The 72,089-nt window shown below is 41.6% G+C and overlaps 2 protein-coding genes across 2 annotated transcripts in view; one reads left to right on the forward strand and one right to left on the reverse strand.

The window, feature by feature from the left end:
- COIL (coilin) overlaps positions 1-3,650 on the reverse strand; it is an 11,672-nt gene extending 8,022 nt beyond the window's left edge. Inside the window, 2 exon segments of the mRNA XM_032209173.1 lie at positions 1-675; positions 3,042-3,650. The exon segment at positions 1-675 is cut by the window's left edge and continues 430 nt beyond it. Of these exon segments, the coding sequence (XP_032065064.1) occupies positions 1-675; positions 3,042-3,304 (938 nt within the window). The 5' untranslated portion in view covers positions 3,305-3,650.
- Positions 3,651-6,304: 2,654 nt separating this feature from the next.
- On the forward strand, positions 6,305-35,537 carry SCPEP1 (serine carboxypeptidase 1). Its single transcript, XM_032209174.1, has 13 exons — positions 6,305-6,577; positions 12,190-12,335; positions 15,124-15,213; positions 16,784-16,939; positions 19,652-19,726; positions 22,994-23,066; positions 24,271-24,308; positions 25,421-25,549; positions 26,536-26,629; positions 27,619-27,732; positions 29,772-29,909; positions 31,987-32,150; positions 34,125-35,537. The coding sequence occupies exons 1-13, from the start codon at positions 6,523-6,525 to the stop codon at positions 34,188-34,190; spliced, it is 1,338 nt and encodes a 445-aa protein (XP_032065065.1). The 5' UTR covers positions 6,305-6,522; the 3' UTR covers positions 34,191-35,537.
- The last annotated feature ends 36,552 nt before the right edge of the window (positions 35,538-72,089 follow it).

The raw sequence follows: 72,089 nt of genomic DNA on the forward strand, positions 1-72,089 counted from the left end.
TCCGAACTAGAATCTGAATATGAACTAGAGGACTGGCACTTGGTTTCCTTGGTTTGTCCCGTTTTAAGAGAAACATTGTCTTTAGGTTTCCCAGCAGGAAGATTTTTTAAAGACGCCAATGGTGATTTCTTAATGTGTTGCGATGTCCCTTTAGGCGCAGGTGTGTTGGTCTGTTTTGTGCCTGGTATATTATAGTCGCTATCAGATGACGATGTAGAGGATTCACTAGAGAATCTGCCTTTCTTTGCGTTGGATTGTGCTGTTGTGTTTCCCTTTGTGCTTTTTTGACTGAGATTTTTCTCAGTCTTCTGGGAGGTGCTCCTTGATGGAAATGTACTTGCTTTCTTCTTTGCATCCTGCCCTTTCCTCTGCTCATTTTTTCCCCTAGGTTTCTTGGAATGAGAATTACTACTCTCAGTGTCCATCATAGGACTCCTCTGAGGTGCCGCATTTTTCTTTTTCCCCAATGTCACAGAATCTTGAATATTTGTAGATTTTTCTTCTTGGTGCTCAAAATTCCATTTACTTTTACTTTTGTTGGGCTCCTTATCTTCATTTTCAGAGTCCTTTGCCTCCAATTTCCACTGTCGCTTTCTTTGTTTTTTTGACAAGGTACTAGAACCATTGGTGACTGTGTTGTAACTGTTCACTCCAACAATCTCCTCCAATCTGATTCTAAATCCAGAAAGAAAAGAAAATGTCAATGTTGCAACATGTTTTATATGAGTATTGGCTAACCCTTTTGTCCTCATGTGCCAAAAGTGCGCACATGCAGCACCCCCCCACATGCCCCAGCTCCTGCGCACGTGACTCTCCCTACGCTCCCCCAGTCTACCCGTGCATGCACACGTGACCCCCTGCACCCCGTTTTGGGCCTAGCAGGCCTCCCTGAAGCCTCCTGGGACCAAAAATGGGATGCTCCCCCCATGTGCATGTGACACCCCCCCCCATTAACACACGTCTCCTGCCATGCACGGCAAACCTGAAAATCAGTTGGCTGGTGGGAAGTGCACGCACATGCGCGATGGAGCTGAGCTGAGGTAGACTTGCATGCCCGCCGAGAGGGCTTCGCATGCCACCTGTGGCATGTGTGCCATAGGTTTGCCATCACGGTTTTATATAGTATCATGCTAAAAAATGAAAGCCATCCAAAGCCGGCCTTATAATCCAACAAAGACACAGGTTAGGAATACTGATCTCAGTACAATATTCTCTTTTTAGTCTTTCTGCCTTAAAAGTAATAGTTTTATATATGTATACTTAAACGTAAGCCACATGAGTGGGATGATATCACACAACGCCGTGATTTATTGAACCATGCTACATTTGTTTGGGCATTAAACAAAAAAAAATCATACGGTAACATAATGTGCAAAGCCTTCTCTATATTTACAGCTTATACAGTATCTCATAATGGTATATATAGGCTCGCAGTCTGGAAGAACAAATAATTTCCATTCGGTCACAGTTTCTCAAAATGAGCACTACTATCACCTAATAATATGATAAATGAATTTGTATGGCAGCTTCCATAAATAAAATGAATATCATTAAGGCCAAGTTTGGGCAAGTCAGAGTATTGCTTACTTGTAATAATTACTGTTGTGGCCAAAACCTGGCTCACCAAAAGCAACCAAATCACTTTGAATATACCACATAATTTTATTAGAGTGCAAAACAACAAGACAGTACATATTGGCTTCCCAGCAACACTTTTGCATTTCGCTGAACAGCTGTGAGCAAAAGCAGAACTAGAGCTTACAAATGCCTTTGGGCTATTGTGAAGACAAGGGAAAAGGATAGAACAACCTTGGAATGTTCTGGATAAAGACATCCATGTGACATTATTTATTCATTCTTACTAGGTCAGCATGGCACCCACATTATCTCTGAGGTTCCTGCCCAATGATTCCGCCCTCTGATGCCACTCAGGGTCAAGCTTGCTGTAAATGTTTTCTTATCAGGGTACTTTAATTAATTCATGTTTAGGGTTGGGAGGGAATCCCATAGGTTGGTAATGAATGGTGCTTATATGTCTTGGGGAGGGGATGCTTTTTACATCACATTACATTTTAATCTAGCCATCACAGTGTTCTCAAATTTTATGAGCTTCCACAAAGCAAAACAGAGACCAAACCTGAAGAGTGATAAAGTCTTGCTAATATAAGCATGGTAAAGTTTCTTTAAAACTTCCAAGAGTTTGGGAACACCTGCTCTAGATGATAAATAATTTTATGGGGGCTTACTTCCACATTAGATGTACTAACTTTAAAATGCCACATGTTAAATAATTATATAATTTTTATAGTTGTATAATTATATTATATAATTATGGTGTACTTGGCTTACGGCAGCATTCCCCCTTCAACTACAGGTAGTCCTCGACTTACAACAATTTGTTCAGTGACCGTTCACAGTAATAACAGCACTGGGAAATGTGACTTATGACAGTTTTTTCCTATTTATGACCTTTACAGCATCTCTGTGATCAAAATTCAGATGCTTGGCAACCGGTTCAATATTTAGGACAGTTGCAGTGTCCCAGGGTCATGTGCGACCTTTTAACAAGCAGTCAATGGGGAATCCAGATTCACTTAACAACCAGGCTACTAAAACCTATCAATGGTAGCGATTCACTTAACAACTGTGGCAAGCAAGAAAAGTCGTAAAATGGGGCAAAACTTACTTAACAAACGCCTCAATTAACCACAGAAATTTGGGGCTCAACTGTGGTTGTAACTCGAGGACGACCTGTATATTAGCATCACAAACCCCATCACTGTATGTGAATGTAATGGAAGATGCAATTCAAAGTACTTGGAAGGCACCTTCCGGCCTAAATCTGAATAGGATCAAGCTAACCTTCAAAAAAATAAAATAAATTTAAATAAATCTGCCAACATGCAAACCGAATAGCCAAATCTCTGTTTTCACTCCAAAGCAGGCAGCCGCTCGAGGAAGCCTCTGTTTTCCCCCACCACCGTAGCCCAGGTGTAGTGTCCCCACCAGACCCTTTTTTTTCACTTTCTCAAGGCTCCCACCGAAGAGAATCGTTGTCCCGCACCAACCGGGCGCTCTCGGTGGGCGGCAGGAGCGCCCCGTCGAGAAAGAGGCTGAGCCTGGCGCGGCGGCTAAAGCCGAACTTCTCCCGAATGAGGCTGATCAGGTCAGTGATGAGGCGCACTTGATTAGGCTCCACCAACAGCCAACACAGCCCGCAGGCCGGAGTCACCGGCGGCGGGTAATCGAAGAGCAGGCGGAGACGTATTGGAGCCTCGCAGCCGCCACCTATGGCCGCCGCCATGTTTCCGAGAGCCAACAGCTACGGCGTGGGACGCGGGACAAAGCAAAACGAAAGCGCGAGAGCGACAGCGAGAGAGGGCGGGACTTGCCGCCAGCTGCTTGGAAACGCTACGGTGAAACCGAGAGCGCGACAACCCGAAGGTTCTTTTCCAGCACGTCAATTTGTTGCGTTGCCCCATTTTAAAAAAAGTCCTTTTTAAAAAGACTTAAATGCTTTTCAATTAAAACAATCATAACGGGGGAAAAAATCAAGTTAGGCTGGGAGTTTTCAGGATCTCTGGATGTGTTGGCGTTCTAGAAAGAGAGGGCGGGGGACCAAAGTCCACTTCCTTATTTACTCTGAATAGTTTAACATCTCTCGGAAATTTCCGAGCAAAGAGACTGCGCATAAAATGGCTGATAAAAAAGCACGGAAACGTGTTTTTTTTTTTTTAATGTGTGCGGAAGAATATTTAGTTGATCATCTTGCTAAGGGCAGCATGTCACCTGCCAAAGAAACATACTGACTTTCTTTACCAAGAAGGTGTGCAAATAAAGTGGGAAAATAGGAGATTGCAGGAGACTAAACACACTTATCTTCAAAATGTGTAAAAGACTCGAAAGTCAGCAATACTGTTAAAGGTCTAAATAAACCTCTGTTAATTGTAGGTGGGGCTGAATTCTCCCTCTGAATTTTCCTGAAATACATGCCCAGTACTTTTATTCTCCCTGCCATTGTGATACCTAGTAGCCTTCTGTATAGGATCAGGATGCCCCCCCCTCCTTATATCAGAGGTCTTCAAACTTGGCAGCTTTAAGAATTCTGGACTTCAACTCCAGCTATGCTGGCTGGAAAATTCTAGGAGTTGAAGTTCAGAAGTCTTAAAGTGGCCAAGTTTGGGGACCCCTGCTTTATATAAATAACCTTTCAGTAAAATAGAAGTATGTTAAACTAAATCAAGTCTGTATTCTTTCCTTGGCTTTGCTCATAATAACTCTTGAATTTGGAGGAGGCTAAGGTGGAGATTATTTGTACATTAGCACAATGTTCACTTTGTGCTTTCATTAAGTAGGGGCGTGCATAAGTGCACCAACATGCCTAACCTCCCTGTCCTACTGTCCCCATTCATTTGTACCCATTTCCTGTGTTCTTCCTCATGTTTATTCTTATTCCTGTTATCTTGTACATAAGTGACAAACCAACTAAATAAAATAAAATAAATTATAACTAATTGCAGTGGTTTATTCACATGGTATATACAGTAGGTTTTATATAATTTTATCCTTTTAATATTGTAAACAGCCCAGAATTATCCTGTTTTAACATGGGCGCAAATAAATAAAAAAATAAATGGCTCAAAGAAATATTCTTTCATTTTAAAATGAGAATAATATAGAAACATGAATGTCAGAGAAAAGGAGATGTTCATAAACCAGATTTTTGTGGGCTTGTTATTTTTATGTGGAAAAGCAGAAGACATATTCTTGCAGTTTGAAGCAGTCCAGCTCAGATTCAACTTAATAAAATGGGAACCAACTGGAAGAAATGTTGGCTGCTGTGATAGGCTAAAGATGTAACACTAAGTTAATTTTTTAAAGTCCTATTTGATTGAATAAACCACAATGGACTGGATGCATCCAAAACACTAAGCCAAAAGCAAACAAGCCACATTCACTAATCTTGGAGTGAATTCCTCTACTTGCTGTTTCTCTTGAGCAGGCTGCAATCATATTTTTTAAAGCAAGGTTTAGGGGAGCATGTATTTCAGAAAGTTTTTTTTAATGAGGAAGTTGTGGAAGCAAATACTTAGTTCCCAAATCAAACAATTTCCCGTATTGCTTGTGGTTTATTTAACCCCATTGCTAGGTTTGCATACCAGAGTAAATGCAAACAAAGGAAACCATATCCATCTTGAATGTATGTATGTTGAATGTTTATTTTATTTATATGCCGCCCTTTCCCCCCCCCCCAGGGGACTCAGGGCGGCTCACAACTCAACCAAGAGAGAGGGATGCAGACAAAAATTAAAACGACACGTACCAATACATAATTTAAAACACACAAGAGTCATACCATTCGAGAAGGGGGTAGAAGCTTTTTAGCCCCAGGCCTGTCGGAATAGCCAGGTTTTAAGGGCTTTGCGGAAGGTCTGGAGGGTGGTGAGGGTTCGAATCTCCACGGGGAGCTCGTTCCAGAGGGTCGGAGCGGCCACAGAGAAGGCTCTCCTCCGGGTAGTCGCCAGTCAACACTGGCCGGCGGATGGAATTCGGAGGAGGCCTAATCTGTGGGATCTAATCGGTCTAGAGGAGGTAATTGGCAGCATCTTGCCTGTCTTTCTGTCCCTCCGCCCATCCATACAACTTATATGGCTGCCCATTTCACAAGAAGTGATTCCAGACTGGTACAGCAAAAGATCTAAAGACAATAAATGTCAAAAAGTAGTCAAACCAAAGTTTTAAAAGCACAAAAAACACAACAGTTTAGATCTTTAAGTTTTCACAGGTTCCCCTGAAATTCCCAGACCTGATGACATAGTCAGGTCTTGAGGACTTCCAGAAAATAAGTAGGAGTGGAGCCGGAGAAGAGGGAGAACTCTTGTGTGTGTGTATATATATATAAGAAAAACGTTTCATAAGATAGACTGTGTGTGTGATTGTAGGGGAAGAATATTTCATAAGGTAGACAAGGGTGTGTTGCAGTGGTGGAATTCAGCCAGAGCCCTATGTTGGTTACATTTGCCAGCAAGAAACACACTGGATGAAAGCTATTCTAAACAGGTTACAGTTTAAATTCACTTAAATTCACTTAATTTAAATTCACTTTTTCCAACAGTCTGATTGCCCTGGTACCCAAACCTGGTCCAAGAAATGAATCAGAAGGATCGGAGGCTAGAGGGACATGGCGATTCTTCCAGCGAAAGAACCGCAGAGGCGAAAGCCCCCCCCCCCCCCCAACCGCGGGACAGAGCCAAGATCGGAGCTCGCGTTTTGAATCTCGCGCTCTCGCCGCGCAGTGACAATCGGTCGGATGCCGCAGGTCCAGATCGTAGCGCGCAAAGGCCGGGCAGGACAGAAACGATCACGTGAGAAGCTTTGGGGAAAAGAAAAACATCGCGGTTCCCGAGTTGGGCAGGGTCTTGTGGAGCTCTACTGCAAGACTCGCCACTTCCCCTTCTTCAGACGTGGCTGACCGGGAGTCTTAACGATTGTTGCATTGAAGATTGCCCTGCCCTTGTCAAGATGTTGCTGGCGGAAAGTATTATTCTGATATTGTCGCTGCGGACTCTAAGTTCAGGTAGGTTTGGAAAGGAGAGGGCTCTCCCCCCCCCCCCCAAATCGTGCGTGATAGCTCATTTAAACACACACACACACACACACACACACACAGATGCTATAAAGCACTGCACACCAAGACAACTAGACACAAGAACAGGTCACACACACACACCGAACGCCATCCCTCTGCTAAACAAATAACTCCCTCACCACTGTCAAACTATTCACTAAGGCTGCTTTACTATTATACTATTCTCATCTTTCCTGTCACCCATCTGCTCCCATTTATGACTGCAGGACTGTAACTTTGTTGCTTGTATCCTTACGATTTATATTGATATTGCTTGTTTCCTTATTGCTTATTTGTACCCTATGACTATTATTAAGTGTTGTACCTTATGTTTCTTGACGAATGTATCTTGTCTTTTCATGTTCACTGAGAGCATATGCACCAAAGACAAATTCCTTGTGTGTCCAATCACACTTGGCCAATAAAGAATTCTTTTCTATTCTACACACACAGATACAGCTCTTTTGCAGTATTGAATTAGTAACAGCTCATTAAAACATACACACAGACACACACAACTTTACGGGAGGTAGACCACGAGTTGCTCCTTTTGTGGTGTTGAATTTAAAACTGACCAGCATCTCGAGGCTAACCCAAGCGTAATGATTGTTTTATTTGTTGTTTTATTTGTTGTTTTATTTGTATTGAGATTTTAAAAGCTTGCCTTGTGCTGCCGAGCTTTCTCACTCTGGCAGTCTCCCTCTATGGAAGACTATTATGTAGGCGGAGTGGCAGAATCTGAATGAGTAATCCTGGGCTGAAATCTCTGCTGAAATCTCTTATAGATCCTCTTTTTAGAGCCAGCCCCCACTTTGGGTGGGTGGTGAACTACAACTCCCAGCAGCTTTAGCCAGTGTAATCTGTTTGGGGGGGGGGAATTTCACATCTCCTTTTGGGGATTTTTGGGGGGATTTTAGCTTTCTACAATAAAAGCTGCTGCAGATGCAAGCAATATCAGTAGCTGCCAAGTACTTTTAGTCTCTTTCTTTCTTTCTTTCTTTCTTTCTTTCTTTCTTTTCCTTCCTTCCTTCCTTCCTTCCTGTCTGTCTTCCTCTCCCTCCCTTCTCCCTCCCCTTTTCTTTTCTTTTTTTGTATTTGATTTGTATTTGTCATCCACATACATCTCTGATTTCTAGTGACAGCCTGGCATACAGCTAGGAGATATGAGCTACTGTGGATAAAACCCTTTGATTCCCAGAATTCAGCCAAGTAGGCTTGCTTGGAAAGCGAGTGTAAAATATTTACTCCTTTAATTGGTAGTTATTAAAAACAAGTTTTTAAATTTGCCTAAAAGGAAACATCCCAGTTGAGCAGTCACTCCTTTTTTAAAGCTAGCTTTTTAAAATTAAATACTCAACAAAGAACTGCTATATAAGTATAACTTAAATTTAAATTGTATAACTTCTTCAAAAGGTGGAAATATTTCTTCAAAGACAAAGTGATTATAGGTAGTCTTCGATTTACATTAGTTCATTGAGTGACCATTCACGAGTAACAACAGTGCTGAAAAAAGTGAATTATGACCACCTTCTGACACACAAAATCAATGGGTAAGCCAGATTCACTTAACAACTATGTTGCTAATTTAACAACTGCAGTGATTCACTTAACAAATGTGGCAAGAAAGGTCATAAAACAAAACAGGGCAAAACTTACTTAACAAATCTCACAGCAACAGAAATTTTGGGCTCAACTGTGAGTCGAGGACTATCAGTATATGGTGCTGCAGGCATTTTCATAGGCAAAGAAAATAATAATAGAGGAATAATGGTCTACCCAAACTCCTTAGTGAGTTTCCATGACTGGAGGTACATCTGGAATCGGGAATTTTTAGATTTAATCAAATCTCTCTATGCTTCGTCAGCGTGGTATGAGAGCAAACCCCAATAAAATCAGAAAAATATTAATTTATTTATTAAATTTATATGCTGTCCATCTCACTACTGATATTACTTGAGTAAATGTTTGTAGGATTATTCTACCAGGTATCTTAACTTCAGGTGACAATTAGGAAGAGAGCCAGATGTTAAGGCTATCATATCAGGGCAAAAAATATTTGGATGACCACTGCATGACATCAGAAAGCTATAGAACAGTCTAATTTGATCCTATCAAGTGATGATCTGGATTTTTCCAGATGATATGTCATAGACCTATATGGTTTATCACAGCGATGGCGAACTGGTTTTGGCTCGTGTGCCATAAGGGGGGGAGAGCAGGGGGGTCGTGCATGGGCGTGCCGCACCCATAATGCAATGCGCGACCACCACCCCCAGTGCGCATGTGCGCATGAGAGGCACGCCCCCCATTTTTTGCTTGTTTTTTTCACCCTCCCCAGGCTCCAGAGGCTTTATAGGCGCCTAGGGAGGGCGAAAACAGCCTCCCCACCCCCTGGAGGCCCTCTGGAGGCTTCAGGGACCTTCAGGAGGCTTCGTGCCATAGGTTCACCACCCCGGATCTATCACATATAGAGACCTTCAGACTAACCATCAAGTAAGCAATACCCCAATCAAGAAGCTTGCAAAAAGCCATCAGTAAACAGCCCAACCAAAGAATCTCTAAGACCATCCCCACCCGCACAGACAGGAAAGTCACCAGGATATAAACTGACAGCAAACAGCACTCCTTCTAGCACTGATGATGTTACCTAGTTGGGGTAAGGAAACATTTGCAAAAAAACAAGGAAGCTCAGAGAGCACCAAGGATCCCTCATTTCAATGCTTAGCTACAAATATTTTCCTTTATTGGTAAGTCCTATACTGGTGAGTCTACTCTGGTGAGTCCCATGAATTTTAATGGGATTGCTTGTGTCTGCTGCACAGGTGAATCGGCCCACGGCCCCGTTGCGTATAGGCCATGGCCTGGTAGTGGGCACAGCCCGTGGGTGGGGACCCCTGCATAGGATACCAACCTTTGTTCTTGGAAAATCTCTGTGTTTGCAGAATATAATCTTTGAGGCAGAGATCACAATGTGATTTACTCTTACATTTGTTTACTATGGAAGTAAATCCTCCTGAATAGCTGACTTTTAACCACCCAACTCTTTGTAGGATTGGAGTACATTTTATTTTACATCTCTCGTCTCCCCTGCTTTTAATACTGAGTTGTCTTTCAAGCAGCAGTGTAATTGCACTGTAGAAAGATGTTACAATTGATTAAACTATTCTATGTTCTAAATTTTATTTTGACACTGCCTTTAAACAAGTACTGTTAATAGCTATTGCGGGGGAAGAAGATAGCAGTATTTTGCATGAGGTCAACACCTACAGATGAGCAGTTGCATTGGGGTCAGTAGGTCTGATATGATGTAGGAATGTGTCCTTGATGGAAGATGAGCAAAAGGTGTAGGAGGCTATCTTGGCAATCTACCTGGATTTGGTTGTATGTACAGTCCTGTTTGTTAACCTGTGGACCATGGAGTGTCTTGAATCCTGTCTACTGAAGAACTTCAAAGAAATTGCACTCTCTGGAGTGAGATGGTGGGTTCTCTGCAGCAAGATCTTGGATTCCAGGGAGTTGTCTGTGGGATTGAAGAAAAAGTGCCAAAATTAGGTTACTTTCTGGTACTGCTGTGCCCTATTCTGACCAAGGTTTCCCAAGAGCATGAAGCAAACTCCTTGTCCCGACAAAAAACCCTTTTATTAATTTACTGTGAATTCTGCTCATTCACATTCAGCAAAGTATTTCAAGGGAGGATTTACCATCACCGACCTTATCTGGCTTGGAGAGCTGCCAGGCCTATATCTGCAGAACTTGGCAAGGAGTCTTAGAGTCACAAACCAATTAAGGGAACTAATTTTCTCCTGCAAACTCCACTCCCCTTTCGCTCCTCTTTTATTTCCTCTGGGAGGGACCATTCATCATCTACCTGTGGCCTTACTCCCAAGTCGACCCTTGTTCTTTAGCTGTTCCCTTCGTCTGGCAACTCTTCATATGCACACACTGGGAACAGGCTCCAACTGTTCGTCTGCCTCACTGACGTCTAACTCCGAAGGTAGATGATAACTGGCATACGGCTCTGGCTCCCTCTCTGGCTCCAAAACAGAGTCCTCATCACTGCTTTCACCAGACTCCAGAACTGGCCCGTTTTCCTCCCCAACCTCTTCACTGTCTGAATCTGCTGCCAGCTCTGCTGGCAAGCCACAACATGCCCATCCCACAGATCATCCCATGGGATTTGACAATTGACACTGTCCAACTTTCCTAACTGCTTTATATTCTTTTCTTTTTTTTAAAAAAAAAGTTTTTTTAGTTAAGAAGACTGTCACATCTGGGTTTTGTTTTGTTTTTTAATTTCCAAGAATGCCCGTGGGCTTCATGTGCTGAGCTTCATTTAGAAACATCCAAGAAAAGCAACAGAAGAAAGATGGAGTGGTAGGAAGGAAGCTGAACAGGTTGTCTTTGAATATATGGGCATTTTCCACACCTATAAAATGTTACTATCTGTCTGGTCCCCAAAGTGCCAGTATCTGTTTTGTTGTATAAGTATACCAATGTAGATTACAATCTGTATTCATTCCCCCGCCCAAGGAATGAGTTTAATCTACAGATACTGACGGTTTGTCCTGTTGAAGTGGGAAGAGCTTGTCTCGAAAATAGAGTGGATTCGGATGGCAGATGATCTGCAGATTCCTTGATGGTGACAACAAAAATCTTTTTAATGCTTCTAAGTCATATTATGAGACATTTTGAAATGTAGACCATACTCTGTGATTCATCATACCATAGTTCTGAGGTGGATGTCACCTCAGGGCCTTTACTGGGCAGAAAAGATCCATAGATTGTGTCAGAGCGTGCACAGTGTGACTACTATTTTGAGACAACCCAGGAGCAAAATACAGTACACAGAGGTTTTGTCTTTCAAACAGTGGTTTATCTACAAGGCTTATATATATACATACATGTACTAGGCAAAACCAGGCAATCAATCAATCTTCAACTATAACACAAAGGCACATACAGAGAGCAAGATGGCCTCCCTTATATAGACAGCTTCTTAAAGTGGCAGTAACCTTGCTGACTCATTCTCATTTCATCATCTCAGTTTACAGCCTTACAGCAGCTGGTCAGCTATTAAATCATCATTACCTTAACAGTCTGCTTCATTCTCCTGTTGTCATTGTTGATGGAACACTTGATGCTCAAAATCTAATTTGGGCTTTGCTGATTAACCCTATTTGTGTAGTATCCTGCAAAACCCAGGGTATTCCCGGCACTGAAAGTAGCATTGTTATCTCTACTATCTCTCTGCTTTGAAAGAACCACACATTGTACAAGGCCAGTTGTACATGGAAATGTGGCAGAATTATAGATTTGATGCGGTAGTGTAGAACAGGGATCTCCAACCTTGGCAACTTTAAGACTTGTGGACTTGAACTCCCAGAATTCTGGGAGTTGAAGTCCACAAGCCTTAAAAGTTGCCAAGATTGGAGAACACTTGTGTAGAAGGAAGAGATTCTTCTCCTGAAATTATCGCAATGGTAGGAGAATACCAAGTCCCCAAGACAAGAGCTCTTAACTTTATAAAGCATGGTAATTGCTTACTTTCTCCCCTCTTTTAGCTTTTTCAATAAAGGAACCTAAAGAAGCAAAACAGGCATGGGGATATGTTCCTGTCAGAAGCAACGCAAGCATGTTCTGGTGGTTGTACTATGCAGATAGTCCCACTCAGAATTTCACACAACTTCCTCTTATCTTATGGCTGCAGGTAAGTTGGGGGTAAGGCTTTGGTGTGAGCTGTAATGGAAGGATGATAGCATCAGAAGTAGAGTTGAACCAGGGGTGAAATCCATCAAGTTCTGACAGATTCTGAAGAACCGGTAGTGGAAATTTTGAGTAGTTCGGAGAACCGGCAAATGCCACCTCTGGCTGGCTGGCCCCAGAGTGGGCTGGGAATTGAGAATTTGCAATATCCTTCTCCTAGAAAGGGGAGGGAATGGAGATTTTGCAGTATCCTTCCCCTGCCACGCCCACCAAGCCACACCCACAGAACCGGTAGTAAAAAAAACTTGAACTTCACCACTGAGTTGAACTCTATAAAACCTTACAATAGAAGATTTCTAAAACTTTTAAAAATTGGAAAAACGAGAAAATACCAACACAGGAGGAAATTATCCAAAAAATAATGGAATGTGCGGAAATGAGTAAATTGACATTTGGAATTAGAGAACAAAAAGTTGAACAATTTTATAATATTTGGGATTTGTTTTATTAATGGTTAGATTAAAAATCATGGTAACGGAAAATATTGAAGATTTTTTTGTATTTTAAGAATAATAGAATGATATATGCAATACTATAAGGGTTTAGCATTGTTAAACAGATTAGAATGATGTAATGGAATGATGTTGTATGCATGAATTCAATATTTAGAATATTCTATTTAAAATTAAGGAATAATAATTATAGTTGAAGAATTGATATGTAACAATAAGATACTTATGTTTATCTATTGAACAATTTGTGGTTTGATATATAACTATAAGTGGTGACCATGTAAAGGATGCACAAAATTTTGTAACCAAACGACACGCTATATGAAATGGCAGAAGGCTGTATATGTTTATGTTTTTATTTGTCTTTGTTTAAAAAATTAAAAAAACTTAAAAAAAAGATTTCTAAAACCTCAAAGAAATCCTTCAGAGGGGAAAAATAATGTTTAAATGGAGATTCAATCCTACAACATCAACTGATTGCATTTGGGAGGTGAGGAAGGGGGGTTGTCATTGTTAATTCCTGGTGACTGCCTGGAAACGTCCTGCAGTTTTTTGGCAAGATATCAGAAGCATTTTGCCCTTGCTTTCTAGGGCTGAGAAGATGGGACTGGCCCAAGATAACTCCGGTAGCTGCAGGCCTAAAGCGGAACTAGAATTGTCAGTTTCTGGGTTTTTAGTCAATACCTTGATCACTACACCAAACTAGCTCTCATTGCATATTAATTATATTTTATTGCCTGTAATTATTCTAAATCAAGCTATTAAAAGCAGGTGAAAAAGCAGGTGTATCACACAAAGCTGTAGTGTAAATTATTTGGATTTCTAAGTTGCTTGGAGTGTTTTATGAGCCATTGCTTTTGAAATATAATTCACAAAATAAGCCAGGCTACTTGCAAACAATGATAACTTCGAACACTAAGCCAAAAATGAGGAGGCCATATTGTGCTAAGCTTCTTCGGAGCTCTATCCTACATATTATACATAGCAAGTTAAGCTACTTAGAGTATGAAACTTGTCACTCCTTACTAATATTTCCCTTTTCTCAAACTATGGAAGCTTTTTAAAGATTCAAAGCAGTGATCACTGGCTAAATATAATGGAGGATGAGCAGCAAGTCAAGAATTGGGAACAGTAATGCAAATTGTAAGGGCAAACATTAAATGATGGCATAACATAAATGAGCTATAGAATTTCATTGTGGCATTCCTATGTCTACGCAGGTACCGTATTTTTCAGAGTATGAGACGCACCGTTTTCCCCCCCAAAAAGAGGGTGAAAATCTGGGTGTGTCTTATACATTGAGTACAGCATTTTTGGCCTCCCCAAACCCCTCCCTCTTCACAAAAATGGATGTGCAGAGGGTTTGGGAGGCCTGCAAAGTGCTCCTGGAGGGTGGGGAGGGCAAAAACTCAAAAAATGGGCCATTTTTTGCTCGTTTCCCCCAGCCCCCAGTAGCACTTTGCAGGCCTTTCAAACTCTCTGCATGCCCCATTTTTCAAAAAAATGAGGCCTGCAGAGTGCAAAAACTTTTTTTAAAAAATTACCTCTTCAAAATCTTGGTGCGTCTTATAGTCCGGTGTGTCTTATACTCTGAAAAATATGGTAACTCTCAACCTGCAACCATTCATATTTAGTGACTGTTTGAAATTACAACAGCACTGAAAAAAGTGAGTTATGACTGTTTTTTACACTTGTGACTGTCGCAGCATCCCCATGTTCACGTGATCAAAATTTGAACCCTTGGCAATTGGCCTGTATTTATGACAGTTGCAGTGTCCCGGGGTCATGTGATCATCTTTTGGGACCTTCTGACAAGCAGAGTCAATGGGGAAACCAGAGTTGCTTAACAACTGTGTTACTAACTTAACAACAGTAGTGATTCATTTGACAACCATGGCAAGAAAGATCGTAAAACGGGGCCAAACTGATTTAACCACTGTCTTGCTTAGCAACAGAGATTTTGGATTCAATTGTGGTAATAAGTCAAAGACTACATGTAACAAGTAGGGATTGAGTTTAGATGGGAAAATTCAGAAATTCTGACTGCTAGGCATCTCTTAAAGGCCTTTATTTTCTTTCCCATGTGGACTAACGTAGCAATTGGAAGCTGTTCCTAAGAAAAAGTTCTACAGGATTCTGTTTGTAGATTTGCGTTAACAGCCTTAGAATGAAACCATTATGTTCATGACACATCCTTTTCTTGGGAGATAAATGAAAATAAGACAGCAAGAAAAAAGGTTGACGTTTTTCTCTTCATTTCTCATCTCTGTGTTTCCATAGGGAGGCCCAGGAGCTTCAGGTTGCGGATATGGAAATTTTGAAGAGATTGGCCCTTTAGATGCTGATCTAAAAGCAAGAAAGACAACTTGGGTAAGCTGTCTTAACTTATAGTGGGAGGACTGGGCATCTTCTGACAGGCCATGTTAAAAAAAATGCTTCTTGCAATATATTGATTTTTGTTTGAGATGCAGACTTTGAGATCTTTCTTGCTCATTTTCCTGTAGGAATCCATACACCCGTGACGGCAAACCTATGACACGCGTGCCAGAGGTGGCACGCAGAGCCCTTTCTGTGGGCACATGAGCCCTTTCTGTGGGCACAGAGCCCTTTCTGTGGGCACATGAGCTGCTCTTCTGGTTTCCAGTGTGCTGGTCTTCGTGAGCGCTGGAAAATGCCACCCAAAATGTACCGAAAAATGGCCAAAAACAGGCATGCGCATGCCACCCAGCTGGTCTTCGTGTTTCCGATGCTCTGGCGTGCGCGAAGTCCAGCTGTCTGGCACGCATGTGTGTGCCGGAAATCTGAAGACCAGCTGGCTGGCATGTGCACCAACCAAGCTGATCTTTGTGTTTCTGGCACGCGTATGCACACGTGTTCCAGTGTAGTTTGGGCACTCAGTGCCGAAAAGGTTCACCATCACTGCCATATACAGTATGCTTCTAAAGTTGTCAGTTATTTAAACTGATCTTACTCCTACACCTCATCCAGCAGCCTAATACAGACATGTCAAACTCACAATGACACATTGTCATCACGTGACATATTGCAGCTTTCCCCCACTTCGCTAAAACGGGTGTGTGTGTGTCCAGCATGTGATGCATCCGGGCCGCGAGTTTGACACCCCTGGCCTAATAGATTACTTGTCTTTATGCCAGGAGATTTTTATTTGCTCTATTTTTCTGTATTGTCCTTGTGTTAAACAAACTAAGTAAGACTTTAGATCTTACTTTGGATTTATATTTAAAGAAATGAATTTTACCAGTACTTGTAAAACTGCTCTTCCACTATCCTGAAAGCCAAAACCAAAAGCGTGTATATTAAAAATATAGATTACAAGCATGTATAGGCACATGTACATAACAACATGCACATAAATGCACAGACAGATAAATAAGGATAATTTATAAAACCTTAAAAGAATGAACTTAAAATTGGGAAAATGCTGGGAAAGATTGAGGGCAAAAGAAGAAAGGGACAACAGAGAATGAGGTGGCTGGATGGAGTCACTGAAGCAGTCGGCGTGAGTTTAAATGGACTCCAGAGGATGGTAGAGGACAGGAAGGCCTGGAGGAATGTTGTCCATGGGATCGCAATGGGTCGGACACGACTTTGCAACTAACAATAACAACAAATTGTTTTGAACCACAAACTCTGGAAGGTTTGACTCTGTTGCGAGTATTAACAACTGAAATTAAGAGACTTCTATGGCTGAGGTTGCCTATGAATGAGAATAGTTAATGCTAAGACATATTTAATAAATGCCTCTAGGCTTAAAATATAGTGATAATAAGTAGTGCGCTACCCTTTCAATGCAAAACACGCTCTCTCATCTTGCCTTTGTGGGAATCTTTGGAAGACTCCTCCTTTGTCATCCCTTTTAAGTATGATGCTCTCCCTCTGTGTGTGTTGCTGATGTCAGTGTTTTCTTTGGGTGGTGTAGCTGCAGGCAGCAAGTCTTCTCTTTGTTGACAATCCTGTTGGCACTGGATACAGTTACGTTAATGACTCCCTTGCCTACGCCACTGATCTCAGCATGGTCGCTTCGGATATGATGGTGGTTCTCCGAGAGTTCTTTAAATCAAAGGTGGAATTTCAGGCAAGTACAATAGGATCAGCCCATGGAATGCTGTATTTTTTTTAATTAAAAGTTTTTTATTAGATAAACATTAAAAACATTGGACATCGTGCGACATTTCTAGCATAAACATTTCCATATAGTGATTAGATCTTACAACAATTACATTTTATATCGATTACATAGGTGTGTGTAGTCAGTCAGATTACCTGTCTGTTCGTCCTTTCTTGTATATAATTACTAACCATACAGATGCATATCCAATTCCTACCTATCATACATTCTTAATACCATATTTTCCAGTTCTTAATGTCTGTGTTTTTCTGTCCCGGCCTTTTCCCCTCATTGCTAAGCATCGGTACCATTTGTCCCAGATTTCGTGATATTCTGTCTCACCCTTTTCTTTGAGCTCTAGAGTCAGTCTATCCATTTCTGCGCAAATCAGTATCTTATTTTATTATTTCTTGTTCCAAGGGAGTCTCTTTATTTTTCCATTTTTGTGCAAAAACCAATCTTGCTGCTGTTAAAATATGCAGCAGTAAATATACCCCACCTTTGCCATGTTTTTCTTTTGTGAGCCCTAGCAGAAATAATTCTGGCCTCAACTCCATGTTTTGATTTAGCATCTCTTCCAAACACTTTCTTATCTAGTGCCAAAAAGCCCTAGCTTTCGTGCACTCCCACCACATATGGTAGAAGGTCCCTAGTGCAGCATTACATTTCCAACATTGTGGCGAATTTTTTTTGTTAATTTTTGCTAATCTTGTAGGTGGGATGTGTGCCATCTATAGAACATCTTGTATAAGTTTTTCTTATACGAGGTGGCTAAAGTTAACTTTCTGTTTCTTCCATGGAATGCCATATTGTCCACTATCACAGTATGAAGTCTCTAACCTACACATTAGCCTTGTTCAGGCATTGCAAAACTGAAGTACTCATCACACAAGCCTTTTCCTTAAGCTCTGCTGACATATATTCAAATGGCGTTGGGAATGGATGTTTACAGAAGGAAACCTTGCTTAAAATTGCAGATGTGCTGACTTCCTTGCAAATCGGTGTCTTGAACAATTGGCATCCTTGTTCATTGCCAAAGCCAGTCCATTAATAGTTATGCTTGCAAAGGCTCCTGCAGACTGTTATCCTGAATAGTATCTGCTAGAGGGCAAGGCCTGTTGGGAGGGTTGACATAAGAGGAATTCACAATTTGAGTGTGCCCGAAGGCTAGATTTAAGGTTCCACCACAAATCCGCGAAGCCCTTATCTGCGGAGACATAAGCGCGAAGACTAATTCGCACTGTTCTAAGCGCTAAGGAAAAATGAGACCCTACCGCGATGACATAATTGCGGCGGGCAAAATCGCGCATTCCCAAGCACTCAGTACCCTAAACCTAACCCTAAACCTAACCCTAAACCTAACCCTAAACCTAACCCTAAACCTAACCCTAAACCTAACCCTAAACCTAACCCTAAACCTAACCCTAACCCTAACCCTAACCCTAAACTTAACGCTAAACCTAACCCTAAACCTAACGCTAAACCTAACCCTAACCCTAAGCCTAAAACAAACCCCTAAACCTAATCCTAACCCTTACCTTAATTGAAGTCGGCTTTCTGCTGCGGCGCCGTTTTAAAGCGCCCTTCTCTTGCCGCGCTGTTGTCGCGGCGGTGATGACGCGCAGTGATGACGTCACGGCTTTAGTGCCGCGATTTTATCACCGCGATTTTGACTAGCGCGGTTTTGTCGTGCCACGAGATTTAAGCCTCCTTCCCCTCCTCCTTTTGAAGTATCTCAGAACATGGGGCAAATGATGGTGTAGTGAAAGGTTCCTCATTCCTGGCAGTGTAGAGATTGCTCCCTCTTGAAAATTGGCCATTTAATGGAATGATTTATAATCCTAGGCCTAATTTTGGCCAGAAAGACTTCGGCCGTAGGGTCAGTCCTGGGAAGCAGGGTTTTAACTATGATCAAAGGGAGATATGAAAGGTCCTTGTAAATTCATTGTGTTAGCCTGTCTTCAAAATGGAGTGGATTCTCTAACTTCAGGGGAGAATAAAATTAAATGTTAGGGATCTTTTTAAATTATTGGAATGAAATCCCAAATGTCCTTGTTGGTGTGTAAATGACTTCATTTGGTAATCCTTGAGTTATGACGGTCGCCTAGCATTACAACAACCCCCTTAAAAAAGGTACCTATACCTATTCCATAATTTGAAGTTCTGACAACTGCCCCCCCACCTCCATGATCACTTAATTGCATTTTGGGTGCTCGGCAACCAGCTTGTATTTATGTGATTTACAATGCTTTGTGCCAGAAACCAGGGTTTGCTTAGTGACTGGCATTTGCTTAACAATTGCAGTGAATAACATAAAATTGAGTGTGATAATGTGACCTGCTTGGTGCTGTGCAACTGTAATTCTGGGCTGAATTACATTCAGAAGTTGCCGGCTACCCGTAATCTGCTTTACATTGTAATGAATCCCATGCTTATGGAATGGGGCAGGATGTAAATCCAAGAGGATGTCTTTTACTTGACCTTATAGTTGCAGATGGAGCCCCGTTTGTCTTTCTCTTTTGAGGAAAGATTTCTTTATAGTGTTTAAGGGCATCAAGCAAGAGGAAGAAAAGAGTGAAGGTTTATTGATGTATTGAGTAATTATTTTATTTTTGTGGAAGGTGTATAAAGGGTTCAGTTGCTCAGTCTCTTAATTTTTTAATGCATTTTTCCTTTCAGACGATCCCCTTCTACATCTTTTCTGAATCTTATGGGGGGAAAATGGCTGCTGCAATTGCTCTGGAAGTTCATAAGGTAAAGTTGATCTTTTCCTGTCAGAGAAAATGGATTCTCTCAAGTGAGCTTTGATTTCTTCTGCAAGATCCCGAGGGAAGAATATCTCTTAATAAATGAGGCATATAAAATCCTCCTCAAATCAAGGTTGATTCTTGATTAAGTGTTGATTGAGATGAAATTGTTTTGCTACTGCTTCTGGGATATATTCCTCACCTCCCAGTCTAGTCTATGTCCCTGGGCTTTCTGATGCTCTCCTTCCCAGCATTAACTAAATTTGACTGCCTTTGCTTTTTTCAGATCAGTCAAAACTGGCTAGGTGCTGTTACTTCTGATGTGAAATCTATGTGTGTTCCTATGCCAGGTGTGAAAGATCAGGTCTACAAGTGGTTTAATTAACTGATTTATTGCTATAGCCCAGTGATTCTCAACCTTTTCTTCTCCACTGAACTCCTTTAAATATATTTTGTGGCCATGGCCCACCAAGACATAACTCAAGATTTAAATCATAACATTTCTTCAATTTTCTCCACTAAGAGCAGCTGCTTAGATTTAGATTAAGATGCGTTGGACTTGGTCAACTAGTAACCATGTAGAGATTCTAGGCTAATCCCTCTTTTCACTCCACCCTCAAGTTTTTCCAGTCCTCTCCCACGTCCCAATACATTTTTTATCCAGTCATCTAAAATTGGAATTTCCAGTCAGGATTGCTTAGAGTGGGCCAGTTGGCCACAGGCACTCGTAGAAAGCCTTGGTTGTTCCCCCTCCTGGGACATCTCAAAACTGTCCATAGATACAACTTATTGTTGTTTCTGATATCTAGAGAGTAATCACAGCTGTTGAACAGTTTATTTTAATGTTAATGATACCATCCAGTTCATTGCCCCTTCCTCCCTCTCACATGGATATGTGGATCTTGCACGTGATTCAAGCATCAGGTGTGGCCCTCAGGCCAAAAGATATCGTACATCCCTGCTACAACCAGTTGTGTAAGCGTACATCAGCAGTAGGAGCTGTGGGTTAGTGATAGCACTTAGCACTTAGCACTTAGACTTATATACCACTTTATAGTGCTTTACAGCCCTCTCTAAGCGATTTACAGAGTCAACATGTTTCCCCCAATCTGGGTCCTCATTTTACCATCCCAGGAAGGATGGAAGTCTGAGTCAACCTTGAGCCTGGTGAGATTCGATTTGCCAAACTGCTGGCAGTGAGCAGTCAGTAGAAGTAGCCTGCAGTACTGCACTCTAGCCACCACGGGTCTCCACAGGTTAGCAAGTGATTGAGCAGTTACTCTTAGTTTTCTCTAACTTATCAGAAAATTTAGAAGAAGATTGAGGGAGGGAGGGAAGGAAGGAAGGAAAATGTAATGTACAAATTTATATTAAGTATATTTTTGATTAAAGAGATCTTGGGAGGACAAAGCTCGCCAGATAAATGTCTCTCTCAGACTTGATTGCTGGCATGGGCTTGATAACTAGCACAGTGGAGGCAAATGATGTTAGTACTGAGCTAAAATAAACTGTGCATGGGCATCAGAGTCCACAGAGATGTATTAAAACTGGCAAGATGGTGAGCAGTCCATCCCAAGGCGAGCCCCACCTCTTTTGCACATTCATCATTACACAAGCTTTCAGAAGGGTGAATCTTACACTCCATCCAGCTATCTTGACCCATTCCAGTCCGGCTTCAGACCTGGCTACAGCACAGAAACCACTTTGGTCGCATTGACCGATGACCTCTGGAGAGCCAGGGATCGAGGCCATGCCTCCATCCTGGTTCTCCTTGACCTCTCAGCAGCTTTCGATACCATCGACCATGGTATCCTTCTGCGATGACTGCGAGAGGTGGGGGTGGGAGGCACTGTTTTGCAGTGGTTCTCCTCTTACCTCTTGGACAGGTCGCAGTCGGTGTTAGTTGGGGGGCAGAGATCGAACCCTAGGCCCCTAACATATGGGGTGCTGCAGGGTTCGGTCTTGTCTCCCCTACTTTTCAACATCTACATGAAACCGCTGGGCGAGATCATTCGGCGGCACGGGATAAAATACCACCAGTATGCGGATGATACCCAGCTGTATCTGTCCGCCCCGTGCCAACTCAATGAAGCGGTGGACGTGATGAACCAGGGACTTGAAGCTGTTAGGGACTGGATGAGGGCTAACAAACTCGTGCTCAACCCGGATAAGACCGAGTGGCTGTTGTGTTTCCCTCCCGCCAATTTGGCAAATATTCCATCTCTCAGGCTGGGGGGTCAAACATTACACCCCTCAGACAGGGTCCGCATCTTGGGAGTCCTCCTGGACCCACAGCTGACTTTCGAACACCATTTGTCAGCTGTGACCAGGGGGGCATTTGCCCAGGTTCGCCTGGTGCACCAGTTGCGCCCCTACTTGAACCGGGAGGCTCTCACAACAGTCACTCGTGCCCTTGTGACCTCTAGGCTGGAGTACTGCAATGTGCTCTACATGGGGCTGCCCTTGAGGAGTATTCGGCGACTTCAGCTAGTCCAGAATGCAGCCGCGCGAGCGATTGTGGGTGCACCTCGCTTCACCCACGTAACACCTATCCTCCGCGAGCTGCGCTGGCTACCTGTTGATCTCCGGATACGCTTCAAGGTGCTACTTGCCACCTATAAAGCCCTCCATGGTAGTGGATCTGGGTACTTGAGAGACCGCCTACTGCCGATCACCTCCACACGACCCATTAGATCTCATCGTTTAGGCCTCCTCCGAGTTCCATCCGCTGGCCAATGCCGACTGGCCACCACGCAGAGGAGAGCCTTCTCGGTGGTAGCCCCGACCCAATGGAACGATCTCCCCGTGGAGATTCGTACCCTCACCACCCTCCAGACCTTCCGCACAGCCCTTAGAATCTGGCTATCCCGTCAGGCCTGCGGCTAAAGATTGTAACCCGCCCGAATGGTATGAATGTTGCGTTTTAATCATGTATTGTCTTATATGTAAAAGTCTGTTTCCCCCCCCTTCCTTTGGATTGTGAGCCGCCCTGAGCCCCCCCAGGGAAAAGGGCGGCATACAAATAAACAATCTAATCCACCACCTTCCTGATCTTGACACACATGCAGGCCCGCATATGTGCTAGAGATTTGATTGCTTTTAGCTAAAAAAGCACTTTTCTTAGCTATAGCATCAGCTAAGAAATCGACCTACTTTAATAATCTGCAGTTCCTCTTTGCCTTCTTCCTGCCCTTAAGGGAAGGTGCTTGAAAATATATGATACATTTACCTCAGAATAATTAGGTTTTAATTAAGCCTTCATTCTATTTTTAAGGCTGTTCAAGCTGGAACAATCAAGTGCAATTTTCATGGAGTAGCCCTTGGTGATTCATGGATTTCTCCTCTAGGTATATTCATGTGGAGCTAAGTACATTGTGCTATTGTGTATCTTCCAATGTATTTCTTGCCTCTTTCTGGCAAAATCTGGGTGGGTGAGTGGGTGGGTGGAATAAGAATAATTTGATATTCAGTGCCAGCAACCAGGTTCAAGTGAGATTATAGAGGCTTGGTTTTATCCCAACTTGACTTTGGGTGCTTTAGGATTAAAATCCTCCCCATCTTATTTTATACTGAGATTATTCTGTTCTGCTTGTCTATCAGTTTTTAGAGACTGAGGAAGTTTAATATGTAGGCCTTTGAGCTTAGTGCTCTGCTTGCAGATGTTTCATTACATGACTAAATAATACTGATAATGTAACCTAGTTAGATAGTGAAATGTCTGCAAGCAAATAACTAAGTTCAGATAACACCAAGGGCTCTACAGTTCAGCCCTGAACTATAGATATTCTCTTCTATTAGAAGTTTAATATTCCAGCGACTGAGAATTAAATATTTAATTATATATGACTTTCTGGTTGGTTATTTTAAGTATGATTAAACTGGGCAATTTTTATCTTAAGGGAAAAATGGTATTGCATGTTGGAATAGGAGAGCCAACACATGATCTTGATTACTGTAAACAGAATGTTGTTACTAGATACACAATGGCAGTTGTCAGTCAGAATCTGGGTTGGGCTTCTCTTGTGACTTGAAAATAGTCCAGAGGGTTTATTACACACACACACACCGCCTCAAAATCTTAGCTATTCTTCAGAATGTGTAATAGCAATATGAATAAAATCTTTTTTAAAATGTGAATAGTTTAATGTCATTCTCCTCAGCCTGGTAGCATCAAGATATGTTAGTTAGACTACAAGCCTTTCAGCACCCAGCCAGCATGGCTATCCTTGCAATCTGGAAGACACCAGATTTTGATACCTTGGAATAATAAACAGTTTGCTGCTAAATTAGATCTCCATGGATTTAGAGATTTTGTGAGGCTCCACTTTAAAAACTAGTTCTTTCCCTGCACTGATGCTGCTGCCTCCTTTTCCTTCTCCTCCGTTTGAAAAGCTGCCAAGGATTGCTTTTATATAAGTTCTTATTTTGTCTTGATGCCGAAAATGCTCAGGAATTGCTTTAAATAGAGAAATGTGAGAAAGATACTAAAGTTTATGCCCACTATTCTGTTTAGTTTTTTAAAAAGCCAATCTTAATTTTTGTTTCTTTTAGATTCCGTGCTTGCTTGGGGGCCTTACCTATATAGCACTGTAAGTATACACTCCCTATTTTTTTTAAAAAAAAGATTATTAATGTTCTTACAATTACAAGGAAGAATAGAAAAACCCAAACTTTACAATATAGTTCATACAAAACAAAAAACTGAATAAAACTAATAAAAGAAGGGGAGAAAGAGAAAAAGAAAAATGTCTTAAATGAATCTACTTTAATAAATAGGGTAAATAAATTTTACTATTATGCAGGTATGGTAATTACCTTTATATCAAAAATCATGCAACTTTGTTTTTAAAGCACAATTTAATCCTTGGCCATACAACATGAACCTGTTTTGCTGCCAATAAAGAGTCAATTCAAGGCTGGGAATTAATAGATTTCATTGAGCCAGCTTGAAGCATATGTTAGATGCTTCCTTCCTTTTTTTTATTCCTCTGCTTTTTGACTATTCATGAGAGTTACCATGTTGGATCAGCTTCTGGGGATCTCTAAAGATGGGATTGAAGTCAACAGGTTCATTGAATGTTATGATCAACATTGATTGCTTATAAACACAGTAAACTTTTCGGCCTCAAAGGCTATGTCTGCTCTCAATGCATACTTGGGATCCACTTATGTGTCCATACTTGCAAGTACATATTCTCAGTGTGTTCCCCTTTCTCTACAGCTGTTCCAGCTGCCCTTAGCTGTTTTTGACCCCTGAAGATGCTACCTAATGGCATTGGCATTAAACCTGGCTTCAGTAGCAGGGTCTCAAGTGTGCCGAGATTTATCTACCCTGCAAATAGGCCATAAGAGAAGATCTACTTAAAAAGAAACTATATAAAGCTTTGGTGGTACATAGAGACACTTTAGAGCATCACAATTCCCTTTACTGAAGACTTCTAATAGTGACTATTTGTTGACTTTGCTCAGATTAATAAAACCATTCTACAAGCCCACTAATAGTGTAGTGTTCCAGGTAGCCTCTACTTTTCCTTTGAAGCCATTGCAAATAATGTCTTGTTAAAATACACATTGACATTGGGGTGGTTTAATGCCCAGCTTATATTCCTTTGAAAGTACTTGAGGCATTATATGCAATGTTGGTTTCGAATTTCTTTCCTTTCCTTTCTGCTCTGTCCCCACCCCACTCCTTGTACTGCAGTCTTTCCTAGATGATCAAGGCTTGAAGGAAGTCACTACAGCTGCCAAGAAGATCCTGAATGCAATGAATACAGGGGCATTTAAGCTTGCTACGCTGCTTTGGGATAAAGCAGAGGATATCATAGAAAAGGTAAAGCGATTGATTTAATTGATTGTGTGCCATCAACTTGATGGCAACTTCTAGGGACCAGACAGACAGATTTTGTCTCTTGACAATTTGTCTCCAACTTGGTGTTCAGGGTCTCCTTATGGTGCACTGATCATCTCTGTAACTGAATCCATCCAATTCATCATCCTCTTCTTTCCTTTTCATTTCCCCAGGATTTTAGGCTTCTATGAGAGCTAGATCTTCACTTAATGCAGGGGTTCCCAACCTTTTCTATATTCCACAGCCCTAGAATGCTTCTGATATATTCTCGCACCCTTACAAAAGTAAATAATTATATGCATAAAGTTAAAGGTAAATGTTCCCCTCTCACATACGTATGTGCTAGTCGTTCCCGACTCTAGGGGGTGGTGCTCATCTCTGTTTCAAAGCTGAAGAGCCAGTGCTGTCTGAAGACATCTCCGTGGTCATGTGGCCGGCATGACTAAATGCCGAAGGCGCATGGAACGCTGTTATCTTCCCACCAAAGGTGGTTCCTATTTTTCTACTTGCATTTTTTTTACATGCTTTCGAACTGCTAGGTTGACAGAAGCTGGGACAAATAACAGGAGCTCACTCCGTTATGCAGCACTAGAGATTCGAACCATCGAACTGCTGACTTTTCTGATCGACAAGCTCAGCGTCTTAGCCACTGAGCCACCGTGTTCCTTAATTATAAGTATATAATTACATATATACACTATAATTTTGGAACTTCTAAACCAGGTTTTCACACCCCCTGGAATATCATCTCGCACCCCCAGTTGGGAACCCCTGACTAACGTAAAGCCTAGTTACTAGAGTCTTGACTGAGAACTTTGGATGGATTTCTTGTATGATCCATTGGTTTGTTTTCTTGGCAATCTATTCTAGGGTATTCTCATGAGACCTTTTCAACCCCAAACCTTAGAGCAAACCATGTCCTTTGTTGCAGGATCTCTATTCTTAATGCCATTTCTTTTTTTGTCTAGAACACAAATGGTGTGAATTTCTATAATATTCTAACCCCTGACTCTACGAAGGACACAGCTCTTTCATCTGCTGCAACTGAAACCACCCCATTTTGTAAGTTGAGTGAGAACTCTGCAGTGCCAGAAATCTATTTTTAGCAAGACATAGTAGTTTTAGAAGATCAAAAATGTAGCCCAGGGTCTCCAAACTTGGCAATTTTAAGACTTGTGGACTTCAACTCCCATGCTGGCTGGGGAATTCTGGGAGTTGAAGTCTACAAGTCTTTAAGTTGCCAAGTTTGGAGAGCCATGGTGTGTAGTCCCTTTTTTCACAAAAAATCTTTGGAACTCCAGTTTGTAATGTTTGAACTCACCAACCACTAGCCCTCTTGATATAGATATAAATATAGATATAGATGATATAGATATAGATAGCTCAGGATCTGGTGCTTATGTGATATGCCTATTGCAACTGTGCAATGGAGATCAGAGCGAAATAGGAAGTAGCAACCTTTAAATTCCCTTTCCTTGCTCCAGTGCTCTAAATTAAGTTGCTGAAGTAAAGAAAGTTTCAGGAACTCAGCAATGGAGTCTTGCATGGAAAAAACTGTGGTTCTGATTATCTAAACAAGCAATTCTTCTGTTATTGTTATATTGGATCTCCTTATAAGTCCCAAGCACTACAGACTGCCAACTTCCAAACTACACAAAATACTTGAGCTGAGTATTACGAAATTAATGCATTAAAAATAGGGTAAATATATTCTCTTATTAGAGAACATGGCATTAAAGTCTTGTCATCAGTTTTATTTTTTGTTTGATGAGCTTTTGCAATTTAGGGCCAAAATGCATACAAAAAGATTTGGTATTTTAATTTTAATTTAATTACACATTGATCTGCCATATTTGGTTTTACGGGTGAGGCAGGAGGAGATTTTGTTTGTTTTGTTTTATTTTGTATATTTATGATTTGGTTGGTGTGTGTGTGTGAGAGAGTGAGTGAGTGAGAGAGAGAGAGAGAGAGAGAGATTTTTTAAATAAAAGAAATACAAGGTTTCCCTTTCCAGGTAAACCTCAAATGCAGTGTTCTTTCTCTTTCTTCAGTAAAATTGTTCCAGCGTCACGTGAAAAATCAAATTAACGACAAGCTGAGTGACCTGATGAATGGGCCCATCCGGAAGAAGCTGAAAATAATTCCAGACCATGTCAAATGGGGAGGTATTTAATATCTACTGGCACCATATAATACGCATATCATTTGTTGTATATCATATTAACTGGAGAATTAAGGACTCAGTGAAGAAGCTCTTCTCTTAGGAAACTATATTTTTATATTATATTAGTTATGATTGAACTTCAATGACAAAAGGTGTTTTATCAATGTGCAGTAACTGAACTGATATGCTGTCTTTAAGGAGAACTGGGGATATTTATTTATTGTACCACCCATAAAAATGACATCAAAGAGAACTGTGGCACAGTTACTTATATATGTACAAAAGCAACATCAGCAGCAATAATAGAAGTTGAACCTGGATCTCTTGAGTTAGGCCTCAGCCCAGGGGTGAAATCCATTTTTGCCTTTGCTACTGGTTCGGTAGCAATGTGAGCATGCGCGCACACTTGCTTCGCTCACACACGCTGCCTCTGTGCATGTGCAGGATCTTCTGCGTATGCGCAGAGCGTGAAAATGATGTCTGGATGGGTGGGCGGAGCCTGCAAAGATAAGCGAACAACGAGGGGGGAAATCCATGCGATTTAGATTAACTAGAAAGCAAGAAACAACTGATCGTCAGAAAAAAACAGTTTGTCTGAACCGGTAGCATTTTTTTTTTTTTTTACTATCCGGTTCAGACAGACCGTTGGCATCTTTACTACCAATTTGGGCAAACCAGTCCAAATCGGTAGCATTTCACCCCTGCCTCAGCTCTGGAAGGAGGTTTTATGTCAGCTGGACTTATGTTGCAGAATTAATGCTGCAGAGAAAAATTGGAAGAAGGACTGCTAACTATTTTGCCTTGAACATCTGGAGGAAATCAATGCAAGGCTATAAATCTGAATAATATCATTTATTTCATAAGGTGGAGCAAAGTTTTTAGGAAATAAGGATATCAGCTTTTCTCTAGAAATACTAACATACCAGTCATCACCTTTCTCTTAATATGGGAAATGCAGCTTCCCCTCAAAAAGAGGGAGTTATTATTACAAATATGCAGTATAGAAAATCCAAACATTCTGAGGCACAGGTCTCCAGCCTGGGCAACTTTATAGCTTGTGGACTTCAACTCCCAGAATTCCTCAGCCAGCAAGTTGAAGTCCACAAGTCATAAGTTTGCCACACTTGTAGACTCCGGTTCCAAGGGACAATTTTGAATAGTGTTCCAGTCTAAGTCATTACTCCAATCTCCTGTAACACTCCCAGCCAGATTCAACTCCCAGAATTTCCCAAATGACATTGCTGAAAATGCTTGGAGTTGAAATCTACATATCTGGTCAGTGCCAAATTCGGAGGGCTGTCTAGATAGTTCTAGTTCTCTGTACATGTGACAATCTTTTTCATTTCTAGGTTAAGAATCTTTTCATCAAATGACAGCTGGAGAACACTACAGCAATTATATTAAACTCACACAAAATTAATAGAAATTCCATGTATAGACATACTGTCCATGCTCCTCTTATATATATATATATATATTTAAATTGTGTTAACTTGTCTCATTTGCTAGATTTCCAATTACAATCAGGGATGGGGGAAACAAATTCCCCAAATTAAAAGCCAATTTGATTCTAAATCAGGCTGAAGTTAATTACTATACTATTTCAAATTCTATTTACAACTATGAAGTTGTTAGCATTTTTAGGTGGTTCTGAGATTCAGGTTATAAACCCCAAGGTCCTTTGTTTTTCACTTTTTAATGCTGGCATCAACATTCAGTAGTGGATCATAGTTTCCTCCAACTTAAAAACTGAAAACATGAAAAATTAATTTTTGCAGGTTAAAATGAAAAGAAAAAAAATTAACTGCAGAAAGAAATGGAAATACCAGACCCTGGTCATGAGGCAGATGTGCCTTTTTTGAGTGCATCTGTATGTCTGTCTTTCTCTGTCTGTCTGTCTGTCTCTCTCTCTCTCTCTCTCTTCTCACACACACACACACACACACACCTCTACCTTTTCTGTATCAATAACACTGTGTATGACCTTCAGACAGCATAAGGTTACCTACCTCTTCTTACTCTTTTGTTATCACTTGGCAGGGCAATCAACAGGTGTATTTATGAATATGGCTGAAGACTTTATGAAAAATGCAATTGATATTGTGGACAGCTTGCTGGAGGCCAACGTGAATGTCACTGTATACAACGGGCAGCTGGATCTCATCGTTCCTACAATAGGTAAGGGTGTTTTTCCCATGGGAGTGAGCTTGGTGGAGACAGCAAAGCAGGTCATTAATGTTAGGTGCAACTGTATACAGGTACTCCTTGACTTATGACCATCATGGAGCCTGTCCATCATGATTGTAACTTGTGACAGTTCCAAAAAAGTTATGCGACTGACCTGATTTTACAGTTTTTTGCGGCCTTCATTAATTGGATCTGCACCTCAGTAAACCAATGTTTCACAATGGGTGTGTTTTTGTCAAAAACTGGAAGTAAAACTGGAAGCAGAATATCAAAAATGCAAAAGCAAAAACATCAAGCAAGATAGGGAAGTGAAGAAATCAGAAGCAAAAAAGTTAGAATTTAGTGTGTGGATGGTGGAAGGATGGTCAATGGCATAGCTGTAGAAGGAAATGGGGGCTACAGAATCTAGAAATAGTAGATAGAAGTGAGCAGGGTTAGAAGAGAGTATTGAAGAGAGAAATACATTGAAGAGAGTATTGGAGATACGTTAACCTTTTATATAGGAGGGATGTTTTGATAGGAAATAGGATCAAGACATTGTCTTTTAAATAAGTAAGAAGTAGCTAGTACAAGCTTGTTTGTAGAATTTATATTGTCCCTTCCATCTTAAAATGGGATTCCTTCACGTGAGTAGCTGTTTGGATTGCTTTTTGCTTTTAATGATGAGATCACCCTTAACAGAATTTGAAATGCTGGATTTATTTCCTAAGCCCTCTCCATTTCTACTTTGCTCCATTTTGAGATTTCATCAGTCTTTGCAAGCATAGATTAAACTCTAATAGATTCTTCTTCTTTTCAATTGCAGTTTATTAACCTAGGTAAAATGATTAACATTAATGTAGGCAAGGGGTGTTCTGATATTTTCTTTAATGAGATACATAAACCAGACCACTGAAGTATGGTCAACAAATCCAGGTGAACAAATCTAGGCTGAATAATAGGTATGAATGCAGCCTGTGTTATCTGCCCACTCCGCTGAGTTTAGTCTCAATTCTTTTGGTGGATGGCTGTGTTGGTCCTTTTGAGCAAAAATGACTGGAGCTTTCAGGTCTGTTTGATCAAAGGCATTCACTTCAATGCCGGGTAAACATAAGTTATGGAGTAATTCAATTTCCTAGCACTGGGCAAAGGGATGGTATGCTTATATTTAGATTACAGTTAGATAATCTTCCTGACTAAAGTAAATCCTTCAGTGAATATAAATAAACATAGTTATTTATGTATAAAATGTATTCATTGCCTACTCCCAAGGAATCCTAGGCTGTGTACCGATGATTTCACACAATTTCCCACATTTATACTGTTCTTTTCTAGTCAGTGACAATATTGATTCCCAGACATTGGGATAAGATTGCTATCTCAAGGTCTGGAAAGCAAATTGTAATCAGTGGTAAATTAGCATCAGCCAGTTAAACCATGATGATTTCAAAGATGAGTTCCTGAATAATGGTGGCAATGATTGAGATAGCCAACATGACAGCAGGTGCCTAGCTATATATGTTACACACACACACACACACACACACGCACACACACACACACAGAGCTAAGATTGCTGCATGTTTTAAGTACTTTATTAATTCCACAGTGGGCCATTATGGACAATTGCAACCAAGATTTTTAATAACTCTCTAAGGTGATTCATCTTACATTGAAAGAGTTTTTCTCTTTTATTTATTTGTTTTAACAATCTGCATGCTGCTCTTTCCAGGACTTTTTGTTGCTTTATTTATTTTGTTGGCTAGCAATAGCAATAAGCACTTAGACTTATTTACTGCCCCATAGTGCTTTATAGTATTCTCTGAGTAGTTTACAATGTCAGCATTATTGCTCTCCAAAATCTGGGTCCTCTTTTGCCAACCTCGGAAGGACAGAAGGCTAAATCAACCTCAAGCCGGTCAGGATCGAACTTCTGACAATGAGCAGAGTCAATCTGCGATGCTGCCTTCTAATCACTGTGCCATCATGGCTCTCCACCACGCTAGGTGGTGGATCATCTGTTCAAACTGCAGCAGTTTGTTACAGGATTTTTTATGATAAGAGTTACTGATTACTCTTCTATTTTTAGGGCAAGAAGCTTGGCTCCGGAAGCTAAAATGGCCCAAGCTGAAAGAATTTAATGCACTGAAGTGGCAGCCTTTGTACACCTGCCCAAAATGCACAGAGACGGCTGCTTTTTATAAATCCTATTGTAACCTGAGCTTCTTCTGGATCCTCAAGGCTGGCCATATGGTAAGTCCTTTCCATGCCTTTAGAGCAAGAACAGGACAGCTTCTGTTTTGTATGTTGTAAGAAGGAAAAACATTTTATAGACACAGCTTTGCATAGTAGAAAGACAAAAGAATAGAGCAAGTATGATGATACTTGCATCCCTGCCATGAAAGTGAGAGACTGCCAATAAAATAAAAAAATTGCAAAAAAGAGGAGAGAGGCTGCCATAAGAAAGGCTTTTTCATTTGATCATAATAACATATCGAGATTCTTTTTTCAAATATTTTTTATTAATAATTTAACAATGCTAAAAAGTGAAAGTGTTTTTCCCATAATCCTATCTTAATTCTAAAGATCATTGTCATTTCTAACAAGTTTTGGCATAAAGTTCATAAAGGTTTTCCAGAATTTTATAGAAATATTTCTTATTTTAACCACAACCAAAGAAGTTTAATGTTCCATTCTTTTGTTTCCAACAATCTTGATCTTCAATTCATCATTGCTATCATAGGGTTTAATCTCTAATTAAATTTTCTTTTTCCCAATCTCAAAATTCTTCCAGGTCACTTTTCATCTCCTAGCTTATCATTTGTGTTTTCACTTTGTCATTTCTGTCTTATAATTAACAATTTCTTTACATTGTAATGTTTATACATCTGGAATTTGTTTTGCCTCTTCTTCCTGACAGTTTATAATTTCCTTCATGTTAGTCTCTTCCATGTCTTTCTTCCTTAGAGCCTTCTTCAAAAATGCATTTGCAGATGCAGAAATTATTTAGTTTTATGTTTCTCTCTCAATTCTTCAAAAAAATCATTTGAAATTTCTCAAGCATCATAACTTTGTCATTTTATAAAATTCACCCCTCTTCTTTCAGTTCAAGAATTGAAGATAGGTTCCAGCTTCCTTGTTTTAATATTCCTTCCTTGAACATTAATCTTCTTTAGGGTCCCATTTCTATAATCACAGAATTCTTTATTTTCAAATTTCAACCAATCATCTTGGTTGGTTCCTGATAGATTAAACATGTTTCTGCAAAGAAAAGTTTTTATTTATTTATTTCAAAAATCTTAGCAAAAGGCCTAATATTCCAAATTTGCCTGTTCCCTTAATTCATTTATATGTTTCCTCAATTACATTTATTTCATCTTCTTTGAATTGTTTGAGCCAACAGCTAGTTTTTCCTCTCCTTTGGGACAAAGTTTTGTTCACCAGACTATAGTGACTTAAAGTCACTATAAATCCAAAAGTCTAGTAAGTGAGGTTGGATGAACCCTATGTGCTTAAAGACTCCACTGTGATTGATTACTTGATGGCTTTCCTTATCTCCCAGGGTTCTGACCTGTCAGTCAACCCCTGCCCAGCAGTCTCTTCATGAGGCTGTCTGGAGCACAAGTGGGTAATCTCTCATCCTCTTCTTATCTGGAGAGGCTCTGTTGACTAAGCTTACTGCCACCTTGTCGGTCTTGGCCGTATTCTCGTCTCTGTTCCATCAGAGACAATCTAGTTTGCCATTCCCTCGTCCAGAAGTTCCCTCACCCAGAGTTCCCCAACCCTTTCAGCTTTGTGGACTGGCAGGGGAAGGAGAGGAGAGATGGTTCTGCGCATGCGTTCACACACTGCTCATTTGAGTGGGGATGCTCACGGGAACTCGCCCATCACTTCTGCGCCCCAGTTCCAAAAGGCTCAAGGCCCAGTAGGCCTGGGGGTTGGGGACTCCTGTCCTAAAGGACTATGGTTAACCATCTGTATTTGAGATAATGAAATCTAAAAATATATTGTAGTTTTACCACAATGAGCAAGACTTTTATTTCCTTATTTTATTTTATTTTTCTTTGGCCTTGTTGACCAATGAACAGTAGATGAATAACATTACAAAACTTAAGGAGGAATTTTCTCTACTTTGTGGTCCCTGCACCCTTTTCTTTTATGGCTGCTCCTGTTCTTTCTGCAAAATCTACTGCAGTTGGCTAACCGTTGGTGCTTTTTTGTTCTCAGGTCCCAGCTGACCAGGGTGACATGGCGCTGAAGATGCTTAGGATGGTCACCCAACAAAAGCAATGACTAAATTAGAGCCAGCTGGCTTGGCTCCTCTACAGAACAAAAAACAGGTTGTTTGGAATCTTTTTGTGGCACCCTGAAAGAAGAAGGAACAATGACACCACTGTGTTTTGATTTTCTCAGATACTATGCCAGGCATTTTAAGGAGACGGATAGATGGAAATAATTTGCTTTCTCCTGTGGTGACTTCTTTTGTAAAATGTGAAGATCTCTTGATCCACTTCTGGTTAGTATAATCCTTAAATGCTGGAAAAGGAAGGTATGAATAAATCAGGGCATTTTGTAGGCTGTGTGTGGCCTCCATGTTGCAGCCTCAGAAGATCCTCCTTTTGTCCTGCAGTATCTGGCAAAATTGGTGAGATTTCAGCGATACTCTTTTGAGGTAGGTTTTGCCAAAAGAAAGTAGAGATGGACCAATCAGTCCCCCAGAGGTTAAATGCATCCATTTCCAACTTCTAAACGCTCCCAAAATGCCTCCCATCCAGACTCAGGCCCATCCAGTTGGATACATCATTGTCCTAGCCTCCAAATAGTCTGGAGTAGCTCCCAGGACAAAAGAGGTTTCCCACTCTTGAAGCAATATTTTCTCAAGGGCAATGTTTCCTTTTGACTGATTTTCATTCTCTTTTTTATGTATACATGCATACCTTCCACTTGGAGCCTATTTGTAGATATTTCCTTATCCAGACCCATGAATTTTGAATTGAAGCCAGAGAATCTTTCAGCTGGAGCACTCTTCTGCCTCCTCAGGCAATAGATCTTGTGGAGGTTGCCCCACAGCTGATGCCCAAAGCCATCACCCTTCTTTCTGTCAGCCTTTGCAGCTTGATTGAAAACAAAGGGTTGGATTCTTATTTAAATGAGATTTGCTGCCTAGAAAGAGATATTCAGGATTGACAGGCCTAAGTCCGACTGCATACAGAGCTAAGACCTCACTTCTAAAGTAGAAACTGTTGTTTTCCTTGGCTTCCAACAGGAGGAAATATAGGAATAAAAGCAGCAACCTGGAGCAAAGGTTCAGCATGTCCAAATCTTGATCTTTAGGCTAATGGACTTGTCTAAGCCAGGGGTGAGTAAGTATGGCCCCTTTACGACCTGTGGACTTCAACTCCCAGGATTCATGACTGGCTCAGGAATTCTGGGAGTTGAAGTCCATGGGATGTAAAGGAACCATAATTGCCCATCTCAGTCTAAGCAAAGGTCAAATTATTGAATTGTTTGTCACAGTCCATTGGTTGCCCTCTAACACGACTGGATGACATCACCAGGTTTTGCTGCTTTAACAGAGTAAGGAAAATAGAGGTGATTCACACCCTGGTCAGTGTCTCTTCGCATTTGTACCATTGGGCAGAAGACATTGAAGCATAGCCAGCCGAACAAATAGGTTTAAAAATAGTTTCTATCCATGGACTGTCAGACTCTTAAACACAATCACAATCACGCCACACACACACGGAAACGTATGCCTAGTTTTCCTTTTTCTTTCTTTTTTCTTTTCCCCTAATTACTTGCATAGGGATTATTCTTTATACTATTCATGTTGTTTGTATTTGTTGTCATGGATTGCACCAGTGAGGCTAAAACCAATTTCATTGTATTCATGATGTACAATGACAATCAACGCTACACTACTATTAATCCATCTGGTGTGGTTCAGATGGGTTGGCATGGTAGCTGAAGGATTCTGAAACTGCTCGGTTTAGCACAATTGGATGATAAATTGAGAAATATAGGTCTAACATAATTTTCTCTGTTCTTTTCTGACAAGAATACTTTCTGTGATTTAGGGGGACATAATTACCTAAGCTTTTAAGTGACTTGCCAGTTTTGGATCCAACACAGTTGTTTTGTTTTGTATTTCTATCTTTTGACTCATGGTTTAAGTTCTCTGTTCAGGGGAGTAATCAACTGAAGGGGCTTTATGGAGCATTTGCTTCCTTTGCATTGTTTACACATTGAATGATAAAATGAAGTAAAATGCTGAGTCAGGAAGTGCCAAAGCCTACTTGTGGATAATAATTATAAAATTCCATGAGGTAGATGGGTGGACTTGTCGTCTGCTAATGCTGAGGAAAAGCAAATACACAAACTTAGTTCAGAATTATCCTCCTCTGGCTGTCCCGCTTGCTTGTTCTGTGTGGGATGACACTACGGAGGCTTCTCACACATTGATACAGAAGTATGTCTCTTGAATCGTGAAGTTTGTAGGGAAAGCATTGTGTCTTCCTTAAAGTTGCCAACTGTTGGAAATGAAACTGACATTCTTTATACACAGTTCAATGCCTGTCTAACAGAGAAAGAAATGTATTCCGTGGTGGTGAAATTGCCTTTGTCTTACATGTATTATGTATTTGTGTATGAAATCTGAAAGCCAAAGACGTGGCCTTAATAAAGATTGATTTCCCTCATACCTCATCAGCAGCTCTGCAAATGTATCTGGGTGATGGAGCAGATATGTGTGTGTGTGTATCTGTCTGTCTGTCTGTCTGTCTGTCTGTCTGTCTGTCTGTCTGTCTATCTATCTATCTATCTATCTATCTATCTATCTATCTATCTATCTATCTATCTATCTATCTATCTATGACTGTGTTGTGTTCTCTTCCCCCCCACCCCACCTCCCTCAATTGAGGGCTATGGTAGAAATTTAAGCTCTCTTCTTTTAATCTTGCCTGGACTTGCATGTTTTTCTATGATCACTCCTAATGTGCAATGAACTATTAGGCCACTTGGTGGGGGAAGAGATCTTTAAATAGGGCCGTGCCTAGAATACCACTGATCTGCCTAGCTCATGATTGTCCTTTTGGCTTATGTACATGATTTATTGAATAAAATACAATTGGCTAGAGTTTGCACAACATATTAAGCTGGGGTGGCCAACCTTGGTAACTTTAAGACCTGTGGACTTCAACTCCCAGAATTCCCCAGCCAGCCATGTTGCCTGAGGAATTCTGGGAATTAATATCGTTGCCAAGCTTGGACACCTCCATGGTAAGCCATGAACTATGGGCTCGCTCAATAAACCCCTGCTGTATAAGCTTGGTGTGTTGCATGAACTGGTGGACCTTCTGAGTTTCAGGCTGAAATTTCACCATCCTGACTTGGTAATGCAACATCTTGACACCTGAGATCATGCAGAGTAGGGGCTATACCAGTAAGATGCAGCCTGAACTGGATTAAGAAAGTTGTGGGCTGCTTCATGAAGAATTACACCCCCCCCCCGAAAAGGCAGGAATGCGTGAGGACACTCCGCAACCTCACTGCAGAAAAAACAATTACTGCCAACCTGCCTTCCATTGAGAACCTGTACACTGCACGAGTCAAAAAGAGGGCTGTGAAAATATTTACAGATCCCTCGCATCCTGGACATAAATTGTTTCAACTCCTACCCTCAAAACGATGCTATAGACCACTGCACACCAAAACAACTAGACACAAGAACAGTTTTTTCCCCATATGCCATCACTCTGCTAAACAAATAATTACCTCAACACTGTCAACCTATTCACTAGGCTGCATTACTATTACTATTAATCTTCTCAGCTTTCCTATCGCCCATCTCCTCCCATTTATGACAGCAGGACTGTAACTTTGTTGCTTGTATCCTTATGATTTATATTGATATTATTTCCCGATTGCTTATTTGTACCCTATGAGTATCATTAAGTGTTGTACCTTATGATTCTTGCTGAAAGTATCTTGTTCTTTTATATACACTGAGCATATGCACCAAGGACAAATTTTTATTGTGTCCAATCAGAATTCTATTCTATTCTCTTCTATTCTACAAGATGGTGGTTGTGAGGCAAATAGGAGAAGGAAGACATAGTAAGTACTGTTGCCACCTTGAGTTATTTATAAAAATGAATGAAGGTGGGATATAAATAAAAATAAATGCAGTCATTCAGTGTTGTGCCATGGGTTTTGAACCTGTTTCTCCTTCCCTGCTGCAATGGAATGAAATCAGGAGTTGGGACAAAGAGTGATAGCAAGGTGAGAGGTTCGGAGGCTGCATCTTGATATGAGCTCAGTGCTCTTAATAGAGATCTTAGAAGCGATTGGTCAAGCCTTTGTTTTGAAACACCTGAAGCAAAAGACCTTCTACTTTGTCTAGAGTTGCCCTACAAGGTCCTTGCTGCAATATTTCCCCAAGTTGTTCTTTCAGCTATTGCCCCAGACGGAGGAACGTGAAACATGTACAAAAAACATCATCCCACAGAGGATCTGAAGGCCCAAGGCTGGTCTTCAAACAGTGGGATTCCACAGCTCTTTGATGAGACAACCACAACAGAAGAAAGGCAAGTATGCAAATCAATTGTAGCAGCATTTGCCCCTTCTGCTGAGTCTATGGCTTTCAGTCAAGGGAACTGATGTCCTGTTCCGGAGGCTTGGCCAGTTCCTAGTGTGCTTAATTATCCTGCAAATAGGAAGGCTCAGCTGTTCTCTCACTGTATTGCTTGCACACACTGCAAGGGGAAATAACCACTGTCAGTTCATGGCAGGCTGTGTGACTTTTTAGCTGAAGGCCTATAGCTAATGATGTGAATGCTGCTTTCTAATTATCATAAACAATATAAAGCTATAAAACCATTGCATTCAACCTGTGTAGGTTGGCTTCACAGCATGCAAAGCCAAATCAATAAATCAACCTTAGTACAATGTGTGAACCAAGGTATTCCTTGACCCTTCAGTTTTAGTGGCTCTGATTATGTTCTGTTCTGTTCTTTAGTTGTCATCCCTTCCTTGCCCCCCCCCCCCCGCCTCCAAATTTCTCCCTGGGTTGTTCACTTTCTGAACTTCTAAAAATCACGACATGACCTGTGGGACTCAAGCAAGGCTGCCTGCTGTTGCATGTGGCATTGAAACTTTTGACTTGTTTATTTTAGAGCAATTCAATGCTTGGGTGTTAACAAGGAATCATATTCATCTTCACTGTGTAAAGCTGCTTTTTGCTGGTTTCTAAATACCAATCTGAAGATCCTAGAGAAGCAAGACTGGTCCTTTATAGTGAATAGTTGTCTTTTCAATCTTTCCAGCCTACTTCTCTGGCTACAGAACACTGTAATCTATTATTTCCAATGGCTGTATCTTTGATGATCTACAATCACTTACAGTGATGGTAGTTCAGGGAATGAAGGCATGTCTGCTTACAAGGTCTGAAGGCAGAGGTGGGAAATGTCAAAGTCCAAGAAGAGATGGTAAAACACAAACTATGATTTCATACTTAAGAAAGGCAAATTCCGGGAATGTATTACAACAGCATCTAGGAACTGGTGATTGATCTGAGGAAAGGACATATGAAGGCACATGTGTCTCTGTCAGGAGTCAGCAACCCATGGCTCTGGAGCTGCATGTGGCTCTTCCATTTCCTCTGTTTCGGCTCCCTGTTGCCAATCGGCTCCACAATTTATAGGGCTTTTGGTTAGGACAGGTAGAGGGAAAAAGGATGCCATGCTAGAAGGAGACTATGATGGAGAAACTGGATTTCCAGTCACCTCCAGAATTGAACGGGGGGCTTCCGATTAGGACCTTTGTGGCTCTTTGAGCGTTTAAGGTTGCCAACCCCTGGTCTACGTAGCTACTAAGAGCCAAGCTTGACTTAACCTCTACTCTCTCTGTGTCCTCCAATAATCCAAATTGCTTGGAGAAAACAACCAATTTTCCAAAAGAAAACTCACTGAAAAAAGTAGTGTATAACCCAAGAGAGGCCTTTAAAGTAAATAAATGAATTCAGAAGTGGAAGGAAGAAAAGCTGATTTCCATTATGTGGCATGGTCTCTTTGTCCCACACACTGCAGTCCTAACCCTTCCCCAAAATATGAAATGTAACTTCTTGCCACCCAAGCTTCCCTATCCAGTTACCTTCCCTAACTCATCAGTCCTTATGAACTTCCTTGGGTCCAGAGTTTTGGTAGGTTCTGTAATTAATTAATTCTGTAATTCCGCAAAGCCCTTAAAACCTGGCTGTTCCGACAGGCCTGGGGCTAAAGAACTGTTGCCCCCGTCTCGAATGGTATGACTGTTGTGTGTTTTAAATTATGCATTGTTTTGTGTCGTTTTAATTTTTGTTTGTATCCCCCTTCCCTGGTTTGAGTTGTGAGCCGCCCTGAGTCCCCTTCGGGGGAAAAGGGCGGCATATAAATAAAATAAACATTCAACATTCAATTAGGTTCACAAAGAGAACCACATTTCTGTTTTCTTGTTGAGTGCGTTGTTTGTTAAGAGAACCCTTAGCTTGTGAAAGCAATGTTCTTCTTCCTGCACATGGGAAAACAATCCAGACAACAAAGTCTCACAGTTTTGTGTTTTCTGTCTTGGCAATTGTGACACGCCAGCTTTGCAATTACTCAATTGGGAAGCCTCTGATGGAAAGGCATCTACCCCAGGAGAATGCACCAAGCAAAACTGAGCTGAAAGTGGATGAGCTGCAAAAAGTCTCTTTCCTGAGCGTTGACCTTTAACAAGTTGAAAATGACAGCTTGTCAGAAGTGATATTTCAAGAGTTATGGCATATTTTAAATAATCTACATCCTTTGTCCCTAAAGCCTGTGGTCAAAATAGGCAGAAATGATACTAACAATGGAAGGCAGATTGTGTTCCATTTTCATTTTGTCTACAATTCTTTAAAGCAGCAATGTCTTTTTCTGAGAAGCAAAATCCCAAGGAAACAAAACAGGGAACCTTAAAGAATGAAGATAGATTGGCTTCTGAGTGCCCCAACACAGCTTCTCCTTTTTCTTTTTATCCTCAAAGCATCATATGATGCTGGAAAATACTGCTTTAATACAGGTACAATTAAGAACAACTTAATGTCTTCTCAATCCTAGGCTGTAGGTAAGAAGAAGGCATCATGATAAGGGCGCAACAAATGATGCCAGGCCATATTGACACCATGGTTGGGGTTCAAATGGAGACACGCCCTGAATTTTAGAGTCCATTTGGAAATCACTGGTTCCCATGCAACCTGCAACTTCTTTCCTTATGGCCCAGATGAATGATCTGCTCACGACCTTATTTAAGTCAACATTATTTATGTGTGTGTGTGGGGGGGAACCCTTGCAAAATAAACCAGGTCCAGTGTGAAGTCATGTCCGACCCATCGCGACCCTATAGACAAAATTCCTCCAGACTTTCCTGTCCTCTACCATCCTCTGGAGTCCATTTAAGCTCACACTGACTGCTTCAGTGAATGCATCCAGCCACCTCATTCTCTGTCATCCCCTTCTTCTCTTGGCCTCAATCTTTCCTGGCATTAGGCTCTTCTCCAGTGAGTCCTTCCTTCTCATTAGGTGGCCAAAGTATTTTAGTTTCATCTTCAGGATCTGGCCTTCTAAAGAACAGTCAGTTGATCTCCTTGAGGACTGACCAGTGATTGCCTTGCAGTCCAAGGGACTTGCGGGAGTTTTCTCCAGCACCATAATCAATTTCTTCCAATTTCATAGTCAATTTCATCCTCTTCAGCACCAATGGTTGGGGCATAAACTTGGATTGCTGTGATGTTGAATGGTTTGCCTTGGATTTGAACTAAGATCATTCAGTCATTTTGGGGATTGCATCCTAGTATTGCTTTTCCTACTCTTTTATTGACGATGAAGGCTACTTCTTTTCTTCTGAGGGATTCTTGCCTGCAATAAACAGTATACCTGATGGTCATCGGAATTAAATTCACCCATTCCTGTCTATTTTAGTTCACTGATTCCTAAGATGTTGACGTTCAGTCTTGTCATCTTTTGTTTGACCATGTCCAGCTTGCCTTGATTCATGGATCTTACATTCCAGGTTGCTATGAAGTATAGATCTTTACAGCACCAGACTTTCACCACCAGATACATCCACAGCTGAGCGTCCTTTCGGCTTTGGCCCAGTCACTTCACTCTTTCTGCCACTATTAGTACTAGGCCTCTGTTCTTCCCCAGGAGCATATTGGACGCTTTCCAACATGAGAGGCTCATCTTCCAGCGTCATATCTTTTTGCCTTTTGGTACAGTACATGGGGTTTTCATGGCAAAGATATTTTGTCATTTCCTTCTCCAGTGGATCACATTTTGTCAGAGCTCTCTGCTATGACCTGTCTGTCTTGGGTGGCTCTGCACAGCATAGCTCATAGCTTCATTGAGCTACACAAGCCCCTTCGCCATGACAAGGCAGTAATCCATGAAGAGGTCAGTGCTTACAACATGTTAGTAATTGTTAACATATTTTAAGCCAGACCGAAAGGGAGATTGAATTCAAAGGCCTCTCTAGCTTTTCCATCTTGTCTTTTCAATTGGCGTTCTTCAGATGCATTGGAAATGCAACTCCCACAACTGGAGTTGCAAGGCAGCTGGAAGAAAGCCTGTTGGGAAAAGCAGCGCGAACCAAAACAAAGAACTGGCCACAAGTGGTCATGTTTTCTGAACAAAGCAAAACATTTTAAACTAGAGAGGGACTCTATTTGGCTCTCATTCAAAACCTTTTGGTTCACACATTGCACCAAGCCCTGGATTCCACTGTTTTTTGAATAAGCCATAATTGGTTGCATTCCTACTTTGTGCCAAGCCAAGAACTAAGATTTGCAAATTACAATAGCTGGACACTTGGCTAAAATCAAGCAACTGCATTACAACTTATTACAAACTAAGCCAGAGTCTCCCATTGGGCCATTTTTAATGTTGTTCTGAATAGGGTTTATTTGAGTTATGTTTCTTCTCTGGAAACTTCATTGACAAATGTGCTGTCATTAAACATTGCCCCCTACTCCTCTTTTCAAAGAATGTGTGGACTGAAGAGTTCATAACTTTTAAGGGGGGGGAATGACACAACAGAGCACTAATTCTTTGTTGACATACAGATCTCCTTGTAGCTTTTTTAGTTGGTGATATTTCACTAAAGTCATGTTACTTTTCCTAAAGGCATCATTTGTTATAAATCCTATCATTTCCCTAATCTTTTGAATAAAAAAGGCAAAGATTTTCCTCTGAGTTTCCAGGGCTCGTTGTTATGTGAACATAAGAAGTTTTAGAATTTGCCATGTTGAGGTTAGCCAGTGCATTATGTCATGCTAAGCCTGCTTTCAATTATCTCACCTGGCAGCTGTTGCTTATAGTCATGATTACATTTTCCTGCAGCAGTTCTGACTTTTTGTAATTTATCAGAAACCTCAAATTTGCACTGTATACAAGTAAAATTGCCCCGGCTCTAAGTGAGAATAAAAGTCACTTGATTATAGATGCCATGAGGAGAATAGTTTTAAGGAAGAGATTTTATGGAGACCTGACATTGCCTGATGAATCTTGATGAGTATCAAGACTAGGTGAAAGTAGAAGTGGACACCAAACCAATTTTAAGAATGAACAAGAATTGCAGTCCCAGCTCATGTTCATTATTGCTGTGTGATCCAGTGCAATCTGATGGTCTGTTTCTTGGCTGCATTCAGCACTTTGAGCAAACTGTAGATCCTAGGAAAGCAATTTTTCCCCACAGATTCTCTCTCTCCAACAACTGTAACAACATTGCCAAAAAGGCATTAAGAGTTGTTAACCTAATCTTGCTTGGTTCTTCTCTGATAATATTATACTGCTAATTAGAGCATACAAATCCTTTGCCAGACCAATCCTCGAATACAGCTCATCTGTCTGGAACCCGCACTGCATATCGGACATTAATAAAATCAAGCAAGTCAAGAGAAATTTCACGAGAAGAGCCCTCCACTCCTCTGCTCACAACAGAATACCTTATGCCACCAGGCTTGAAATTTTGGGCTTAGACAATTTAGAACTACGCTGCCTTCTGTCTGACCTGAGCATAGGACATAAAATTATCTGCTACAATGTCCTACCTGTCAGTGACTACTTCAGCTTCAACTGCAACAATACACGAGCACACAATAGATATAAACTTAAGGTAAACTGCTCCAAACTCGATTGCAGAAAATACGACTTCAGCAACAGAATGGTCAATGCCTGGAATGCACTACCTGACTCGGTGGTTTCTTCCCCAAACCCCTAAAATGTTAACCTTAACTGTCGTTAACGTTAACTGTTTACTATTGACCTCACCCCATTCCTAAGAGGTCTTTAAGGAGCATGCATAAGCGCACCAACGTGCCTACTGTCCGTGTCCTAATGTCCCCATTTATTTGGATCAATTTCATGTATTCATAATCATGTTTATACTTATATCTGTTATCTTATACATGCTTGACAAATAAATAAAATAAAATAAAACGTAATTAGTGTGAATAATCAAACTTTTCTGGAGATGCTACCAGCAGCCTTCCCTCTCTCCTTGGCATGTGTTTAAATAACAGAAGAGTTCAGGGGTGTCAAACTCAATTTCATTGACGGTCACATCAGGGTTATATTTGACCCCGAGGGGGCAGCTAGGGGGGGGCATGGTCAGCTCAACATCACTCATGTTGGGGGGTGCCTATGGTGGCCCAAGCACCCTGCCAGCTCCATTTTTGGCTGTGATGGCTTCCTACAACTCTGCCTACAGAAACGGAGTTTGGGAGGGCTGCATGTGACCCTCACAAGCTCAGTTTTCAGCTGTGATGGCCTCCTGCAACCCCCTGCCAGCAAAAATGGAACTTGAGAAGGCCACACACAGCCCCCCCCCCAAGCTCTGCTTTCACTGGCAGAGGCACCACAGGCTGGTCCTTCGCTGTTTCCAGGTCTAAGCACCCTGTGGGGTCTTGAGTTTGAACTAGATGGACCCAAACAGGAAAGCAACTCCACAGGAAAGTTATGAATTTTTTAAATTATCCATGAGTTTAATAACACATTCCGATTATGCTGTACCTCTTTCCTGTTTTTCTACTTTAGTGGAGGCATCTGTCTGAGCTACTTCTGAATGTGAACTTGTTCTGGAGTTTAAAGGTGCTTCAGCCCCTTTTGGCAACAATTCCTCCCCATCTCTGCCAAAGTCATCTTCCTTACTCTCTACCCTACTAGCCTCCAAAGCTTGGCCATTAATGGTGACATTAGTGGTCAAGCTCCAAATACTGAGGGAGTTTTCTCCCAAGCGCCCAAAAGGGCTGAGGGTTGGCTTTCTGTGTTTTGTGGTTGGAGGCTTTTGTGAAAACTGTTCCTTGCTCTCCGAGCTCTGCTTAATTTTTTTCTGCTTCCTTGGAGACTTCCATCTGACCTCAGAGCCAAACCAGGCATCTTCTGCTGCAGCCTCCAGCAGTTTCAACAGTGCCATCCTCACTTTCCGCATGATCTCCTTTGCCTAAGTTCACATTCAAGGAGCAGCTGACAGCCGTTCCTCATCTCCATCCAGAGACGGATCAGGAAGGGAAAGACTGTCACTGACAATCTCATTCAGCTGCAGCTCACTGACTAGTGCAGGAAACGTACCCCAATTAATTTTTAGGCATAAAAGTTACGTGCAAATGCTACATTCCCTCTGGCCCAGCTGTTTCGCCCAATGTGGAATGGTCTCCTTGATTAGGCAGGACCAGTTTTAACTGCCAGAGAGCAAAAAGAAAAACTAGGAGCTCCTGTCTGTATTCGATGTGAACCTGATGAGGTAATCCAACTTCATGAATATCTGGTTCTTAGGCTCCATCCTTCTTCCTTTTTTACTGCGTTGGGTATCTTAGGCTCCAGCAATGCTCATTTATCCTAGCCTTCCTCAAGCTGATGTCCTTCAGATGTTTTAGACTGTAGCCCCCAGCTAACATGGCCTTATTGTCTAAAGAGGATGTGGGTTGCAAAGCACACATCTGGAAGAAATCAGCTTGGGAGGGCTGCATGAGCTCATTAATTGAGATATAGAGCAGTTTATATCTTTTTTAATATGTAAACACCTTTTACTAGCTCAATTGATAGTAAGATACTGGCACCAAGCCATAGTTTATTTTAGTCATTGTATTTTGAAGAAGACACAATTTTGGGGGAGTCCACTGAATATGTTAACCATAAATGAGATTGAAAACTCCTGATTGTTGATTTCAAAATCACAGGGTGGAGGTTTTTTTTTTTTTTTTTTTTGGGAACTCTGCTTATTAAATAAGATAAATCGGCTAGTTCACACAATGTAATAAGCAAAAATCAAACAAATGGCTTAATGGGATGTGTGAATCCAGCTTAATGAGGCAGGGAGGCACATTATTAAGAATGTCATTAAAGCAACAATGTCCAAAATAATACTCTTACAGGGCAGTGTGGTGAAAGAAAGAGCGATAATCCAGGCAGAACCACAATTCCTGCAAAATATCCAGAGGGGACCATTCATTTTAACTACTGTGTTTCCCCGAAAATAAAACAGGGTCTTATTTTCTTTTGACCCCAAAAATAAGTGCTTGGCCTTATTTTCAGGCAGGTCTTATTATTTCTGAGGTGCAAGAGGCAGCTAGCGTGGTCATCTCATGGCTGCTGCTGTGTTGCAATATTTTCAGGGTTGGGTTATTTTCAGGGGAGGGCTTATTTTACCGCATGCGCTCAACAGCCCGATTGGGCTTATTATCTGAGGAGGTCTTATTTTCAAGGAAACAGGGTAGTGATATTCCATGAACATTCATTCAAGCAGGGGTGGGTTCCTGCCAGTTCTAACCTCTTCTATAGAAGAGGTTCCACAAATCTACAGTGCCATTTAGAACCAGCACCATCCCCCCGCCTGTCTGCACATCATCAAGATGAAGAGCGAGAGGAGGAATTCTGGGAGTTGAAGTCCACAAGTCTTAAAGCTGTCAAGTTTGAATACCCCTGGGGTTTTTTCCCCTAAAGGATTAGGGGTGCAAGGGTCTTGTAACCTGACAGCTTTAAGACTTGCACACTTTAATGCCAGAGTTCCTGAGTCAACATTTTGGTTGCTAAGCATGACCGTTGTTAAGTGAGTTTCACCACATTTTACAAGTTGGCCACTCCCATCCTGTCACATGACTGCCAAGCCACTCCCACCCAGTTGCATGGCTGGCAAGCCACTCCCACAAAGCAGGCCACACCTACAGAAGAGGTTCTAAAAAAATGTGAAACCCACCACTGCATTCAAGGATACAGAGTTATTTTTGGGTCAAGGGCGGCAATCAGCCTTTAACTGTTGTCCCCCGCCCAAAAGGAGTAGGCAGCGAAACCTACAACTCTCTTCATTTTATATCCAATTAGTTACAAATAACTGTAACTAATAAGATAGTCTTCGGTCCTGTATTTAATTATGTTTTCCTTCTTGCCACATTTAAAGACAGAACTTGATAATTTTTGAAGGACTCTGTGATGAGAACGGCATCTAAAGATCTTTGGAGTCCCTGTATCAATTCTAGGGGAAGCTCAAGTCGAGCCCCTTTGCATAAGATTCTATGAACATTGAGGTCAGCAAATTCTGATTTTCATTTGTATTTCATCTCCTTTTTCCTTGCCGCAAAATTTATTGCCAGGATAGGATTATGTAAGCATGGAATCTCTCTTGTAATAGAAGTATGACATGTGTTTGAACAAGTTTTTTTTAATTATATAACATATTCCTATCTTTTAAAAAAAGGCACAAAAGAGACCTAGAAAAATATGCAAAATAGCTTTTTTCCTCCTGCACATTTTCACATTAACAAGAAAGATCCCTTGAAATTGGAAAAAGTTTAAAGAAAAACAGCTTGATCTTTGATAAGACTTTGAGAAGGGCCATGTTTTGGGGGGATGGATTTGAGCTTTTATTTTTCTCTTTTCTTCTTTGGCATTTTCAGTGTCATCATCATAGGCAGGAGGAATCATTTTGCTATCAGAATCTAGGCTGATTCCAAACCTTATGGTAAACATTAATTTTTCTAGGAAAGAAAAAGAGCACTCAAAAGCCCCCAAATGTGCTTCAAAACATCACTCACAAAAATCACAAGGGACAGAAAATGGCTGTAAGGACCACGTGAAGTCATTAACAAGCAATCCCTGCTAATAAGTTGTCAAAAATCCTGGCTTTATTCCAACTCTTTAAATATCTAGATTTCCTTCCCCAACATTTGCTTTGAATAATGAAATACAAATGTACATGACCTGAGAACTAGTTTCTCAGTGCTGGTTCTTCTTTTTCAAATAATGTTGAGGAACTTTCCAGACACTTACCTAGGAGTAAATTAGGTAAGTAAATTAGGAGTAAATTGAGTAGGAGTAAATCCCACTCAAATTTGATGAAGCTGATTTATGAACACTCCTTGTGAGGTTTTTCTAGTGAGATGCCACATTCTGAAACTTGACTAATTTGTATAATTCCTAAGCCATGGAAGAACAATGTCCATCACAACTACTTTTAGGATCTAGCTGATGTTTTGGAGAAATAGTGTAATCAAGTTAGGACCTAGATGGAAAAGAACATAGAAACTGCAGATCTGTTCCAAGGAATTAAAAAACGTAACCCACAAGGCAGCAGTGGCAATGTCTTTCCATCCTCTGGCCAGAATGTCCATGAAACCATCGGGAAGCAAGATTCATTGGAGCCAATCTAGTTAATTCAATTTTCTGATCACTAGTCAATTGAACTACAGTTAATAAGTTTTAACTATTGTTTTATTCACAATTAAGATGATAACTAGAGGATTTTCTCAGGACTATCCATAAAAGCTCCCCTTTTGAATATTAATGTATTTCACACATCTGGGTCTCGATTACTAAAATTAATTAGAATCCTCACTTCTCATTAAGAGTTCAAAAAGGAGAGGGTGAGGAATGGGGAACCTATTCTGCACCCAACACTCTACTTATGTGACAGTGAATGTTCCATAGAACAGAGGTGGCAAACATGGAGGCTTTCTGGATATGGTTTAACTACAACCCCCCCATCCCTGGGTACTGACCACAATGACAGGCAATGTGATTCGTAGTCCAATGATATTTGATTCCCTATTCTTGTTTGAAAGGGTGTTACATTTTTTTAAAGGGTATATGATATAGTGATTGGCCTAGAAACCAGGAGACTGGGAGTTCTAGTCCCACTTTAGGCATGAAAGCTTGCCTCATAACTTTGGTCAATTATTCTTTCTTAGCCCAGCTTCCCTCATGGGGTTGTTGTTGTTGTTGTTGTGAAATGAGGAGGAAGGAGCATCGGTATGTTCACTGCGCTGCGTTGTATATGGGGGGGGGAGCAGGGGGAAAAAATCTAAATGAATATATCCATTGACTGTGACCTTAAATGTGCTTTTCCTCCCATTTCCTTATGTACCCCAGGTTTGAAGCTGTAATCTGGATCCTCAGCCATGCAGTGTCTGTTTTCTGGCTGAATTCAGGGGTGGGTTGTGAGGATACAGACAGAGGGTCAGCGAGCGCGGAGATGGGAAGCTTTGTGTGCTCTTGGTACCGCCACCTCCCACTCCCCGGCCATTCTCTTTCGGAATTCTGGGGGCATCTTCCCTTTGATGTGCATCCTTCCGCCGCTCCCATCCATCGCCTGACCTCTTGCCTTCCCTCTCCCTGCCTCCCTCATTGTTCCCTTCTCCCGCACCGCCGCCACCTCCCCAACCCATCCTCCGCGTCTTTCTCCTCCCTTTGCTGATGTCATCCGCTGCCTGTTCTGGCTGAAGGCATCGGCGAGAGCAGCGAGTATAGGACCCATCGGGTCGTACGCCCGCCCGCCCGCCCGCCCGCGATCATGGCTGCTACGATGGAGCGGCAGAGCCTCTCGCCCGCGGCTCCCAGCTAATCCCCCAAGGGCGCGATGGAGCCCGGCGGCCCCGAAGAGCCCCCGCGTCTCCTGCAGCTACTGCGGAAACTCAAGGAGGTCTTTGATGTGTGTGACGAAGACGCTGACGGCTTCATCCGGGTGGAACACTTCGTGGCCCTCGGGCTGCAGTTTGGCCAGGGGGATGAGGTAAGGAAGGAGTGGCTTGGGCGGGACACCCGGCCGCCAGGTGGGGAGAGAAATGGGGGACCCGCCGAAAGGCCAGGGGCCCTTCCCGACCGCCTGCTGAGGACGCCGGATTCCTTAAGATCTGCTCTTCCTTAGAGGAGAGCCATGATTTGGGCTACCTTGAGCGATCCCCATTATTACCCAGAGGGCCGTTTTGTAAGGGCCCCCCTTTCCTTTCTTCTCCCCCCCCTCGCTATCCCCTCAGCCCTCCAGCATTGGATTGGACAGATCTGACGCTAGACCTCTGTTCTTCAAGCCAGGGCTTAGCTCTGAATGATGTGAAACCGGTGTGCAAATTTCTGAGCATGTGCAGAGAGCTTTCCCGCCCTTCATGTCCGTGCCTGTCCATTTTGAGGGGAGGGATGTGGACTTTTAACTTTCACCAATCCCCCTTTCGACTATAAGCGCTGTATTGCTTGGGGAGTGGGATAGTCACCTTGGGACCGCCACACAGACCCCTCACAAATATTGAATCACTTCAGTGGTCTATCCCATGTAATGGACACTCATGAAGCAGAAATCTACAGGAGAAAATAAGGAGTGGTAAGTTCCCTACCATGCTGGGCCCCTGTGCCTGAAGCCCAAAACACTGCAAGAAGGAGATGTGTCCCCAGGGCCATCTGGGTTGGAAGACCTTGCATACAGCTCTGTGGAATAGACTGGATGCTGTTTCAGGAATTACCTCTTCCCCCCCCCCTCCCAACAGTTGCAGTATTCCTGACACCCCAGTCTTAATTTTCTAAATGTCAGAGAATCATGGAGGCGATTTAGGTCATTAGCTCCATGCTCAGTGCAAGAATACAAATTTAAATCTGAGTAGTCTCTGCTTGAACACATCCATAGAATGAAGCTCACCTCTTGGGCATTTGTTCCCAGTTAAGCTGCTGTTGCTGTTCAGTTTCCCCCCCATCATTCAGCCAAAATCTGTTTCCCTGTAACAAGACACTTATTCTGGGTCCTGCTCCCTGGGATGATACAGATCAGATTTATGTCATCCCTTCAGGCATTAGCAAACTCCTGTCATATCCCCTTACTCAGCCTCTCCTCAGTCTTTATTACCCTTTTCTGTACCTATTCTCATATCTTTTCTTAAAACTTGGTGTTTGGAGGTGGACATAGTACTTGAAATGGGGTTGACCAGTGCGGAATAATATGAAATCATTATTTTATTACCTGGATTGATGCAGCCTAAGTTTGTTGTTGTTTTAGCAGCCACGTCATCGTGCTGACTCACATTCGGCTTGTGATAAGTTCCAAGATCATTTTCACATGTACAATTATCAAATTATTACCTCCCACCCTACCCTGTGCATGTGACATCTTAAGAGAAGAGCTTTACATTTCTCTCTATTAGGGTTCATTCTTTTATTTTCAGTCAATTTCTCTAACCCGCTAGCATCATTTGGAATGTTTTGATCTTCCATAGAATGTTATCTTCCATCCATTTCTGTGTTATTTGCAAATTAGATAATTCTCTTCCCCTCTTCAAATCTATTAATGAAAATGTTAAGAGTGCCAGGCTCAGAATCAAACTTCGCGGTACTCTACTTGATGAAGAATTATTGATGGAACACTCTTTTAAGTATTGTTTTCAAGGTAGCTTTTGATCACTTATGTCATCACAATGCAATAGCATTTTATCAAATGCTTTGCTGAAACCAAGCGATATTATGCTCATAACATTCTTTCAATCTATGAAATCATAAAATTTGAAATAGAACTAGTCTGACAAATCCCTACTGATTTCTTTTCAAGGTGTTCTTTTCAAGAATTATTTATTTATTTGTGTATTTGTTTATTGGTATCCTGCCTTTATTATTTTTACAAATAACTCAAGGTAGTGAGTGAACATAACCCAACACATCCTGTTTTCCTCACAACAACAATCCTGTGAGGTGGTTTGGGCGGAGAAAGAGAGTGACTGGCTCAAAGTCACACCGCTGGCTTTCAGAGCTAGAACTTACAGTCTCCCGCTGTGTAGCCTGGTGCCTTTACCACTAGATTAGATCTCTGTATGATCTAGTCTTGAATCTTCATAGTTATTCTTATCATTTTAACTAATCTGGATTTCCTCATGTCCCTTTTTCCTCTCTTTTCAAAGTTAGGGACATTTCCTTTCCTCCAGTGAGTTGGTACGTCATTCATTCTCAAGAGTTACTGAGCAGAGGTACTACTGGCAAATTCCTTCAGGTTTTCTTTGAGTAGTTTTATTTTTAGCACCTGTTAACAGTCTTGATCTGGTTTCCACACAAATTTCTTCTGCTACAGAGTCCTACTAATAGTAAATGTCAAAATTCTGGATGATTAGTAACATATCTGCCAGAGGATTCTATTTTAATACTGCTTATATAGAAAGATAAAATTAGTAAGATAATGGGCATTTTGCTGGAGTCTCATTGCCTGATGGATTTTTTGTAGGGTATCAAATCAGAGCAGCAAAAATCTGGATAATAATTAGATGATGCTAAAAGATATAGAAACCACTACTTGCTTGCAGCTATCTAGCAGTTAGTTACCTTGAAGTTTGCAATGCAGGTTTGATAGTCCTAATCTTAACTCAAAGGACTCCTGATTCCACAGCTTTGTCTTTCTGATAAATAATAACATTTTTGGTCTTTTATCGTTCTTTATGCCACCAAGAGCTTGTGCACCTTGGGGCTTCTGATGTTTATGATGGCTTCTTATTTAGAAACAAAAGAGCTCTCAAAACAAAACTATGCTTCAAAATAATAGTGCAGGCAGTTGTATTCTAATAATGATAGAAGGAAACCCTTTTCTTAAATGCTGGTGAAAAATCTTGTGAAGAGTGCTTGAATCAAAATCCTCCCCCCCCCCCCCCCCGGCCAAAAAAATAATGCTTTTGATGAATAAGAATCGGGAAGCAATTTTGCAGACTAGGGGAAGGGAGGGGAGGAGAGGAAGGAAAGAAGGAAAGTCAGTTGGTCCCCTCCTCACCTACTTTTTCTCTTGCCTAATCTCAGCAGCCCTTCACTCATTTTGTTAGGCGTTTTTCTCTAATATATCGATATCTGTGGACAAAAGTCTCATTGACATTATCTCTGTTTGCTCACTGACATTAGAATTCTGTTCACTTCCGAGAAATCAGCCTTAGAGAGTACAGCAGATTCAGAAGGAGTGCTTATGTGCTGTTTCAGTATTGGTTTAACTGAAGATGTCTCTTGATGTGCGTGTGCAGAGGATGTAAGATGGGCTTAGTTCAAGGATCTGATCCTGGAGTAGCAGCTTCATTAAGACCCAATGCTTTATAAGAACATGCAATGAATATACTACAAAGAAAAAGAGTAAAGCGGTGAGACCTGGAGTCATAACACCAAACCCATCACTAGAGGGATTACTTTTGTAGCAGGTAGCTTGAAAGAATGAAGCCTCCAGTTGCAATCATCAGATGGGGAAGCAAATTTGAAACTTTATTGTGGATCGTAGTTTATATCCTAGTCAGGCATGAAATCCTCTAATCTTCGCTACCGGTTTGCAACTGGGAGCGCCTGTGCCAGTGGTGGGTTGCTATCGGCTTTACTGCCAGTTCGGCGCATGCACATTTACACCTAAATTTGCACGTGCAGAATGTAATAAAAGGGGGGAGATTACATTTCTGAAATGGAGATTGTTCTGCGCATGCGCAGAAACAAAAATAAAGATGGCGCCGCCGACAATAGAACCAGTTCAGGTGCGTAGGCAGATGAGTTACTACCTACTCGGCCGAACCGGTAGGAACCCACATCTGGCGTGTGCGGAGCGCTTCTGCAAATGCGCAGACCATCCGTGATGAAGGGTGGGTGGGTGGGAGGAGCCTCCCACCGACGCCACTACCAATTCGTTTGAACTGGGGTGAACTGGCAGAATACTACCACTGATCATAGTTGAACTGAATTATTAGATACAGTGAAACTGCTTTGACCATCCTTTAAAAATAATAAAAACATTGCCATTAGTTCCCCAAAGAGGTCATAGCGTCTCTTATATTGTGATGTTTCCTTGAGAATGTTTCTTTTTTAAATTCATGTTTTATTTGCAGTTTTCCTTTCATACCATACATATTTTGTGGACAGTGTATTGATTGAGTTCCTTGAGAATGTTTTGAGAGTTCTGATTTTACCTTTCTTGCTTCATCATAAACTGCATTATGGCTTTTATTAGTTTTGCAATATGATGCTGGTTCTTGTATAATCTGGTCCTGAAGATCATGCTTATCAAACATTATATAAATATAGAAATGCAGAATTACAGTTTTGACAAGTAATGTTCTTATCATTATTATTTTTTTTGTTTTGTTTTACGAAACTGCTATTGTATTTGTTGTTTATTTTCTTTTTAAACCCTGTTTGCAAAATGTTTCCAATAGAATGGAAATATGGAAATTAGCTCAAAAATATATATATATCTCTTTTACTGTTTTCGGGGGGGGGGGGAATCCATAGAGCAAAATGAAATGAACAGGCATTAGAGAGCAATGTAGAGCAATGTGCGTTTTATTGAACTTATTCATACTGAGATAAGAATGTTTTGCCATTTATGCATAGATCACTTTTTAATAAGAATGATCCACAGATTTATTTTATTTAAATATCTTTTTTTTAAAAACCAAGACTATTTATACCACATTGAAGCAAAACAACATTGAGGGCCAGTAACCTTACTGGTTTATTATATATTTATTATATGCCAGCCAAAACCTGGCAATATAAACAGTTATTAGAAAAATTAACAAAGACAGCTATAAAGAAAGCATACAAGTAGTCTTCAACGTATGACCACACTTAGGGACCAGAATTTCTGTTGTTAAGCAAGGGGGTTGTTAAATGAGTTGCACTCAATTTTTTTTTTGCTATGGTTATTAAGCAAATTAACACAGGTGTTAAGTGCATCATGTGGTCATTGAGTGAATCTGACTTCCTTCATTGACTTTGCTTGCCAGAAACCAACTGGGAAAATCACAAATGGCAATGTGGATGAACCCCAGGACTCTGTAACTTTTGTAAATCCATGTCCCGGTTGCCAAGTGCCCAAATGTTTGTGAGGTTGTACCAGTGACGTGTGGTGAGGTTTATGGCTGGTGAGGCAAACGGGCAAAAGCTGCCCTGCCGCTCCGGCGCTATGTCCGACATAGAGGCAGGGCGGCTTTTGCCTCTAGCGCCGGGGCGGCAGGGCGGCTTTTGCCCGCTTTCAAGAAAGCTTTCCCTGGAAGCTTTGCGGGGAAACCCTGCAGGCCCAGGGAAGGAACAGAGCAGGGTCGGGGGCAGCCCGGGGAGCCCCTGCATGGGTCGCGAGGGGGGATGCGGGAATGTGGAGGAGGCCACGGAGCTGGAGGAAGAGGAGGAGGAGGCGGGAAGAAGAAGAGAAAGACTCCGGAGTTGGCTCACCCGTCTGTCTATCCGTCGGGTGGCTCAAGCATTGTGCTCCATCTGCCCAGCCGCTGCTGCTTGCCTGCCTGGCTGCGATCGTTGGGCAGGGATGGTGCTGACCCGGAGCTGGATCGCGGGGAGGGGGCGCAAAGCAGGGGAAGTGACAGGCGGCGGGAGCGGGAGACAGCCAGCCAGCCAGGTAGGGGTGATGCTCTGGAGCGCCCCCTCTGTGCCACCTGCCCGCTTCGACTGCTGGGGAGCGCCCTTGCCTTCTTGCCTTGCCGCTCCCCTCTGCATCAAGGTGCACCATGGGCAAAGAGTCTCCCCAGGGGGATCCTGCTCAGCTCCCCAGAGCCCGGCCGGGGGTTGTTGATGTCTGCGGGGCTCGGATGGGAAAGATGTGTGGTCTCCCTGCCCCCAAGTCCTTGTCGGTCTTCCAGCACGCAAACCTCTTTTATAACCTCGCTATGTAAGACAAGCAAGGCACCACGATCCTCCTTCTCACTCTTGGTGATCAGTCTTCCAAGCGGCATGGTGGGGCTTCAGTGGGGCTTTTGGAAAGCCATGCCGGGGCTTTGGGGGGCTTTCCGAAAGCCCTCCCAAAGCCCCGGCACAGCCTTCCGAAAGCCCCAGCGAAGCCCTGAAGCCCACCCACTCCCCGCCCGACCTACTCCGCATCAGGCCAGCCGGCACAAGGCCTCACCGCTCTTCTCCTCCTCCTCTTCCTCCTCCTCCTCCTCCTCCTCTTCCCCCCCGCTCAAGCGGCGGCGGGCTCCGTGGGACAACAGGGTCTCATTTCTCCCCTGGCGTGGCAAACGCGGGTGCGAGGGGCCTGGCAAAAGAAAGAAAGTGCCAGCCCGCCAGCAGAGGCAGGTAAAAGACCCGCCTCTGCTGGCGGGCTGCCCCTCTCTTCTCAAACAAGCTGCCCTCCCTGCCTTTCCCCCTTTCCTCTCTTCTCAAACAAACTCTCTCTCAAATTGAGAGTTTGTTTGAGTGAAGTAAAGAAACAAGCACACACACACACACAAATTACTTACAATAAAAACTTACTTACAAATTACAATCATTTTGAATTCCTCCCCCCTCCAACCCACATACCTTTTCCAGCTGTTTCACAGAGGATTTGAACTCTGCTCTTGTCTGCCATGATGAAAATGTAAAAAATATAAAAAGCAAAAGGCAAGAGCTGCTGAAGTAAGGCTGGATTAGCTGCTGCCAGAGCCTCCAACGGATGACTCTGCTTAAATATTTTTAAAAAGCCTCTAAAAAAAGTGCCATCTGCAGGAGGAGGCGAGAGAACCATGTGCCTCATCTACATAAGGAATTTTTGGCCTTTTAACCCTTGCTTAACTCTGCTCAAGTGATCATAAAGATAGACTAAAGGAGGCACGTGGTTCTCTCGCCTCCTCCTGCAGAGGGCACTTTTTAGAGGCTTTTTTAAACAGTTAAGCACTAAGCAGAGTCATCCACTGTGACTCTGGCAGCAACTACCTCCGACTTTTTCCTTTTACATTTTTTTTTCTTTTCATGATGACAGGGGTGAGGCCCTGCCTCCCCTGCCTCCCCTGACTCCACGTCCCTGGGTTGTACAATGGTCGTAAGTGCAAGGAGAGTCACTTTTTTCAGTGCTGTTGTATCTTGGAATGGTCATAAATGAATAGTTGTAAGCAGAGGACTACCAGTAGATACATGAAACCATAGGCAACAATCCCTATGCACATCCTAGCTATAACATTGTTAGAAAATATTGAACTATTTAGACTTCAGCTTTTTTTTCTTTGATACTCTCAACAGGCTAATGGATGAACTGATACAATTTCTCCAGTTGCCAGCATGTTCCTCTAAAACACATCAGGCATACTTACACTCTGAAGGGGAATATATCTTCCTCTATTTCACAACTATCTAAAACATATGAAGAACGGCTGCAGGGCCTGGGTTTGGCTAGTCTAAAGGAAAGAAGAACTAGGAGTGACATGATCACAGTATCCCAATATTTGAGGGACTGCCACAAAGAAGTGGGGTTCAAATTATTCTCCAAAGCCCCAGAGGGCAGGACAAGAAGCAATGGTTGGAAACTAATCAAAGAGAGAAGCAACCTGGGATCAAGGAATAACTTCCTAAAGTGAGGACAATTAACCAGTGGAACAGCTTGCCTGCAGAAGTCGTGGGCGCTCCATCACTAGATGCTTTTAAGAAAAGACTAGACAATCGCTTATCTGAAATAGTATAGATTCTCCTGCTTGAGCAGGGGGTTGGACTAGAAGACCTCCAAGGTCCCTATTCTAAAGTGAACAGCAACTCTAAACAAAAATTAAGAAATTCCTAGTATCACCTACTCAAGTCACTAATCTTATTTGATTATTTCCCTTTAACAAATTGTCAGTAGAATTAAACTCTTTAAATCAAACAAAGCTACTGGCCAGCCTTGATGGTTTTTCACTTGAAACAATACAAACATATATTGGCTTTCTCTCTCCTGTTTTATTAGATATATAGTGAAGCTTCTTCAAATACAATCCTCCCTTTCAGTTTTAATGAAGCAAATCTCCTAATTACTCACAAGCTGAGCAAGGTTCCTACTCTGCAATCTGCATAGTCCCTTGATAAATCTGGAGGCTAAGGTTTTAACAGCTACTTTTATTCACAAAGAATCTTCTTTATGGGATAATCTCAGTTCAGAAATTAGGGTAACTGCACTCTTCCTCATGCCATTTCATTGGACCAATGCTGTTCTGATGGATCTGTTTTTAAACTTTTGTAGAATTAAAAACTGATTTACATAAGAATACTGCTTGGCAAGTATTCAATTCAAGCACTTGTTGGCCTTTTTGTTTCTGATGCAAGTTTAAATCCCTCAGTAATGTGAAGAAGCAACTGGGGGTCCTTAATAAGAATGAGCAAAATGTTCTCTGGATGCATCAGCCATGCATGGAAGATAGAATTAGAATACAGCTGGGAGGGACCGATACCATTTCAGACAAGTGACTGTCCAGTCTCTTCTTTAAAACCTTCAGTGATGAAGCACCCACAACTTCTGAAGGCCAGCTGTTCCATTGGTTAATTGTCCTCACTGTTAATAGTTCCTCCTTAATTCCCAGTTGTTTCTCTCCTTGATTAGTTCCCATCCATTTTTTCTTGCCCTCCCCTCTGCTCCTTTGGAAAATAAGTTGACCCCTTCCTGTTTGTGGCAGCCTCTCAAATATTGGAATACTGCTATCATGTCCCCTCTAGTTCTTCTTTTCTCTAGACTAGCCAAACCCGAATCATGCAGCTCTTCTTCATATGTTTTAGTCTCCTGGCCTTTAATCGTCTTAATTGCTCTTCTTTGCACTTTTTCCAAAGTCCCAACTTCTCTTTTATAATGTGGTGACCAAAACTGGATGCAGTATTCCAGGTGTGGTCTTACTAAGGCTTTATAAAGCAGTACTAATACTTCACGTGATTTTGATTCTTGTGAAGATAGGGGTGTTTAGGGTGAGAGACCATAGGGAAGATGCAAAAAGAGTTGCAAAAAATAGGTGGCTGTATAAAACACATAGACAGACAGACAGACAGACACATTTATGGCAGTGCAGGGCTAAGCAGAGGTCAGAGAAGAGAAGCCTCTGGAAAGATAAAGGAAGGACAGATGGATTGACCAGATATGCTGTGTATGAACTCAAATGTGGAGGAGCAGCTACAGCACTGGGAGGATGAGGGGAAGGGAAGGAGGATCTGTTGTGTATGTTGCACTTGGTTTGCAGTGGAGCAGTGAGAGCCAATTTGTAATAGTGGTTAAGACATCAGGTTGGAAACTGGAGACTGGGAGTTTTAGTCCCATGTTAAGCACAAAGTCAACTGCTGATCTTGGGCCAGTCAGGCGCTCTGGAAAGTGTGGTGAAGGTCAAGGAATGGACTGCTGCACAGGTTGTGCAGAAGAGATCCTTCCAGATTTCCTTCTGCAACAGCCAAAAAGTTCAAAGTTTCAGTTTGGCTGGCTCTCATCCTAAACTGGATGTCATAAAATATTGTTGGAAGAAATGTCCATCTGGGTTCAATTCTAAGTGGGGAGAAAGATGCTGGAAATATAGTGTCTGTTTAGGAAAGATGGTTTAATGGCGGAAAGGATCACATAGTTTGAGGTCCTGCCAAAAAAGGGAAAAGATGCTGAGAGTGCCTGGGTTTTATGCCCTCTCTGGGCTTTTGAATTTGAGCTTGTATTCTGATTGATTGTCAGACTCCCATGGGGTCATGCAGTTGTAAGTTGTTCTTTAGAGTCCCAGGCTTGGTTGACTCCTGCTGGGTGATGATGTAATATAAGGGCTTTGAGCAATTCCTATTATGGTTCTGCTTGAAGGAGGTAGATCTTTATTATGTAGAATAGACAGGCCCAGGCTTTAATAGCCATTGACGAGATGGTGTGTGTGTGTGAGTTTCTTCCCTTTTTCTTTCTGCCCTTTTTAATATTTCCTAAAATATCTCATTTTCCTAGGAGAGGGGAGGGTGTTAACTTCCGATAATATGTACCAAGGTTAATTGTGATATTTTCCCCTTATGTCTTCTGGAAGTATACCTTATAAAAATATCAATGATTTCAGTTCAAGTTTTGTTTTTATTATTTTTTTGAATATTTTGATATTTTGATATTGTTTTTCCAGTACTGTACTTTTAAGAGTTCTTTTTGGTAACATAACTACCACATACGATGACATATTCCCTTTCTTATGGCATACCCAAAAGTTATTGTTGCATGATTTGTTTATCTTAGACATTATTACTGGAGTTATACCGCATGCAGCCTGTAAAACATTTTATGTATTTTCCCCTTAAGTTATAACTTGGAGTAAATTTGTTGATTCTTTTTTCTCATAGCACTTTCCATTGTTCAACTCTGATTGTTTATTTGAAGTTTTTCATTCACTTTATCATACAATTTTTTATTTTTCCATCTCTGTGACATATTTCAGTTCCAATTTACATATCTATTCTACTAGTTCCTGAAATTCCCTCTTTCTTTCTTGAGACCACTTTGTATTCTTCCAACAATTTGTAAATATATCAGCCATGGTAAATGCAGCAATTTGTAATAATCTTATCCTTCTATGGAAATAATTCTCTCCTCCCCCCCACTCTCTCAAGTGACAGGACCATTTTTTACACTTACAATAGCATCCCTATAATCATGTGATCAAAATTCTGAAGCCAGATTCACTTAACAACCATGTTACTAAAGTAACAACTGCAGTGATTTGTTTTAACAATGGTGGCAAGAAAGGTTGTAAAATGGGGTAAAATCACTTAACTGTCTTGCTTAGCAACAGGAATTTTGGGCTGAAGTGTCATAATTCATATTTCATAATTCAAAATGGGATAAAATCACTTAATTATCTTGCGTAGCAATGGGAATTGTGGGCTCAACTGTGGTCATGTATATATCTGCAATCTGAGTTTTAGGATATATGGGTGTGGGGTGTGTACAGTGGTGGGTTTCAAATTTTTTTAGAACCTCTTCTGTAGGTGTGGCCTGCTTTGTAGGAGTGGCTTGCCAGCCATGCGACCGGGTGGGAGTGATTTGGCAGTCATGTGACAGGGTGGGAGTGGCCAACTTGTAAAATGTGGTGAAACTCACTTAACAACGCTCTTGCTTAGGAACCAAAATGTTGGCTCAGGAACTCTGGCATTGAAGTGTGCAAGTCTTAAAGCTGTCAAGTTACAAGACCCTTGCACTCCTAACCCTTTAGGGAAAAAAACCCCAGGGGTATTCAAACTTGACAGCTTTAAGACTTGTGGACTTCAACTCCCAGAATTCCTCCTCTCGCTCTTCATCTTGATGATGGGCGGATGGGCGGAGGGAGGGAGCCGGTTCTAAACGGCACTGTACATTTGTGGAACCTCTTCTATAGGTTAGAACTGGCAGGAACCCACCCCTGGGTGTTTATGAGAGTGTGTACATGTATGTTTCCAAGCATCTACCATACCTATTGGCATAGAAGAGCCTATTGTTACCTATTGGCATAGAAGAGCTTTCCTGGTCTTGGAAGGCCATATTCTTTTGAAGACAGAGCATGAAATAAATAAGTTGCATAGTTGCCTGCGCATTTTACAAGCTGCTCTGCTTCCTAACAGTGTTGGGTTTCATGGCTGTGTTGTTGTGCCTAAGAGACATTCAGAACATTTGTTCCAACAATTGCGCATGGCTTCTTTTATCCCCTCTATTGTCATGAAGCTCTGGGAATCGTGTTATGTAGACGATCTACACCAAAATGGATAGCTTGCTGTACAATTAACACTTCAGCTGTGCTAGGGAAGGCATATTGTTCTGAGCTGCTTCATCAGCTTTACACAGCACACTTCACCGTAATAATAAGCAGGCTGGTTGGTGGTGGTGGTGGGGAATCTTTCCTCCTTTCTAGCTGTGTTAAATGCATTCGTGATGCTGCCTTGCTGACTCACGATCAGGCGATCTGTGTTTTTGTAATTTAAAGCGGATTAAAGATTGTATCAATTTCGAGGCAAGAAAGCTAATATTTGCAATAGAGTAATGTCTGCATGATTGAAGGGGTGAGAAAATTGTGCGTTGTTTTTTTTAACAGATTGGGGGTTTTTTTGTCGGTAACACAAATTGGAAACAGGCTCCACAATTACCAGCACTGCAATAGAAACAAATAATCCTGTTTCCATCTCACAGGAAGTTTCTTTTATTTATTATAGCATTTAATATGTGAGGCACATTCTAACAGAACAAGATCCAACATATGCTTTCTTCCCTAGTAGAAAGATAATTCCAGAGAGTGGAATAATAAAAAAGCATCCTTCCCCATGATCAGTTACAGGTAGGCCTCAACTTACAACCAATGTTCCCTCTAATTTTTTTTCAGTGTAAACGGAAAAGTATAGCGTTTGAGCTGCACAGTTTCATGCCTGAGCACCTAATAATTTTTTATTATTATTTAAGTTTTGTACCCTATCTTTTCTAACTAACGTTAACTTTAAAAAGATGTTACATCAGACTACAATACAAGTAATTAAATGAAGACTAAAATAAGTGTTTTGGCATATAGAGCTTTTTATATTTCTTTCTTATATTGCTTCCTTAGTTGAGAACTTGCTCCTCAGCTTACTTACGCATTAACTGTTTGTTGCTTTTATGGTTTATTCATTCACTGCTCCATCTTCAGTTTTTTTCACAGGGGGCAGGGCTTCCTTCCTTCCTTCCTTCCTTCCTTCCTTCCTTCCTTCCTTCCTTCCTTCCTTCCTTCCCTCCCTCCCTCCCTCCCTCCCTCCCTCTCTCCCTCCGTCCCTCCCTCCACTCCTTTGGCCACCAATTTTGATCCAATTCTCTCTCTCTCTCTCTCTCTCTCTCTCTCTCTCACACACACACACACACACACACACACACACACACAGGTTCTTTGGGGGGGTTGAATTACTCCGCCTCACTGCGCAAAGTCGACGCAGCATGTGTTCAGCCCCTGCTTACGCTGAATCAAATCCGCGGCCGGCGGGACCAGGGGGTTGCATTTCAAAGCTGCCAGTCCTCTTGCTTCTTCTCCTTCACCGGCAAAGCTCCCGCTGGCGCCCCCGCCCATGGCAGCAGCGGTGGTGCCTCCCCCTCCGCTCGGACACCTTAGCTGGGCTCTGGGTTACCCCTGCTGCCGCCTCCACCTCCGCCGCTTTCCTACTAGCTTCCGCGGCCTCAAAAGCACGGCAGAGGAGGAAGGGGGAGGCATAACGCAGGGGTCAGCTCAGGTGCTCCGCGTGGAGGGAGAGGCACCACTGCCACGGGCGGCTCATCAAAACAAGTCTGGGGAGGTCCTTTGCGGGTGGCCAGTTCTAGCCACCTGCAAAGGACTTCCCCACGTTTGCTTTGGTAGAAATCTCTGCGCGGCAGTTAGAAACTGCTGCGCGGGGGTTTCTAGCCACGTGCGCGGCCGCGCAGCCGCGCACCTTAGAGGGAACAGTGCTTACAACAGTTCATTTAATGACCACTCAAAGGTACAACGATACTGAATAAAATGACTTGGGACTATTTTTCACAGTTACATCCTCTGCAGCATCCCCAAGGTCACGTGGTCATCAAAGTTCAGATGCTTGGCAACTGGTTCATATTTATGACGGTTGCACTATTCTGGGGATCATGTGATCCCCTTTTCGGCCTTCTGACAAGGAAAGTCAATGGGGAAGCCCGATTCACTTAGCAACCGGGGTTACTAACTTAACACCTTCACTGATTCGCTTAACAACTGTGGCAAGAAATGTTGTAAAATGGGGTAAAACTCAGATAAGAAATTCTGGGACTTCAACTCCCAGAAGTCCTCAGCTCGCTGACCTACTGGTTTTAGTCCAATGAGGAAAATTCTCTGGAATCCTGCTATGGGCGTGGTTATCTTCTAGTCTTTTGGTACAGTGACAAGCATTTATTATTTTTGTTAGAACACCTGAAATATTATATCTAGATTCCTTGACCTCTCACATGGAAACTGGTAGCCCTTTGTTTTCCATTTCTCAATACAATAAAGGCAAATGTAGGCAGTCCTTGATTTGCAACCAGTCGTGTGGTGGGATTCAAATAATTGAACAACTGGTTCTCTGCCCTCATGATTTCTTCCAACAACCAGTTCACCAAACTGCTCAGAAAATTAACAACCGGTTCTCTCAAAGGGGTGCGAACTGGCTGAATCTCACCATTGTGTGTAGTGATCGTTCGAAATTACCATGGCACTGAAAAAAGCGACTCACAATCACTCCTCGCATGTTCAACCATTGTAGCATCCCCACAGTGACATGATCAAAAATTCAAGTGCTTGGCAACTGGCATGTATTTACAGCATCCCGGGGTTACGTGATTGTCATCCGTTCGCAGCCAGCTTCTGAGAAGCAAAATCAGTGGGGAAAGCTGCTTCTGCTTATCAATCTTATGATTCCCTTAATTGTTGATTCATTTAACAATCATGGCAAAAAAAAAAGTAGTATAATGATGCACAATTCACTTGACAACTGCCTGCTTAGCAATGAAAATGTTGGACCAGGGTTGGACTGCTATGGGTTTGCCCAGGTTCGGGAGAATCTATAGCTAACGTTATGGCCAGTTCGGAGAACCTCCAAATCCCACCCCTGGCTGGCCCCGCCCACCCCTTCCCATTCCTTCCCAGGAGTCTCCATGCTGCCCATTTTGGATGCGAGGTAAGTGCAGGGTTTGTATGGAGGCTTGGGGAGGGGGAAAACAGGGCCTCCTGGAAGGCCTCTGGAGCCTGGAGAGGATCTTTTCACCCTCTCAGAGGCTCAAGGAAAGCCACCGGAGCCTGGGGATGGCGAAAACGCCCGCTCCCCCCGCTGTGGTGCAGGAGGCCGACTAGGCCATGGTCACCATGGCCAGGCCCACCCAGCAACCGGGGAGAGAACCCATTGCTGAAATTTTTGAAGCCCACCCCAGTTCTGAACCCAATTGTGGTTGTGTATCAAGGACTACTTGTAAATGAAAAAAAGCACATTACAGTATTTGTCTTCACGCCCTATATTATACAGTTTACATATTATGCAACTACACAACATACTGTGTAAACTCAGTTCAGTTTTAGTTCAGCGCATCGGGCAGAACCAAAAAAAAATCTATTGAATGCAACTTAGATAAACTGTTTTAAATAAAAAACAAGTTAAAATTAGGGTATACACATATACATTTCATCTCTTCTTTCTCTCTCTCTTTTGTGTGGAAACCACAGACTAAAAAAAAAAAAGCCACGGGTGAACATGTCATGTAACCATAGCAAATGAATCAAACCATGGTGCATAGAAGTGGAACAAGTAAAAGAGACCAGAAGGCTGACTGTAATATTTTAAAGAAATGATTAACTGCAGTATTCAGTTAGATAATCTTTCATGAAGCTTTACGCTCTGCTCTTCTACAAAAGCTTTGCGTACCTTTAAATACTTCCATGTTGGTTGGTGATGTTTAGCTCAACCATCTCCAACCACAGATGTGCTAGATTACAACTCCCATGGACAACATTCAGTAGGTACATTTGGAGTCTGATTTGGAAATCTTAGCCACTTCTGTGCCTTGCTTTTCATATATTCTTAACTCTTTAATAATTATAAATATTAGTAATATTCAGAACTTTATGTTTGGGTTTTAGTTCCTATAAGCCCTCCCACCCTCAGCATGGATTACAGGGTTTGCAGTGTCCAAAATGGTTGCATGGCATTAGACTACCTATAATATAAGATAGCCGCCCCTCCCGAATGATGAATGAATGTTGCCCATTATTTTTACTTATGTGTGTCTACGTCATTGTTTGTATTCCCCTTTCCTGATTTTATGTGAGCCGCCCTGAGTCCCCTCAGGAAAAGGGCGGCCTATAAATGTTAATAAACTCTAAACTCTAAACTCTAATATGTCAAATTTTGTAAAGAATATAGGGTGCTTCTTATCTGGGTAATTTCAATATTGCTGTTTCAGTATCATTTCAATGTGTTCATATTTCAGAGGGTGGTGTCCAATTAAATTGAAGAGTGGAGTGATTAAATAGATGAATGGTAATACAATATAGCAGATACAACTGCCAACATGTAGCAAATTGTGGAAGAAATATCCATCTGGTTCAGTTCCAAGTGAGGAGAAAGACACTGGAAACATGGAGGCTGATTGAAAAGATGGTTTATTGAGGGACAGGACCACATGGTTTGAGGTCCTGGGCAGCTGACCACATGTAGTGGAGAGTGAAGGTTATTTATACTCTCTCTTCGGCCTTGCCCTTGAGCTTCCTGTTCCTGTGCAAGAAATGTATTCTATTGGTTGTTGTAGGGATCACTGCTAACTTTGCAGGCTGTCCCAGACTTAGTTGAAGCTTGCTGGGTGAGGAAATGAAGGGGCTTGTTGTGCCATGTGGTGAGCTCTGCTGCAAGATGGTAGAGGGCTAATTCTATTATGTCCTGAGGAGGTCATGTCTTAATCCTATCACTCTGGAGCTGAAGGTCTTTTGTCTTGTAGATAGGTTGGCCCAGTCCTGCTGAGGCTATTAAGTAAGTTGGGGGCAGCTTTCCAAAAGCATGTTTCTCCTTTAGGGAAATATAATATTCTGTCTTGTTTAATATTTCCCAAAATATTTCATTCTTCTTGGAGAGGGGTGGATGCTAACTTTCTACAATACGATTTTACAAGATCAATGTGGCTATAAATATGGAATTACACTAACAGACCTCTTTTTTATTCCATTTTCTTGAACAGAGTATCCTTGGTGTAGATTTTATAATATGGGTGTACAACCTATTTTAGGTTTAGAGCCAAACCTGTATTGGAAGGTTGTGATATTAGGTACACCATGACTACATTATTTGGAGATTTTAAAGGGAGGTGAATCATGTCCCTACATAAGGACAAAAATTCTTTTCTTCCCTATCTACTGTTTGCCTCATATCCCTGCAATTCAATAAAAGCCAGAAATGTCCAACTCCATTTTCCTTCACATGTTGTCGGAGTAAGAGGCTTTTATCTCTAAAGTCATTTTTTTCATTGATTCAATTACCGTATATACTCGAGTATAGGTCGGCCCGAATATAAGCAGAGGCACCTAATTTTACCACAAAAAAACTGGAAAAGTTATTGACTCGAGTATAAGCCTAGGGTGGGAAATGCAGCAGCTACCGGTAAATTTCAAAAATAAAAATAGATACCAATAATGTTTTTGAATATTTATTTCAAAGAAAAACAGTAAACTAGCTCTGGGACATCGTTATGTGGCTGCTTGCCATAACAAGGAGGAGGTGGGACATCGTTGCAGAGCGGCAGGAGGGGGAGGAAGGGGAATCGTAAGACAGCCCTGCATTACATTAGAACGTGAGGAGGGGGGATGGTGCGGTGCGCGCTGCGCGGCAAACTGACACAGAGGGAGGGGAAACTCACAGGGGTGCCGGGCCATTCACGAGCGTCACCCAGCGGCATGGCCCCGCCCCTTTTTCTCCTCCATTTCGGGCAAATTTTTCACTGACTCGAGTATAAGCCGAGGCGGCTTTTTTCAGCCCAAAAAGTGGGCTGAAAAACTCGGCTTATACTTGAGTATATACGGTATCTCCAATTCTTGGAGACTGCTTGTACAAGTGTTAGCAAGTTTTTTTTTCCAGAAGTGGTTTGCTATTGTTTCCTTCCTTGGGTTGAGAGCAAGTGACTGGCCCAAGGTCACCCAACCAACAGACTTTGTGGTAAGATAGGACTAGAATTCATGGTCTCCGGATTTCTAACCTGCTGCCTTAAACACTGCACCAAACTAGCTTTCTATAAAATCATATAATCATTATCAATTCCTTTCAAACTGCCAGTTAGCTTGATCACTTCTCTGTCTTTTGAACTCTTATCCAGTGGTGGGATTCAATTTTTTTTACTACTGGTTCTGTGGGCGTGGCTTTGTAGATGTGGTGTGGCTTTGTGAGCTTGGCAGGGAAAGGATGCTGCAAAATTCCCATTCTCTCCCCACCCCACTAACCTGCTTTCCAGCTCCGTTCTCCTGTTCAGGGCAACAAAAGAAGATCAGCTGGGAGGCAGCGGGGGTGGGGCCAGCCTATTTGCGGTTCTCCGAACTACCCAAAATTTCCACTGCCGGTTCTCCAGAACCTGTCAGAACTGGCTGAATACCATCTCTGTCTTATTCCCATCAGTTTAAGCCAGTTTAGCCAGGAGCCAGGGACTGTGAGAACTGGCCCAAAAGGGAATTTTTTTAAAAAAAGGAAAGCAACAGATTGCTTAACCTTAGAATAGATGATAAAGCTAACTGGAGCGTGTAATCTCTGTCCCCAAATGGGCCCTGAGAGATAAGGTCTAACATTCTTTCTGAGTAGAGGATTCCAGATATCGAATTCTAGCACAAACTTGAAATGGGGTGACATTGTTGCATGGATAAAAAATTAAATAATAGTTATAAAAATTAATTAACTTTGGATAGGAGAAACTAAATGGCCCCTAATCAAACAGAGGAGTAGAACAGATCTCTGAATGCTGTACATACTTGCAGTTTTGTTTGGCGCTTTCAAGAGTTAATGAACTGGAGCTTTGTTGCTCTTCACTTGTTGCCAACTATTCATAACCCAATGGCATTATCTGGCCAAAATTCTCAGCCCATAACTGCTCCTTTGGATATTTATCATCTTGTGCCATCGGTGACAGTATCTGCCCATATGGCCTTTTGTTGATTTCTTTTTCAATTGCTTTGTTTCCCCAAGCATCAGGGGGGCTTCCAATGACTCTTGTCTGCTCATTATGTGTTGAAAATGTCTAAGCTACATTATTAATGCTCCCAGCATGCGGCCTCTTTTTACTTCATTTGGTACTGAATTTTTCTTGCAGTCTCAACATTTACTCCAGCATTACAGTTCAACTCTCTCCATAGTTCACTCTTCCCTCTTTCTGGGGGTCCAGATTTCACAGCATACAACAGTGCACAACCTCGCAATCCTTCTTACTCAATTTTGAATCATTTATTGGCACCCTGTCGCTTTCTAACAGTTGTTGTTGTTAGTTGCGAAGTCATGTCCGACCCATTGCGACCCCATGGACAAAGTTCCTCCAGGTCTTCCTGTCCTCCAACATCCTCTGGATGTTAAGCTCATGCCAACTGCTTCAGTGACTCCATCCAGCCACCTCATTCTCCAGTCAGCCTACTAACAGTTACTCCCTGATCATCACACACATATAACAGGCTGATGATAGGTATCAATGCTGTAAGGGCTATTCATAATTTGTTATGATCTATGCAGAAGTTCTGGTCCCAATTGCTCTTGTAACCTGAGGACTGTCTGAATCCATTGTGCTGTCAGGTTTGTTTTGCCAGTTTCAGGTGTGGCTTGGTATAAAGAAAGACGGAGTCCAGTTATTTACCTCGATAAGCCTTAGCAAGGAAGAACCCTGAACACACTTCGACACTCATTTTTATATCTTTGCTACATTGTCCACTTCTCCACCCAGAAGCCCTGGCACACTCAACCCAGACAACCTGGCACACTCTAGATCAGATGAAGAAATACAGAAATATCCATCCACCACCCTTGCAGATCCTCCAAGGACATTGGGTGTCATCTCGGGGACTTTGGGTGTTTCCTGAGGAACTTTCCATGACGTTGGCACATCTGCTCCCTCAAGATTTTCAGTAGAAACATTAGATTCAGTGGTAGGTTTCAATTTATTTTACTACTGGTTCACTTGTGCGCACTTGCGTGACGCCTGCATCCAGGTGAGTGGGCAGAGCCTCCCGCTGCCACCACTACTGGTTCGCCTGATCCAAGGCAAACTGGCAGAAACCCACCTCTGATTAGATTCCTTGGTCCACGGGTTCTATTCTAATCTATTTTTCTGAATCCCTCTTGAAATATAGCAGTTCCTGTTCCATGTTACTTTTGAAGACTGGACAATTTTGACAATTCACATGAGAGATAAGTGCAATTGTCCAGTAATTTTATTGTCTTTTTTTTTAGTATTGGAACATACATTGATATTTTCAAGTCCTTAACTACTGCTGTTTTTCCCATACTTGTTTACAAATTGTATGTGGTGCTTTAACTGCAGCATCTCATGGTTTTGTTGCTATTTCATCAATTACTGCAGGTTTGTCCTTAGCAATATTACTTATGGCTGATTTAACTCCATTTTCCAGATTGTCTGGCTCTAGTTCAATGATTAAACCCTCATACTGTATATATCATTAATTTTGAGATATTTTTGCAGTTTTTCTGCATAATTATGCCGTATTTATATTATTACTTTTCTTCCAGGAGATCTTTGCATCCTCTATTTTTTTTATTGTGCCCATATTTGCATACAGTAGTTTTCCTTGTTTTTTTGTGATCTTCCTGAATTAAGATCTTTCGCACTCCAAGGTGTTTTAAATGATTTAAATGTAACTCCTCTCTTCGTGCTCTTGTTTGGAACTCGGCATTAAGTTGGGCAATTTTCTACCATCACTTGTCTTTTGCTTTTAACATATCAGCAAACAGATATTTCACTTTCTTTTGCTTCTTGCAAAGAATATTTTTATATGCTTCGTCTTAGAAGAATGTATTTGCTACACTGAATTTTCTTCCTATTACTGTGTCTCCTGCTTTGTTTCAAACATCACAGCCATTTTTCTGTCATTTCAAATGCTACTTTCCTTTTGGTTTCAGCATTCAATTGCCAACAGTTTGTGTGTCGTTTTTATTATTGTATTGACAATATATTCCAAGAAAGCATCAGTACAGTTCAACTTCGGATTATTTCAAGCACGGGCTTGAATCATTGTAATAGTGATTCACCTTGCCTTGGATTCAAATGGAGTCTATCATTTGATACCCATGCACCCTCTTTGTCACTCTTGTTAGTAATAGGAAGTATGCCATTTTTTCTTTGATTTTCTGACTTAGGGAGAAGATCTGATATTCCTTTGATGCAAATTGACCTAATCCTGCCTGTTAGAATTCTTTAATTTCTAGAACATCAATGTTAAATCTTGAAATTTCTGCTCTGATGACACCAGGTTTGCCTTTGCATACGACAATTCCACATATCAATAACTTTCATAGAACAGCTGGATATTCCTTTCTTCAACCATATGTGAAGAATTACTTGTTTTGTACAGTTCCTCAGTAGTTTATTGGTTACATTCTCACTTATCCTTGTCAACATTTTTGGCAGTATTTTGCCATGGAAACATTTGGTTTTAGGAAATAAACTGCCACTTTCTACTGAATCTTATTTAATCTTATCACTCATCTATGACCTGTATAACATGGATGAAACCTCTGGGACAACTTGGTGTCATTGGGATGTGCAAGGTCCTTCACCACTTCAAGGAAACAATCCATGAAGGATATCTCATTAGCCTGATCTCATTTTAAAGAGAAAATGCAATTGCTAAGCATTGGTAGACTACTAGAACAGCTGTGAATCACAACACTTTCTAGCTTATTATTCCTTGTCATTTCATCATTCCATAAGTAGCTTAAAGGAGTCTTTTTAAAAAATGTCTTTGGATACCTCCTAAACAATACTTATGCATTGTAATTCTGTCCCCAAATGCTTCAAAATGTTTCTCAAACTCTTTGGGTGTGTATTTGGTAGGGAGGATGCTGGAAAATTGTCGATTTCAATTCAGCAAGTCTAGAGTTATGCTTTTACCGTAAGTTGCAGGGCTTCAAGTTTTTACATCAATCCAGAGGATTATTTGGAGGATTTGGAGTCATGGGTTTCAATCCTAATGACTAGATGAAACTATAGAAGAAGATAAACTGTTCCAAGCACAATCCATATGCCACTTTGAAACTGATTATTCTTTCACATTTATTCTCCTGCTGAGTTTCATATGCAAACAATAACGTGCATATGTTTGCAACATTATTAATATACTTAAGAAAAGTCTGTTAGACAACACTGCTAATTTCCATGTTTACACACTAAATTGCTTTACCTAATTATACCATCTGGTAGCTTTCCCCAACCTGGTGTTTTTTACATATGCTAGACTACAACACCCATCACCTTGAGTTCAAGTGGCATCTCATGCTTTTAAATTCCCCTTGCTGTCTTAGATGCTCCCTTGAGTTATTTAATGTACCTCTTGCAGTGGTGAAATTCATTTTTTTACTAAGAGTTCTTTGGGTGTGACTTGGTGGGCATGGCAGGATACTGCAAAATCTCCATTCCTACCCCATTCCAGGGGAAGGATACTGCAAAATCTCTATTCCTCCCCCATTCCAGGGGAAGGGTACTGCAAAATCTCCATTCCTCCCCCAT

Source organism: Thamnophis elegans, chromosome 2 (genome assembly GCF_009769535.1).
Source record: "Thamnophis elegans isolate rThaEle1 chromosome 2, rThaEle1.pri, whole genome shotgun sequence".
Lineage (NCBI taxonomy): Eukaryota > Metazoa > Chordata > Lepidosauria > Squamata > Colubridae > Thamnophis > Thamnophis elegans.

What these genes read in the sequence shown, in the direction of transcription:
- SCPEP1 (XM_032209174.1), top strand. Translation starts at nt 6,523, where the DNA reads ATGTTGCTGGCGGAAAGTATTATTCTGATATTGTCGCTGCGGACTCTA. An exon ending in CTCTTATCTTATGGCTGCAG is followed by an intron (nt 12,336 to 15,123) that starts GTAAGTTGGGGG and finishes GTGTTTCCATAG; the next exon opens with GGAGGCCCAGGAGCTTCAGG. An exon ending in TTCATGGATTTCTCCTCTAG is followed by an intron (nt 23,067 to 24,270) that starts GTATATTCATGT and finishes TGTTTCTTTTAG; the next exon opens with ATTCCGTGCTTGCTTGGGGG.